The sequence below is a fragment of the Salvia miltiorrhiza genome, unplaced genomic scaffold, assembly GCF_028751815.1.
Source record: "Salvia miltiorrhiza cultivar Shanhuang (shh) unplaced genomic scaffold, IMPLAD_Smil_shh original_scaffold_180_2, whole genome shotgun sequence".
NCBI classification, from domain to species: domain Eukaryota; kingdom Viridiplantae; phylum Streptophyta; class Magnoliopsida; order Lamiales; family Lamiaceae; genus Salvia; species Salvia miltiorrhiza.
The window spans coordinates 290,033-358,450 of record NW_026651494.1 but is presented as its reverse complement, the minus strand read 5'-3'; the positions used below and the strand labels follow the sequence as shown (position 1 = coordinate 358,450).

The 68,418-nt window shown below is 32.6% G+C and overlaps 6 protein-coding genes and 1 non-coding gene across 9 annotated transcripts in view; 5 read left to right on the top strand and 2 right to left on the bottom strand.

Annotated features, from left to right (window-relative positions):
- The window catches only part of LOC131003251 (pyruvate kinase 1, cytosolic), a 6,751-nt gene extending 5,137 nt beyond the window's left edge, over window positions 1-1,614 (top strand). The window contains exons 13-16 of the mRNA XM_057929744.1: window positions 1-19; window positions 121-220; window positions 734-793; window positions 1,158-1,614. The exon at window positions 1-19 is cut by the window's left edge and continues 49 nt beyond it. Of these exons, the coding sequence (XP_057785727.1) occupies window positions 1-19; window positions 121-220; window positions 734-793; window positions 1,158-1,310 (332 nt within the window). The 3' untranslated portion in view covers window positions 1,311-1,614. The remainder of the gene's footprint in view (window positions 20-120; window positions 221-733; window positions 794-1,157) is intronic.
- Window positions 1,615-2,099: 485 nt separating this feature from the next.
- Window positions 2,100-2,172, top strand: TRNAR-UCU (transfer RNA arginine (anticodon UCU)). The gene has a single exon. It is a non-coding gene; the product is annotated as a tRNA-Arg (tRNA).
- A 14,207-nt stretch (window positions 2,173-16,379) lies between these two features.
- LOC131003250 (F-box protein PP2-A15) lies at window positions 16,380-20,496 on the top strand. Of its 2 annotated transcripts, none has more exons than XM_057929743.1 (3): window positions 16,380-16,948; window positions 17,604-17,722; window positions 19,761-20,496. In XM_057929743.1, the coding sequence occupies exons 1-3, from the start codon at window positions 16,637-16,639 to the stop codon at window positions 20,221-20,223; spliced, it is 894 nt and encodes a 297-aa protein (XP_057785726.1). In that variant the 5' UTR covers window positions 16,380-16,636; the 3' UTR covers window positions 20,224-20,496. The 2 variants fall into 2 exon arrangements, with proteins under 2 accessions (XP_057785726.1, XP_057785724.1); XM_057929741.1 differs by having other exon boundaries at window positions 16,415-16,981.
- Window positions 20,497-38,557: 18,061 nt separating this feature from the next.
- Window positions 38,558-40,466, top strand: LOC131003249 (putative homeobox-leucine zipper protein ATHB-51). The gene is made up of 3 exons (XM_057929740.1): window positions 38,558-38,843; window positions 39,045-39,352; window positions 39,873-40,466. Exons 1-3 carry the CDS (start codon window positions 38,738-38,740, stop codon window positions 40,137-40,139), a joined length of 681 nt encoding a protein of 226 aa, XP_057785723.1. The 5' UTR covers window positions 38,558-38,737; the 3' UTR covers window positions 40,140-40,466.
- A 2,288-nt stretch (window positions 40,467-42,754) lies between these two features.
- Window positions 42,755-44,631, top strand: LOC131003248 (homeobox-leucine zipper protein ATHB-22-like). 2 transcript variants are annotated; one of them, XM_057929739.1, is made up of 3 exons: window positions 42,755-42,937; window positions 43,102-43,433; window positions 44,094-44,631. In XM_057929739.1, exons 1-3 carry the CDS (start codon window positions 42,838-42,840, stop codon window positions 44,355-44,357), a joined length of 696 nt encoding a protein of 231 aa, XP_057785722.1. In that variant the 5' UTR covers window positions 42,755-42,837; the 3' UTR covers window positions 44,358-44,631. The 2 variants fall into 2 exon arrangements, with proteins under 2 accessions (XP_057785722.1, XP_057785721.1); XM_057929738.1 differs by having other exon boundaries at window positions 43,099-43,433.
- Window positions 44,632-47,228: 2,597 nt separating this feature from the next.
- Window positions 47,229-49,319, bottom strand: LOC131003246 (late embryogenesis abundant protein At3g53040). The gene is made up of 3 exons (XM_057929736.1): window positions 48,142-49,319; window positions 47,944-48,059; window positions 47,229-47,746 (listed from the first exon to the last, which is right to left on the bottom strand). The coding sequence occupies exons 1-3, from the start codon at window positions 49,234-49,236 to the stop codon at window positions 47,416-47,418; spliced, it is 1,542 nt and encodes a 513-aa protein (XP_057785719.1). The 5' UTR covers window positions 49,237-49,319; the 3' UTR covers window positions 47,229-47,415.
- A 3,234-nt stretch (window positions 49,320-52,553) lies between these two features.
- On the bottom strand, window positions 52,554-55,586 carry LOC131003247 (probable glycosyltransferase At5g03795). Its single transcript, XM_057929737.1, has 4 exons — window positions 55,268-55,586; window positions 54,273-54,460; window positions 53,777-54,122; window positions 52,554-53,386 (listed from the first exon to the last, which is right to left on the bottom strand). Exons 1-4 carry the CDS (start codon window positions 55,580-55,582, stop codon window positions 52,706-52,708), a joined length of 1,530 nt encoding a protein of 509 aa, XP_057785720.1. The 5' UTR covers window positions 55,583-55,586; the 3' UTR covers window positions 52,554-52,705.
- Between the last annotated feature and the right edge of the window lie 12,832 nt (window positions 55,587-68,418).

Below are 68,418 nucleotides of genomic sequence, written 5' to 3'. Positions count from 1 at the left end.
CATCTGGAAGAGCTGCAAGGTATTGTTCTATTCTTCAGATGTGTATCCCAACTGATATATGAAGAAGCACTCCAGTTTATTGATTTTAGCATGATCTCAATCATCTTCCTTTATATGCAGATTGATAGCAAAGTACAGGCCAACAATGCCTGTGTTATCTGTTGTCATTCCTAGGCTGAAGACAAATCAACTGAAATGGAGTTTCAGTGGTGCATTTGAGGTAGATCTTTAGCCCTACATCAAGATTATGTATAAAACCAGGATCAATTTTATACCAACCATTGCAGTGCGTTCATAACATCACACTTTTGTGGCATGTCAGGATCCAGCCTCCCTTCCCCTTAAGCTTTAAATGACTCTTATGATTTCATGAACAATGATATTGTACAGTTCTGTGAAAATGATGTTTGATGGCTTTATTTTCAATATTAATTAGCAAGGCTGCGCTGCGCTGGCTATATAATGACATGCAGGTATCTGTTATAAAATGATAGTGACGGTAGACGGATAACGTACATCATTGCTACTTTCACACAGTTTTGTTTGTGCAATATAATTTTTGGAGTTATATGATTGAGGCAGTAGGAAAGCTATGAGTATGTTGTCTAAGAAATATAGTTGGCACACATCTCATTACTTTTCGCTGAGTTTCTTGGTGATCATCTCTACTCGAGTTCTGTTCTTGTAATTGTTTTCTTAGTGAGGGGCTTATTGTTTTATTCTGCATATGCAGGCAAGGCAATCGCTTATAGTACGTGGTCTTTTCCCCTTGCTCGCTGATCCTCGGCATCCAGTAAGTTCCTTGTTTTTTACTTTTTGCATTTTGTTGTCAAAACTACTCTGGCCATGTATAGCATCTCTCATTTGGATGAAAGTTCTTTTTAACGTCAAATCCTTGCACTCCACATCAATTTCTTCTCTAATCCAAGCTTTTACTTAAATTTATATCATCAAGTTTGCCTATATGGTCTTGCTGCGCCCTTGTTTATCGCTGCTAATAACTTTGTTAACACTACGTTCATCAAGCCCTACCCAACCTCATCATGTTTGGATTAGAGTTGAAAATTTGAATATTAGTTTTGGAATGTGCCTCTATTTTATACTTTGGCTCCGTTTATCGTCCGACTGTGGACTGACTGACCCCGTTCATCTTACAGGCTGAGTCCACAAACGCGACAAACGAGTCGGTTCTGAAGGTTGCACTTGACCATGGAAAAGCCTCTGGAGTTATCAAGTCCCACGATCGGGTAGTTGTGTGCCAGAAAGTCGGAGATGCTTCTGTGGTGAAGATCATCGAACTCGAAGATTAAACTGACTTTTCGCTCTTTGTTTTTGGTGGAAAGTTTGAGGGACACGAAACTAGTAAAAGGGCATCACCATGAATTTTGATGTTGGTTTTGGATGGCTGTGTAGATGAAATTACATATTGGCACCCTTTTTGGCAAGAATAGTGGGTGTACTATTTACCGTGATGGTAATTCTTGAAAAATGCCTATTATTACTGCTACCAAACCGTGAGAGCTTGGTGTTTGTTTTCATCTCTCATAAGGAAATAATTGTCTTGAGCGCCACTCAATGGGAAATTCGTTGAATTCGAATTTCGTTTGCCTTTAATTCATTTGAGTAATATACTATAATAGTAAATTCTTCAGCCTCTATAGTGTTGAGACTGGTTTAAATTGTTTGATTCGATTGCCTTCAGTAGAGTTGGCGAGCATGTTGATGGATTTTGCTTAAACTTGTTTCGATTTGATCAATTTAAAAGAGTTGACAAATACTAATCATTTTTAAATCCCTTTCAATGGGCGATGACTTTGAAATATTTCAAAGTTTCAATTCATCTAAGTAAATAAGGGATGAGCTTATTTTTATATATACAAAAAAAATTAGTCTTAATACTTTTATCTATTAAGACTAATCTTTTAAAATAAATGCCTAAGTGCACGATAAATTTATAAAATAGACTATTTAAATGATAAGATGGTCAAACAAAGTTCAAAACTAATTCATCCATCAAAATAAATGGTATGTCAACTTTGGATTATGTTTATCTATCTATTATAGTAATAATTGTTTTATGTTTATGAGAATATCAACAAGCGCCCATGGCCTAATGGATAAGGCGTCTGACTTCTAATCAGGCGATTGTGGGTTCGAGTCCCACTGGGCGTGCTTCGTAATTTTTCACCATTCAATTTATTTTTTGTGGGTGAAAAAGGTTAGGTTTAATTCCAACTTGTTTGCTTCACGCAATATTTTGTAGCTCACTTATTTTATCTAAACGGTTGAATTCCATAAATGAACATTGGCACAGTTCGCTATCATATTTATAGCATATATATTTGTATTGTATATCATGTGTCACAGTCATGTTATTTTAGGCAGAAGATAACCGTTTTCTAATTCATCGTGGAATTAATTATTGCTAAAGTTATGTAATTTGGCTATTAAAGTTTAGAGTGGATATGAATATTTTAACTAACACAAGAGCTTATTTGAGATAGTTCCAATCAAAGATAAGTCCGACACATTCGTGAGAAGTAAGAATAATGAATAAGTTATATATAAAATTGAATAAAAAATATATAGTATTGAATAACGATATTAAAAAATTAGTAATAATTTTTTTTGTTCCCTTCAGAATTCGAACCCAAATAAAAATTATTACTTGGGTTCGAATCCTAAAAGGAAGGGAAATAAATTTCCGAGTGCTATAAATTTAATGTAACTAATTAAATATAAAGTGAAATAAATTAAAAAACAATGGTCAAATAGTTATTAAAATAATTTAGATCTTCTAGTATTTTAGAAACAAACTAATCAATAACATCATCAAGATCAAGTGTTTTTAATACCTCATTTTCAATGTATTAAATTATTTTGTTGAAGCTACAATAATTGGTATAGTTAATAAGATTTTAACAATGCATAAAATTTGCAATATCAAGTTCATGATCAAGTGTTCTCATACCTCATTTTCAATGCATAAAATTTTAACAATCTCAAGAACTTTATCAATCGACTTTATTTTGATGGTAACATATTTGCAGCACTTGCAATTCAGAAGTCAATCTTCAAGATCAATGTCAAATACTCCCTCATTCCACAAAAATTATAGTGTGATTTGGATGACACATGTTTTAATAAATGGTTGAGAGATATGATAAAGTGGGGAAAAAGACCACAAAAATTGAGTGGCAGAAATGGGGCCACAAAAATTGATGTATTAAATGATCGATTTTTTGTGTGTGTAAATATTAGTGTGAATAAAGGTTTAAAATATAAAAAGAACGTAGTTTTCAAAAAAAGAATGATAACAGTTTTTATGAACGGACGAAAATAGTACTTCATCCGTTTCATTATTGATAATGACTCATTACTGTTTGACACAGTTATTAAGAAAAATAGCGATAAGGATAAAAGTGACAGAAAGTGATGAAGCCCCAACTTTTTATGAGAAAATAATTTCTTCTTTTTCCATATAAAGAAACATAATAAGTTTTATGGGACGGCCTAATAAGGAATACGATTCAAGTTTCGTGAGACGGAGGAAATAATGCATATATTAAGTGAGGTTTATGTTAGGGTTGTATAATTTCTTTGAAGTTGGGCTAACCCAATTGGCTTCTACCTACATGCTGTTTATAGGTGTTACATATGTGCAGTAGATGGGGGCCCAATCGCAAAGCTTGATAATGCCTCACCACTTAATCATAATTGACGTACACGTATTGTCACGGATTCATGAAAGTCGGTATTTAGTAAAAGTATACTATTATAATATAACTCTTCAATTATTTACCAATGCCAACTTATACTTCGAAGCTCAAAAGATTATTAGATTAGGTGAAAGCTGACAAAAAAGGGGGAAACAAAGTAAGAAAGTGAAGAGCACGTCAAACTTTTGTTTGGTTTGGTGGAGAATGAAGATTGGGCAGTAACTAGGTAAGTAATTATCAACTCATATTTTTTTTGAGCGAAAAAATATCTGTTAATGAATCACTAATTAAATAGGTGATGCTACGTAATTAAGATTGAATCATCTAAGAAAATAGAATTAAAATTTCATGCTGGAGCGACGGCAAAAATTCGTCGCTAGAAATCGAATAGCGATGTACTTTTGTTAATTTTCAAATAGTCCCCATATTTTATTGTAATTATCAATAGTTCAGAATATTTTTGTTAGTTTTTAAATAATCCGTCGATAGCTTAAGTTTTTTTTGTTAGGTAACGAATAGTTTAGGATACAAATTAGCCCAAAATTTCATGTACGGGGAAGAATATTTAAAATTTATTAAAATACTTTTTTTATAATTTAATAATATTAAATAAAAAATTTGAAAACGACGATAAGGTAACTCAAATTTAAAATATTTAACTTTAGATATTTAATTAATTTATCGTTTAACTAACGCATGCACACTCATTAAAATACTTACATGTTAAAATATAGGAGAATACACATATGATATCGAATATCTCCACAAGTCTAGATATATAATCAGTATTGCTTTGTATTTACATCTTCCAGAGCCTTCCACTATGACAACATATAGATATATTATCATACATAACATAGAAATAAATTGCGCACTCAAATAATATAACATAACTATGACAACATATATATATTCTCATACATAACATAGAAATAAATGCTATTTATTATATTGCGCACTCAAATAATATAACATGAAATATATAATAATTATAGTGGAAAATTTTATTTGGAGAATATTTAGGCCTATGCTTTATGCCTTTCCTATATTTTCATTCACGCTGATAGACTTGAAAAAATGTGGCAGTAGGTGTGCTTTCATTTTCGCTTTGACCATAATAACACGAACAAAGTTGATATAATAACTGTAAATATAAATATTCTTTCGATACAACAGTGATTGTTAGAGACGATTTTGAAATTAAATTCGCAAGCTTCTCACGAGTCTGTCTAAAAAGCGACATAAATATTTAATTAATTTTGAAAATGTGAATGCATCTAGCTAATTGATTTGGGTAGAGATTGTAAGAAACTTAAAACAAAATTGTATCGTATTTCTTCTTTATTTATTTAAAAAGTACCTTGAGGTGATTCGAATTCTATCACTCGATGATTAGAGAGAAAATATATTTTCAATTGAATTGCGCTTCGTTGTCGTCGTACGTAGTTTGTGAGCGAGTGATTAATTTATTGATAATTAAGAAAATAATAGTCAAGTTTAGTTTTGGAGTCGTATCACTATACTATTATTCTTTCTATAGATATTAGTATAATGGTTCGCAGTGCACATAAAAATTAGGGAAATTTTCCAGTAATTATGCAAGTTTTAATTTTGTCTAATTTCAATAAATATTATAAACCATGCACACTAATTTTGTAAAAAATACTCTTTTTTTATGTCAAAATTTAAAAATCATATTTTAAACTTGAAATCAAACAAAAGTTAATTTATTATATATATGCAATTAACCTTTTTTAATTATAATAACAAATTCAAATATTATTTTCTAACTAATCTCACACTCCCCAAAAGTAAGGGATGCCAAAATTTCTTACTTAGTACTGATATTAATGAGCGTTTATTTTTTAAGATTAATTTTAATAGATAAAAAAATAAAAAAATTAATCTTTTATTTGTTAAGATGAATTATAGTTTTGAGATATTCCAAGAATTGATAATTTCTATTATTTAATTAGTTTTATTTGAATATATCTTATTTAACAAAAATAAAAATATTCAATTGTATATTTTATCAATCATATAAAATAAATATAATATAATAATTTAATTAACTTGGATAGTCGATAACTCATGGTAATAATGTACGTCGTACTACTTTTTCAATAATATATAATCTCTTTTATGAGCACCATGTGATGTACACTTTTGTCGACAAAATATGCTCACACAAACAACTTTTAGCCTTTTAATTTGTGTGTGTGTCCCCTATAATTATATGATTATTTGTAAACTAATTATTAATTAAGTACAATTTTGTCCATGGGTACCTCACCACCCAATCAAGGGAGTGGATAATAAAAAACTATTGTTTCTTGCTAACAGAATTTGTGTTGCCAAACAATATATATCAGATTACGAGATTTGTCTTTTTGAATTTTACATTAACTTAATGTTTTGTTTCATTACTGTATTTTCATTACCCAACTAGTACGGTCATTCGTGCCATACACGACGAACATCGAAATTAAACAATAATTTAAATAAATAAATTTTAAATATTAAATAAAATTATAATATAAATAAATATAAAATACATTTTAAAAATAAAATAAAATAATCCATGTCAATTACTCAATGAAATTCTGAATTTGAATATATAAATTTTTAACTTTGTATAAAGCGTAATGATAATTAAAATTATTAAAAAAAAATTAAAAAAATTCGATAATAAAAATTAGCATTACGCATTATTATCATTACAGAGTATTACACGTTATAATAAATAAATAAATATTTTCATACACAAACATAAATAAAAATTTGTAAAATTTTAATAAAGAGAGAAAATAAAATATTTTACATTTTAATCTTTTTCATATCTTATTTTTTTTATTCATTTTTCATGATTTTGATACTATATTAAATTTAAAATGCATATTGAATATTTTTTTCATGAATCAAATGTAACAATGTTTAGAAAAGAATTAAAATACATAAAAAAAAAGAGTGAAAAGATTAGTGGGAGAAGAGAGAGAAAAAAGAGAGGGAGAAATTGGAGGGAAAAAAAAAATCCTTTTTTATATATTATATAGATATATATTAAATTAATTTTTTTTCATTATCTTTAATTTGATATGTATATTGAAGATTTTATTATTAATTAAAATATATAAATTTTAGAAAAAGAAGAAGAAATGAAAATAACAAAAAAGAAATAGAAAAAAGGTATATAAAAAAAATTTAGCATGAAAAACGGGTACATTAAGATATGCTTGGGAGGCTTCTTTCTTTGTAGCATTTAGTCGGCCGAAAATAGGGATGTCAGTGGATCTTGGACCCGGTCCAGATCCGTGGATCAAGATCCGTAAAAACGGATCTGGATCTCAATTTTTTGGACCCGACGGATCTGGATCTGGATTTGGATCTCAATTTTGAAAACGGATCTGGATCTTGAAATTTTAGATCCGGATCCGGCCCAGATCCGACCCGTGGATCCGTTTTATTATATATATATATATATTTTATATTTTATATTTTATATTTTATATTTAGTTTACTAATAATATTAACTAAATTAAAAATAATAAATAAATTATATTCAAAAGAATAAAAACTAAAATTAATTAGATAAAAGTATTTTGTGTTATATTTTTCATGATGGAAATTAGATGTTGATTTTGTGAAATTTTTTTAATTTAATTTAAAAATAGTAGATCCATGGATCTGGACCCGCGGATTTGACGGATCTGGATCTGGATCCAAAATTTTCAGATCCATGGATCTGGATTTGGATCTGGATCTGGTATATGAAAATGGACCTGGATCTGGTATTAGCCAGACCCGGTCCAGATCCGGCCCGTTGCCATCCCTAGCCGAAAATGTAGGAACGTGAATTCAAAAAAAAAAATTGATTTTGTTTTTCAAATTTTGACGGCAAAAAGTAGCAGAACTGCTCTTTTATACTCCCTCCGTCCCGTTAATAATGGCACGTTTTCCTTTTTGGGCTGTCCCGTTATTGATGGCACGTTTCCTATTTTGGAAAAAATAAGGGATTGATTAATATTAATTAAAATCCTAATTAAAAGCCTAATTAAACACTTTAAAAAAAATACTCTCACTCTTAACACTCTCTCTCTCTCCCAATTACTCTCACTCACCGTCTCTCCTCCTCTCCTCGGCGACTCCGTCTCTCCTCCTCCTCCACGGCGACGGCGCGACGACTTCGCATCCACCCGCCGCCTTCTCCTGCCCTCTCTACCCTCTTCTTCATCCCTCCACCACCAACTCTTAAACCCTAGCGCGGCCTCCACCCTCCACCGCCTAGCGCCGCCACCACCCTCCACCGCCTCCACACCTCTGCACTTGCTCCATCCGCCGCCGGCTCCGAGATCTGAGCGGCTCCATCGTCGCGCCTCTACCCCTCTGAGGAAACCATATCAGCGGCCCGGCGGTGGTCTGAGTGTGCCGCCGCCTCCTTCGTCACCGAGTGAAACCCTAGCACCAGTGCAGCGCCAGATCTGAGCGGCTCCATCGTCGCGCCTCCACACCTCCGCCGCCTGCTCCAGATCTGATTCTTATTCTTATTTTTGATTTCGTCGATTTCATGATTTTTGTGGAATCTTATTCTTGATTTCATACAATTTCTGGAATCTTATTCTTGATTTTTGTTGATTTCCTGAATTTCATGAATTGTGAATATTTGTTGATTTTTAGGATCTTTATTGTTGCTTGGTGAATTTTGTTTTGGTATTTTGATTCTGTTTTGTATTGATTTTGTGAATTTCACCAAGTTCATGAATTTTTGATTTTTCACCCTAGTTCATGTTCTTCCTAATTCCCAGTTCGTGAATTTGTGAAATTAGTGTTAATGTTAAGAAATGATTAATTAATTACAGATTTTAAATTTATTTAATGAATCAAGAAATAAATGTTTTTATATATTGATAAATTAGAAATAATAAACAATCCCTAAACACAATTCTAATCATGTGGACCATACACCTTTATTCCCTAATTTTCTTCTCCTTAATATCCGTGCCGAAAAGAAACGTGCCATTAATAACGGGACGGAGGGAGTATAATATATAGATTATTGCTTATGTACTCATATGCTGCACAACATTAAATTATATTTCCTCCGTTTTATCACAACTTCCTTTTTAATTCCTTTAAATTCATTCACAAAAAAATTATCATTTTCATTTATAATAATAAAGTTACGCAACTCCACTAACATTTAAAGTGAAATTTTTACTCCACTAACAAATTCATTTACATTTTACTAAAACTCGTATCGTCCACAATATGTCAATTTTGTAGCAGATGAAGGAAATATGTGATATGTTTGATTAATTTTTTTTATCATACAAGTCATTAATTTTCCCCACGTGTCATCATTGGGGCTGTTACATATATTATTTTTCTTTACTAAGGGCAGAACGTAGGAACTATGCAAAACATGTTTATATATATTAACTAGAAGAAGAACAACAAAGAAATTACTCTCAAGAACTTACAACAGCGCTGTAAGATGCACACATGAAGCAAACTTCAAGTTAGCCGTGCAAGAAATTCTGAGAAGGAGAACCATGATTTCATGTCTAGAGACTTTTACATGTTTTGTAAGGCTAACTTTTTCAACTACTGTTTGTAGTGACATGGTACATAACAATATCAATGAGTCTTTCAATGGCTATATATTGAATGCTAGAGCTAAACATATAATTCATATGTGTGAAGAAATAAGATATGATCCTCTTTGATGATTAAACATGTTAAGAAGTTTAGGGAGATGTCTGTGATAGATGATACTATATGACTTGTTATTAGGAATTTTATTGAGAGAAGGTTAGTACTCAGTGCCAGGTGTTCCCTGCATTAGAAGAAAAGTTTGAGGTGCATGTTAATGCTGATAAGTTTATTGTTGACTTGAGTGAGATATATATCTTGCACATGTAAGGTGAAGGATCTTACTGGAATCCCATGTGTTCATGCTTTAGCTATACTTCATTTTATGAACAATGATCCAGCTGAATATGTGCATGAGTATTATACTATGGAGATGTATCTTCAAGCATATATATGAGATTGGTCTACAACCTATAAGCCCGAGGCAAAGCATGTGGCTTGAAGCAGATGGTGAACCAATCAAACTTGTAGCAATCACTAGAAAGGCTGGAAGGCATAAGAGAAAGAGAAGAAGAGACCCTGAAGAGAATGATGAAAAAAGGTTGAGCAAGCATGAAGTTAGGATGACATGTGGTAGATGCCAACATGTAGGACATAATACAAGAATATACAAGAAAGTGTACAATACTATAGTGAAAAAATCTATCCCAGAAAAGTGCGATTTACTTCCAATTATCCTTAGTGATTAAATATAATGTTACATGCCATTGATGATTGTTTCACTTGCACATAGAGAGAAATGAAGACCTAGGAAAGTGCAGAATACCCCATAACCTCAACAAGTTGGACCAAGCTCAACAAATGTTGTTGAAAATCCAACAACCCAAGCTCTTAAAAGTGGCATCTATAAATCTAGGAGATGGGCATATAGAAAGTTCATGCACCCAATGAAGGGTCGTGGTGGGTCTGAACAAACATTAAATATAACCAGTGCTGTGAATTATTGAGGAAACACACAAGAAAATAGAACTTAGGTGTAGTTTTTGGTTTCTTTTTATTGTGCTATGATGTGTACAAATGTGTTCTGAAAATCAGTAAAATGCATTAGATGTAGGATAAGTATATCATGAAATAAACAGTGTAGCTAAAAACAACAACAACAAATACTACATAAGCTAATTAATCTAATTCACCCTATGCATCATAAAAGCCAACACTGCCAACAAAATACGTACAATAAAAAACAATGTATTTTCACTGATTTTTTTTTTTTAAAAAAATTATTATCAAATGCTCCAAATTCTTCTTCAATTCATATTTCACTGATTTATAAGCTATATATAGCTAGTTGTTCCTTCAATTTAGCAACTTCACTCATCAAGGAATCAAGTTGTTTCTTTACTTTATTGAGGTTCAGAAGTTCGACAACCTTATCTCCTTTAACCTTCATCTTGTTAAAGTAGAGCTTGTAGTAGGAACTTAGCTTCGGATCAACCCATTGCCAAACACCACACGATTATCACACTGAAAGACATGCATTACAAAATAAGCACGGTAAAAAATTGAAAAGGGTAACTAGCTAACTGATTGCATTGCCAAAAGTCCATAATAAACCGTACCCGGTGAGCACGATAACAATAGAACCTATATTTTGGATTCTTCTATGTATGAAAATTCTTGTATTTCACGGGAAAATCATGGTGGCATACCATAACCTAATTAAAATTATTACACTTTCCAGATTTGTGAGGTATCAATAGGGAGGTCCACGAACCAATGAATGAGCTTTCCATCATTTCAACCTTAAGCTTCGCCCTTCATCTCGTTTCGATTTTCAATCGTCTTCTCGTTGAGAAGGAAGAAGACAACCTATATATTAATTTCAATGAAATCTAAAGCGCTAAATCAATTAAGGGTATAAGAACCCTAATTCCAACTGATCACTTTAAATTAAGATAAAACGACGTTTTATTTTAAAGAAAACGTTGTTGTTCGCTTCATCGGCCGATGTTGACACGTCAACTATTTCGACTGCAAAATCAGCAAGAATTTAAGGATAAATTTTCACTGAATGTAAAATTGGACAAGTAACATAGGTCAAGTATACTATGTCAGAAAATTTATAAATAAATACATAATGTAAAAACTAAAATAATTAAGGGATTATGGCCAAAAAATACACGAACATAGAAAAAAGTTGCAATTTTCACCTGAACTTTCAATTAAGCTAAAAAATACATGAATTTATATTTTTGTTGCAATTTTCACTTAAGTTTGACTTTCAATAAAATTAGAGCTATTGACAGTCGAAATTGAGTCAAATATATTAATTTTTGTCTTCTTAGACCTCTGAACTTCTAAATACTCCTCATCATCATAAGTAAGACCAACATTAGGTGAATTTCTGATTGCCAACTAAGCTCTAATTTTGCTGAAATTCAAACTCATATGAAAATTGCAACAAAAATATAAATTCATGTATTTTTTGGCTTAATTGAAAGTTCATGTGAAAATTGCAACTTTTTCCAAAGTTCGTATATTTTTTAGCCGTATCCCCAATAATTAAGGTATTTAGGGGCATTTAGCCCATATAATACCCACAAATTCCTTCTGAGAAGTTGTATATGTAATCATACAAATTTCACAAGAATGTATATTTTTTATTTTTGGATACTACCCCCATCAAATAATACAATAATAAAATAGATCTTTTTTTCCACTCACAACACTTTCGCATAATATTTTTTAGAATTTGTATCATAAAAAAAACGTCGTTTAGAGCATCCGCAATGGGGTTACATGATAGCTTACATGATAGTCTACTTTATGATGGGGGACCACATGGTGTAAAGATGCTGCAGTGGGGTTACATGATAGCTTACATGATAGAATTAGTTTTGATTTTTTCATTTTTCATTTAAGTTTAATTTCATAAATTTAAATTACACAATTTACTTCAAATTTAAATTGCATTAATTTTTAAATTCCTAAAAATTACATAAAATTTAATAAAATAAAAACAAATACTACAAATAACTATTCCGGCCCTAGAGGTCCGAAACGTGCCCAAACATGCTCCATCAAATCATATTGGAGCGCGGCGTGCAATTGCCTATCTCGGAGAAGGACATCTCTTTGGACATATTCCTCGAATGAAACGGGGGTTGCTCGACCACTCTCCGTCGAGTCACTGCTAGACGCCCCATGTCCCGCGTCGTCATCTCTCCAATTGGTTGCTCCTTCACCTTCGTGCTCCACAATCATGTTGTGGAGAATGATGCAACACAGCATGATGTCCCGGAGGTGCTCCAAGTACCAATTCCGCGCGGGACTGCGAATTATTCCCCACCGTGCTTGAAGGACTCCAAAGGCACGTTCAACATCCTTTCGTGCCGATTCTTGCATCTTCTTGAACCTCGCCTCCTTCTGATTTGTCGCCATCGGTGGACTCTTGACGAAGCAACGCCACTCTGGATATATGCCGTCGCACAAGTAGTAGCCCATCTGGTAGTAGCGCTGGTTCGCCTGAAAGAGCACAGGCGGGGCAGTTCCATCCAACACGTCGGCGAAGAGAGGCGACTGGTTGAGAACGTTGATGTCGTTGTTCGAACCAGCGACACCAAAAAAGGCATGCCAAATCCACAGATCGTGGGATGCAACGGCCTCCAATATCAAGGTGGGCTCTCCCTGATCCCCGCGTGTGTAGGCGCCGTGCCACGCCTTTGGGCAATTCTTCCACCCCCAATGCATACAATCAAGACTCCCGAGCATCCCGAGAAATCCGTGTCACACCTCGTGCATCTGGGTAAGGCGTGTGATGTCCTCCGGCGTTGGACGGCGTAGATAATGGGCTCCAAAAGCCCGGATGACCGCCTTGCAGAACTTCTTGAGGCATACAATTACACGCCCGGTGGAGTCGGCGACTCTGAGATACTCGTCAAAAGTATCCGCAGAGAGCCCGGTGGCTAACTGGCGGATAGCCGACGTGCATTTCTGCAACGGGGAAAGAGAGTTCCGACCTATTGCATCAGTGGTCATGTGGAAGAAAGTATCTACACCTTGAACAGCCTCCACGATGCGCAAGAAAAGCTCATTTTGCATTCGAAAACGCCGCCGGAAAAATGTAGGTCCGTACGTCGGATTGTCGTGGAAGTAGTCTTGCGTAAGACGTAGATGGGCTTCCTCTCTATCACGGTGGACGTAAGATCGGGGACGTTTCACACATCCCGCCTCCGGAGCCGGCTGGCCATAGATGTGAGCAAGCAGTTGTTTCTGCAACTCTATCTCCTCCATGATCGCATTAGCTACACCGTCGGATGAATCAGACGAAGAACCGTGGTCGAATTCCGCCATTGTCGGAAGAAATAAGATGAAAGCGCTTGAAAGAGGAACAAGAATGAAAGAAATTGAAAGAAGAAGGAGAATTGTAGAGTGAAAGTGAGGAAGAGGAAGGAGGAAGATGTAGTTATAAAGAGAAGAAAAATTGAAAAAAAAAAAAAAATTCAAACGGTCAAATTTTGGCACACAAACCGAGGAGTCAAAGCAGTCAAAGCCTACAAATTTTGATTTAAAATTCAAATTTCCATTTTTTTTTAAAGAGGCGCGTGTAAAACACGCTCCTATATATTACTGTTTAAAGGGCTACACGATAGAACGTGTAGCCCTCGTGTAAACCTCTCCCGCAACGGTTACACGATAGCTCATTTACACGATAGCCCTATCGTGTAATGGCTATCATGTAACCATTGTGGATGATCTTAGTAATGGTATTCAACCTTTTTGACCAATTTTTGTTTTTCCGACATTTTTAAGTCACAAAAACGTGTTAGAAAAAGGTTAGCACTTTTCTTGTTATCAATAATGCCAATTCCCAACAAAATTATGTTGTTTAAGATTTTTTTTCTTTAGAAGACACTCCAAACTAAAATAGGCCCCGCTTAAATTGGCAATTATTAGCCACCCCCACCCAAAAAAAAACTTAATGTTTTCTATTTGCTGATTCTTAATGTTTTCTATTTGCTGGTATTTGGGATACTATTCATACTCAAAAAAGGATCCAAATTTATAGAAGAATCCAAGTTTGACATAAAAAATTTGAGGTTTGAGGTATCCAATATCAAATAAGTAGTATATGAAATTTTAAAGATAATTGTAGTTTAAATTTCAAACTTTAGATCTTATTACAAGTTATACATAATTTTAAAATGTTTCAATAATGTCCCCATCTTTAGATTTATTGCAAAATCAATTCTTTTAATTTTTGTCCAAGTTTGGAGCATAGATTTAGATATCCATCATTTCAAACTTATATCCACCGTTTCAAATTCAAATTTGATCTAGGGTATTTGAAGCTTGTTATCTGAGTCAATTGTTCTTTATTATCAATTTCATATTTTGAAGTTTAAAATTGAATTTCAAATTATTAAAAAACTCAAACTTCGTCGCACCAACTTCTGACTTGATTACTCAACTTTTAAGCATTCGATCCGACAACGAAATTGACACTAAAGAAGAAGAACTTAAATAACCGGCTTATTTTTTTTTCAATTTATTCTGAATTCAACATTTGATGAATATCTAAATCAAAGCTCCAAACTCGTGTATGCAAAAAAAGAAAGAAAGATAATATTGACTTCAAATCAAAAGATTGAAATAATATTTAACATTTAAAAATTGATTGTGGTTTATAATAAAATCCAATGGATTCAAATTAGAATTATCACAAATTTTTTATCATAATAAAGAAGCAACTAGCAACTAAACTAGCATATGTGTACTTTCCAGCTTTTGATTTAGCTTGAACTGACATAACTGTGGTAATAGGTACATTATTCTTCTTTCAATAGAAGTATATATATATATATATATATATATATATATATATATATATATATATAAATTACAATACAATCTCCAGCTGCTAATATGGAGATCACAAGAAGACCAATTCGCTTATGGTGAAGCAGTTCGGGAATGATAATTGGTATCCTCTGAAGACTGACAATTCTTAATTTACCGTAAAGAAGGACTATGTGTATAGTACTCGGTCATAATTCTTCTTAAGTTGTTTCATTTTCTAATATTCTGTATTTTAGACAATCTGGAACTACCATAATCTAATTCTCTTTCGAGTAGTTTACTAATCTGGAAAAATGTATCAAGATTGGGTGTCAAAGAAGGATAGAGGGCATGTGAAATTCGATGCAACGAGGGAAGGGAGTAAAAGGGTGTTGTCCATCGATGCATAGATCTTTGAGGTCGCACCGGATTTTCATCTGGTCGAGATGAAGAAGGCGAAAGAAGACATTGGAGTATCAGAAGGTAGTGAAGAAGGTGATAAGGCCACCGTTTAAGGATATTATTTGGAAATGGCGAGGGGAGGAGCTGCCTCCACCACCACAACCACCCGAGAAAGTAGAGTTTCAGACATCTCAGGCAGAATTATTACCTTAGAAGCTTTAGGTTTTGTTTATGATTGTGATTTAGATTATTTATGTATCGTGTTTTTCCTTAGGCAAGAATTGCGTCCCCTTTGATTTTTTAGTCATTTGCACCCTCTTTGATTTTATTTAACATTTTCTGTTTCTAACTAATGGAAAATGGAAATTTTGATGAATTCCATTTGATGAAGTCATTTTATATAATTTTGTAATTACGATACCGTTATATAAAATGAATTATTTGAATATTTATATTATATTTTTGTGATTTATATTTTAGTTTTGAACAATCTAATTAATATAAATTATATTTTTATTATCAATTAATTGGCTCATAAATAATACTAATATTTTGATATTTTTATATAATATAAAATATAAAAAATTATGCCATGATCTGTGCGATGCACGTTCCGTGCGATGGTCCGTGCATCGCACGGGATGATGTACTAGTTATAACATAATAATCGAATTTAAATCTCATAAAACTTTGAGAATAATAAATAGAATTCCAACCTACTCTACTTTTGCTGATTATATATACACAGTTCAATTTACGTGCTAAACTAATTTGTGAATTGACTAACTTTAGAGATATCATATTAAAAGTTTTGCAATAAAAAAACAAATAAAAAGGTTTAATGAAAACGAAATTCGCCATTTTTAGTTGTCAGGATATTTGTTTGATTCTTTTTCCATTAAAAATTTAAAAAGACCCGAAAAATGCACGAGAACGAAAAAGTAATGGCGGAGCTGTAGTGTTGCAGTCGCCGATACATACAAAAATCCCTTTCCCCCACCGCCTCGCGGCGTCGCTCCACCATCACCGCCGGAATATTCGTTCAGAATCACCGGCATAGGGCAATCGCAGGCGCGAATTGCGTGTATATGGGGGCATCATTGTCGAATTTGGGGGAAAACGGGTCGGGCAGCGGCGGACCGGGTCTGGGGGATATACCGGAGAGCTGCGTGGCGTGCGTGTTTCTCTACCTCTCGCCGCCGGAGATATGCAATTTAGCTCGCCTGAACCGCGCCTTCCGCGGTGCCGCCTCGTCCGACGCCGTATGGGAGGCAAAGCTCCCCTCCAATTACCACCACCTCCTCCAGCTTCTATCGCATCCCGGCGTTTGTGAAAACCTCTCCAAGAAGGACATTTTTGCCTTCCTCGCACGCCCTAACCCCCTCGACGACGGCAACAAGGCACGTCCTCGATGTATTTGCGCTTTTTCGACTGTAATTTCTCTGTTTATGTCAGCTTAATTTTGTCTGGTTTTGCTGAAATCTGTTACTGTCAGTCTGATTATCAATCACTTCAAAATAAACATTTGTTTCTGCGGCAATTTATTGACTCGAATCGTTTCCGTTGCAGTGATTTGGTTTTTTAACTTTTGTGCTTTCTTTGTTAGTTGTGTTCTTGACTGCTGCGATTGCTGGGATTTGGAGGGTTCGTTTTGTGTGAATGAATGCTGTTTTCTGTTAGTTGAGTTATTTTCTTTTGAAATGTTGTATAACTGAAATTCCTTTTGGAATGAATTTTACGGTTTTCAGCATATCAATTCCAAATTTCTTTCTGTTAGGATGTGCTGCTGCTAGTTAAAACTTTTCAAAGGGGATTTTTGAATGCTATTTGATTATCATGTTAAACATTTACTCCTGCGAAGGTCAAAATTTGATATTGCCGAATTTTCAGGCCATTGTTTCCTTGAAATCTTAAAGCTCTAAGCTAGGATTACTCTTTTAGGGTGATGGAATCGAAGGTCTCATTATTGGAATCCCTTAAGCATGTTTGTGAAGTGAATTTTATGCATTTTCAATTCCTTGAATATGCTACTCATTTCACATTGGGAATTTGCAGTTGGTATGGGTGGACAGATATGCTGGGAGAGTTTGCATGTCAATATCAGCTAAGGGAATGTCAATCACTGGCATCGAGGACAGGAGATATTGGAATTGGATTCCTACCGAAGAATCCAGGTTAGTTCACAGCGCTCTATGCCTGATACTCTCACATCTTGACATTTGTTCTTTCAGTGAAGCTAAGAGTTTTGAACCAGTTTCAGATATGGTTGTATTCTATGAAAATCTTAGTTACATTTAAATTGCACATATCCTTGACATTTTTTGGGGCATGGGCTGTTCAATTTGGTTACTATGTTATATCGGACAAGGTAAAAACTCTTGGCTATAATGCTTCCTGGAACATGAACCCAGAAAGGCCAGTACCCCGAACTCCCAAGAATATCCCTGGATGAGCTTTTAAACTTTCCAGTTGATGAGCTTCTGAATTCAATTTTTTTCCCCCCTTATATCATTTGTTTATCGCTTTGCTTTTCTCAAGAGTACTTTTTAGACAATTTGCTAGTGATAAATTGCTGATATTTACCTGTTAGTACCCGAGGGTTCAGAAGCTTTATGATTTCATCGATGTTATATTTTGAATGTAGATGAGAAAATGGCATTTCATTGGCAGTTATTTGAAGCTATAGAAGAAAAAGAATAGTGCAGAGTTGTGTTCAGAAATAATCTAAGACGTAAAAGAATGTGTGCCGTAGTGGTTTCTTGAATTTGAAAAATGAATGTAATATTTAGCATGAGGATAAGCCCAGATGAATAATTAAAAATGTTTAATGTTCAATTGGACTACAGAGATTAGTATTTGAGATCTATAAGTTAAGCCTAAGACCATACAAGCAATCTGGAATCAGAGCAATTTCAATATGTTGGACCTTCAACTGATAAATAATGACAATTGGCATAGAGGAATCTGGGAGTACTAGGTTTAAATTTTTGATGCACATGGAGTTCCTCTATGGTGGGGTCTGTGTATGCCACAAATTTTGGATAGATGCTCTTCACCAGTTAGAGGTGAAAGTGAAACCTTGTGCTTATGCATTAATTTCCATTCTGGAAGATGAAAATTGCTGGTCATATTTTGCATTTTTAACTAAAGGTACAAAATAGCTATGCTCAGCTTTTCCTGTGTAGGCAGTGGATCAGGTTAGCAAGTGTCCTTACTAATTTACTATGTTATTCCCATGAATTTTGGCCTTTAAGGTGCAGAGTTTAATGTTTGGATTCAATGTTGTCTATTGATCAACCTGTAAGGCAAAACCCATCAGGTTCCTATAATGTGATAGTGATATGAGGTATCACTGTATAAATAATAGTTATTGACGACTAATGGATATGTTCTATCAAGTACTTGAAAATTTTATCTTCGGGTGCCAAAATCAGTTAAAGCAAAAGTTGTTTCTTCCTTTTACTGACTTTTGGGTCATGAAACTTTGATTATGTGCATCTTTCTTTGTCTGTCATGTATTAGGATTCTGGTCATGATTTACAACACATGTAAATTCATTTCTTGCTTTTCACTTCTTCTTAGTTGGCAAACATATATGAAGAAACAACTTCGCCCATAATTATCATTTTGGTTGCATTTGCGAGACCATATTATTGAAAGTTGCCCCTGTTCCACATTGTTTCATGTTTAGCTCCATGGAGTAGGATTAAGTGATCTGCACAACAATTGAATTTCAAAGCAATTGTAAACCTTGCAGTTATAGTGTTCTTGTGGAATTTATCTGCATTTCAATATTACTGGTTCTATTCTTAAAAATTTGCACTGTGTACTGTAAAACTTAGTCTTTTCCTTGCGGTACAAACCTTTTATTTGCAAAATACGACAGAGTGCTGAATTATAATACTATGAAGGCCACCTGCCAATTCTACCAGCTTTGGAGTTTTTTCCATTCGATTTTAGTAATCACAGAAATTTTTGGTACACCATTTGACAGTACCCATATTTGGATTTGAACCCATATCCGGTGTCATATTTGAATTTTGTTGGTGTTTTAGTAGTGATTGGGTCTGGGGTTTGACCTGTCTGACGGTTCTTGATCCGGCAGATGGTGTGACACGAGATGCCCCCTTTAGCAATTGGATCATCTGTGTTGGTACTGCTGCTGGTACAAAATGTTGGCACCAAATGTTTATACATAGTTTTGTTTTGCAGATTTAACGTTGTAGCATATTTGCAGCAAGTATGGTGGTTTGAAGTTGATGGCTCTGTAACGTTCCCTTTCCCACCAGATATATACACTCTGTCATTTAGGATACACCTCGGAAGATTTTCTAGGAGATTGGGGCGTCGTATCTCCCACTTCGATCACACTCATGGCTGGGATATCAAGCCCGTACGGTTCGAGTTGTCTACATCAGATGGCCAACACGCATCAAGCGAGTGCTTCTTAGATGAAACGCCAGAGGATGATGCTAATGGAAGTTACAAACGGGGTTGCTGGATCGAGTACAAGGTGGGTCAGTTCCTAGTCAACGAGTCGGATCCACCCACCGAGGTAAAGTTCTCGATGAAACAAATCGACTGCACACATTCGAAAGGCGGGCTCTGCGTGGATTCGGTGTCGATCATGCCGAGCGAGCTGAAAGAACGTAGAAGAGGAGGGACTTTGAAGTGAAGGGGGTGGTGTCTGTGTATGTTGTTTTGTTTTATATAGGGCTTTGTCATACACTATACACTTGTTGAAAAGCATTCATACTTTGGTTGTAGGTATAATCCTGTCCATGTAATCTTTATTTTGTGGGTTTTTTGTAATTCATGCAGTTTTGTCTCTCAAATGTTTAAGCAGAATATTTTTACAAAATCTGCCCCTTGTACCAATAGTGAGATAGAATACAGTTTTGTATAAACTTGTATTTCATCAAGTCAAGGTATCTGCTTTCCAATTCAATTTTCTTTTTTTGTTCCAATCTCCACAGATGCGATTCAATTTCTGACCTCATCTCCTTCACTTTCTTGAATAAATACTTCAAATTGATCATTGCGGTGTGGGCTCATATTCCATCGTTTTGTTTATATATTCCTGCTAAAGCAATATTGAAAATGAAAAATTACAATACTGATATAATAATATTATTATTATTATGACGGATCGATCAACATGCAACCATGATTGACATTTACATAATCTGACAGAATGATGGGCCGTGGTTGGCTTGGCCCAAATTGAAAGCTCAAGCTAAAATCAAAATAACCACATTAACCCCAAATATATAAGCTAACAAAAGAATTCATATACTACAAATCTACAATGTCAATATTTGAAGAGGCAATGCACTCATCCTTATGAAAATTTAATTAAGAATTAAATTTTTTTAATTAGTGATTAATAAATTCTAATGGAGTTGCATTCATCCTAATAAATATTTAATTAAAATTAATAAATTTTAATTAATGATTGAGGTGAATGCACCGTAAATCTAGATATACACAAGTAATGTCCAAAATTGAATAGTATGACACGTTCCTATAATATGTGTGCGTGAGTAAATCAAGAGTTAAATAGTTCCCACCTCTTGAACACACTCAAAGGACAAAAGAAAGTAACTAATTAGTTAAGTATAAACGAAGGTTAATACTAATATATAGAAAAGGTGTTGTTGAATCTTGAGTGGTGCACGTCTTAATTATCTTATTCCATGCACTGCAAATTTCGTTTTCGTATTATAATAACAATGTAACCCATTACTAGAAAACACGCGTATAATGACCGAAATTTTCGGTTGTTAATTTAGCGGGTCTAACGACCGATTTACGATCGTTTCACGACCGATTTTTTTTATTTTTTTATTTTTTAACGATCGAAATTTTAATCGTTAATTACTTTTTTATTATTTTTTTTAACGATCGGGTTTTCAGTAAATAATATTTTTAATTTTTTAATTTTTTAAATTAATTAATTTATTTTTATTTTTTTAATTAACAAAAATATTTTGTTAAAGACTTAATTTATGGTCGTTAATATTATTATTTTTATTTTTTTATTTTATTTTTATTGAAGATGAGTAGAACGAACTGCATGATGGCTTGTACCCTCAAGGCTCAATTGTTATTTACGGTTTTTTGGGGGTAAATTAATGTTCAAAGCTGGCAGAAATTGATAAAAATGGAGTAATTGTGTGTTTGGCCGGTGGCAGATTATTTCACCAGGGTTCTCATTTTTTCCTTCATATTCTCGATTAATATATATATCAGTGCATCTGATGAAAACAAGAACTACAGTATTAAAAAACCAAAAATATAGTTTTCCACCCTACCAATCTCCATTATTTTGTAGTTAGAGTTTATCAATCACAATTACACTTTAATTAGTGCGGATGCAGAGTGAATCTGTGAGTGTGTCTCCAACAGTTGTCATGTATTTTTCCTTTTAATTTATTTTGTTATGCTCTTTGTGATTCAATAGTTCCCTCGTGCGGGCTGTATATTTGATATTTTTTTAATTTTTGTGGTACTGTAATATTGAATAATAATAATTGCAGATGAATTTATTGGTGGGTAAAGGTGGTTAACTTCAAAGGGTTGGGTAACTTGAGTTATAAAAGACACTGATAATAGGGTGACGCTTGCTGTCCCAAAACCATCAAATTTATGGACCTAAATTAAGGTGACACTTGAGTTATAAATTGATGCTGTTCCAGAAGCCTTTGGTGAAGGTGAAGCTGACATCGACAAACAATTTTAGCCAGCAGAACGTGATCGTCTTGAGCAGGACCGGGACAACGTACAAGGCTGTTTTGCCGAGAGAGATGTATTTTCGACGTATTTCTGGTGAGCTTGGCAAAGAAGAAGGCGTGGACAAAAAAAAATTAAAATACTTAACGATTTTAACACCGTTAAAGCAGAAGGTGTAATTGAACCAAATTTAAGACTTTAGGGGTTTAGTTGAACCAAGTTGATCATAGAGATACAGTCGTGATAAGGGCCTCTATATTAAGGGTGTATTTGAAACTTAACCCTATTATTTAATTTCTATGTCACAGTTATTGTAATAAACTTTAGGGTAAGTTAAGTGCTATTTCTTGTTATTTTGATTTTTAAAATCCAAGAAGTGAGTTTGACCTAATTGCATAATTATTGACTTAAGTTTGACCTTGCTCCTTACTAAAATTTTATTTTTATAAATAAATGGAACTCTTCTCGTATCTAAAGTTTAATTAATTGCTCTTTCTTTTACTTATCAAAATTAAATTTATAATAAAGTTATTATTAATATCGGTCGGAACAAAAATTGATTTTTTTGCATTTTGAGTTAATTGTAGGAAGCGGGCGGTCGCACATTGATGTTCAGGTTTGCTCGTTTTTATGAGGCAGCATGTGTTAGTGGTTGGTAGTTTGTACACCCCATATTTACTAGTGTCTACATTATTTATGAATTATTATTTACTTCTATATACATTCCTATTCATTTATCATCTTGGATTGCCTGCCACGCATTAATTAATACACCGTCTATATGTCGCACATTATTATATCCCTCAATATTTACATTTTATTTTGAATTTTTTATAAAATCGAATCCAATATGGAATTAAATTAAAAGATTAGAAAAATTCATTTTTTTTTTTAATTGTTACAATCAAAAGAAAGAAAGAACACACTCACACTCTAGCCTTCTAAGTGACTCGAACTCCCGACCTATTGGTTAGCGGAGAAGCATCTTACTAACATACTGCGATTGGAAAAATTCATAATATACCGAAATAATATTATTTAAAATATAGTTGATTTTTTAAAATATATTTAGATTTTTATTTGAGAATACCAAATTGAATTGATCTGGATAATCCAAATAAATTAAATAAAATTAAATTAAACCGAAAATTTTAAAACATTGAACCAAATTTAATATTTTGATTTGGTTCAATTCAACTACTCGAATATAAATATTTTTCTCACCCCTAAATATAAACATGAGATAATTGCTTGTTTTGTTTTTTTTTTTTTTTTTTTTTTTTTTTTTTTTTTTTTTATGGGTAATCGGAAACTACTATTATTCGAAATACACATAGGTAGTAACCTATGCAATAGCTTTCAAGCTATAAAAAGAGATACACGTACAAACATCACAAACCATGTCATTATAATTAAGTTCACTATGTATATAAATTTTGAGTTCATTGTATAGACGCGTGCGTAGTTTTAAAATATTATAAAACATTTGGATAAGATGATTCTAATATGATCTCGAAAATCCACTTAAATATATAGTGCTTGTCGAATTAAAACTATCAATAAACGCACATGTTATGTATAAATATATATTTATTGTTTGGTGGTTATTAGAATCTTCAGGCCACCGCTGCTATTGACGTTATAGGTAGATTCTATTCATGTGTAATGAATAATATTCGACCCCCTAAAACAAATCGACGATATAGATACGATATATGCGTACATATTCATCGTGAATTTAGTATGATAACACTCAATTTATATATATGTATGTATATATATATATATATATATTAATTTTCTTACAAGGTTAATTTGATAGGGATTTAAATTAAGTGTTTAATAATTGTTGGATTACTTCATTTTGTGAAAATGTGAGTTTGAGGCGCAAAATAGTATTAAAATTATATTTTAAAATGGGTTCGAACATAATCAATCGACATGCATGTCTATGTGAACTTTTTATTTTTATTTTTAATCTTTTGTTATTTATTCTTTTAATTATAGTTAATGTTTGTATTGTTATTGCGACGAATATCTAATTATTGGAACAAATAATATTTACAAATTCCAACGGCTTTGGTAATTAGTGAGTATTTAAATATGTGTTTGAAACTATAACAAATAATAAAATAATTTTTTAAATTGTGTTTGAGTGGTTAAACCATACTAAGCGCACTATTTTGATTTATCGTAATCTTCCACCACAACCAACGATTACATATATATGGCGGAACTCTACCCAAGTATATATGAACATATTTTTTGAACTTTATAGTTATAAATTACAACATAAAGTGATTCATCATCAAAACTCCACGGGTTACAAACTATATTATACTCCATGCGTCCGTCCTGAAAAAATAGTTTTAATTTTCTTTTTCGGAGTTGCCAAAAAAATAGTCATATTATATTTATGAACACTACCACATAACATATATATTACCTTTAATTTATTAACTTAATTACCTATTTTACAGCATATATGGTTGGCCCTTTTTTCACTTACAATATACTTAATCATTTTTATTAAAACCTATGACATTCCCTCCTAAAACTATTTTTATACGACGAAAGGAGTATATATTAATATATAAACACAAAATTGATCGTATTTATAATTAGGTTAATTGTCAATAAATGTACGGACCTCTACTCATTTTCAATTTTAATACAATCTTAAAATATCGCAATAATTTTATCATCTTTCAATTTGTTACAAAATTAACACTATAAAGTTTTCTAGTTACCGAAAAATTGACATGACATACCTCATAGAACTCAGAATTAAATAACTACGGCTACACGGCCTTAATATACTCGACTCAATTAGTATTACACGTACGCAATATATATGTAAACTCTATGGTGACCAAATTTATTTGAAGGTGTAATTTTGATAATAATTTAAAAGAGGATGATGTTAGTGAGATATATATTGAAGTTACAACTTAAATGAAAATTCGTTCATTCATAGACAATTAATCCATTAAAATGTAAGTGATGTCACGCGACATCGGCATGCAACGCGATCAATAAATTTGTTTGGACAATAGCCATAAATATCTCATAATACTCTCTTTTCTCTGTCGACGGATTTACTTGCGCGTATTATTATTTATTACTCCGATTTAATAACTTAATTTCAAACGAACTTTGTTTTGTTGTCATTACTATAGCAGTTGAAATGAAATTTAATTCTCGTGTAACGTTGCGATACTATAAGCCTAATAACACAAACACAACGAGGTGATCCCATAGAACCCACACGGATACAAATGGGGACGTTTTCGTGTTAACGAAATTAATTTTAAGAAAAATAATTATTAAATTAAAAATAGTTTCATTCATACTATTGACATATACTAGTATAATTTATTTTTTAAACAAACTAGCATTTGCATCCCGTGCAATGCACGGGAAAATATTTTTTATTTTTTATATTTATATAAAAATTAATACTAATTTAATTATCATACTCATAAATATAATAAAATTTAATTTTAACTAAATATATTTGAATTGAATATTAAAAAATTTAAAAATAATAAGAATTTACAATTATAAAATTTGATATTATGAAAGCAAAAAAAGTAAAAAAATAAAAAAACTACTAATAAAAAAATTAAAAATATATTTTTTTTCAAAAAGATGAGAAATGCGAGAGAAAATTATAAAATTTTAATATTTAAACAAATTTAATTTTTACATTTCAAATCAAATATTTACATAAAACATATCAAATTAAAGCTCTTATCGTGATCTTTAATTTGATATGCATATTAAATATTTTATAATTAATCGAATTTCACAATTTTGGTAAGAAATAAAACAACAAATAATAAGTTAAAGAGATGAAAAATAAAAAGAAAAATATAGTTTAAACATAAACCTTTAATTTTATTATAACTAATTTTTATTTAATTTTATTTTATAACAACATATTAGTAGTTTATTTGTTCAGTTGACCGTGGATTGTATAAATTCATTTGAATGGTTTTTTGTCTAATTAATTAATAGATAATAGATTTGGTTTAATTAGTGAACGTGGGATTGTATAAATTCATTTTAATGGTTTTTTGTCTAATTAATTAATAGATAATAGATTTGGTTTAATTAGTGAACGTGTGAAATGAATGGGACGTGAATAATATATTTATAACCTTCATATTAAAAGTATTTTCAAAATTGCCATTGAATTCAATTTCAAATTGATTTGAAATCAATTTCTAATTGAAAACTGCTGTTTTAATATAGTATAGATGATCGTATAAGTACTTAATTAGTATCATTTGTGAGATACATAGATACGTAACATCAAGCTACTAGGTTATCGAGTCGATAAAGTTAGCATATTGTCATTTTAATGACATGCACGATATAAATACTTTTGTCATTATCATTTTGAATATACGAGCATGCATGATAATCTAATTCCTGATTACTTATCACAAAAATCTGAGCACAATTAGGTGTACCGTACAATCAATTGACCCGCATCCAAACCCTGACTCGCATTATGATCCAAACCCGCATCCTGACCCAAATCGTGTAAATAATATTATTCAGTTATACAAATGACACTGTCTATAATTGACATTATTCAGTTATATAGATGGCACTGTAACATTTTAAAATGTTATAGTGTCATTTTCGATCTTATAGTGTCAATTGCATGAAGTGTAATTTATATTTTGGAATAGTGTCAATTATACACAGTGTCATTTATACGCAATGTCGTTTGTATAACATAATAGTGTCAATTACAGACAGTGTCATTCATTTGTATAACCGAATAGTGTCATTTACACGATTTGGATCAGGATGTGAGTTTGGATCATGATGCGGATTAGAGTCCGGTCACTGCAATCTGCAATTATTTTTCTGACGTCTACAAATAGTATACAATATTTTCTTTTTAAGATATGATCTCACGCTCTCTGCTTATATTTCAATCTTATTCATTATTTACCAAAAATTACATGTGGCCCTTAGATGAACACTCTTTTTCCTTAACCAAAATTTTTGCTAATGAATTTTTTACGATAAGGTTTTGATGAGACTCGGCCCTTAATATGCGTCTTTATGTAGTCAAGGATTGTCACGATTTTCTTTTCTTTCTTTCTTCAATAAAATTTTTATTTAATAATCCATAAAGCCAAACATTTTTTTCCCGCTCAAACTTTATGTATCTATTCATCTCTATACAACTCTACTATCTCTTTACCCTAAAAGCCAAACATTTTTTATACATTAGATTTATACAATTTATATCTCTTTTCTCTCCACTCAACATATTATTCCAAAAAATCGTTGATTTCGATTTATGAAAAAATATTCATTATAGATGTTCAATTAAAGATTACGAAAAGATAATTATAAAATTCGATGTAAAAATTATAAAGAATGAATTTGAAACGAATAATTTATGATCGTTTAAAGTGTCAAAAATAATTTTTGTTCTCTTTCATTTATCTCTAATGTTGAACATCATACATTTTTTTCATTTTGTTTTCTTTAGTTGGTGAAAAAATAAGTAAATGTCATTTTTTTCTATAATTATTTAAATTTAAATATTTTTTAATTACTCCCTCCATCCCTAAAAATTGAGACCCAAAGGAGATGGCACGAGTTTTAAGAAAAAGTGCGGTAGTTGTGTTTAAGTGGAGATTGAGTTTCATACATTTTAATAAATAGTGAGAGGAAAAGTTTGTGGGGTCATTTCCAATTAAAGAAATGTCACAATTTTTAGGGACGTCTCGAGATAGTAATATCTCTAATGTTGAATATCATACACTTTTTTCATTTTGTTTTCTTTAGTTGGTGAAAAAATAAGTAGATGTCATTTTTTCTATTCTATAGTGTACATGATTGCTTAATTATATTTATTTAAATCTAAATTTTTGTTAATTATAATACTCCCTCCGTCCCTAAAAATTGAGACCCGAAAGAGATGGCACGAGTTTTAAGAAAAAGTGTGATAGTTGTATTTAAGTGGAGACTGGGTCTCACACCTTTTAGTAAATAGTGAGAGGAAAAGTTTGTGGGATTATTTCCAATTAAAAAAATGCCACAATTTTTAGGGACGTCTCGATATAGTAATAATGTCACAATTTTCAGGGACAGATGGAGTACTAGTTTTTAATGCAATTAAGGAGAAAGAAATTGTGTTAATTTTAATATGAATTTGTAAATAAATAAATAGTTATATATCAAAAAATTATATTTTAAAATATTATATAAATTTATTTAATTATGTGTACAAATATTTATTTATACAAACATATTTGGTGTTATATTTTTCTTTTTATATTATTAGTATGTTTCATGGTTTTTTAATTAGTTTAAATATGAACTTTAATAATAATAATAATAATAATAATAATAATAATAATAATAATAATAATAATAATAATAATAATAATAATAATATAGTAGTTTGGACTTTTAAGAGCCCAAAATTGTTATACTCCGTATTAAATGACGTCTACTAATTTTGTTGTATTGAGGTTTAGTGTTATTTGCTTAAAATGAGATTGACTTAATTGTTTTGCTTTAAAATTTATATAGTTAATTATTATTATTATACAATACTCATTAAATTTAACATTATACTAAATCACATGATTTATAATATTGTTATTATACACTTTAAATCAAATATTAGTATTTAAATTAACATAATTTTTTATTATCAATTAATCTAATTTATAGCTAATGACATTTTAATATTTTTATATAATTTAAGTTTTTTAAAAATTAATAAAATATAATGTAGCCTATATATATATATCTCGCATGGGATGGACTAGCTAGTTAACTTATAAAAACGAGTTAAAATAATATTGAACTCTGAACTCTGACAATATTGTTAGTTTATATTTTTATTTATCTCTGACAACATTGTTAGTTAGTTTATGTTTTTATTTATCTGACTGCCCTGCTGCTACCTAGACACCATTTAGTTAAAAACCCACCCATTGCCAACCTTTTCTTTTCCCTTTTAGTTATTTTATTATCGTGTTATTTCTCGTTTATTTTTTTTATTACGTCTATGCTTGCAAGCAACTGATATTTTAATTTAGTTATTTACTTGCTATATTATATGAACTTCCCTTTGGTTAATTATAATCCCGTGCGATTCTGAGTTGCACCATAAATATTGTAAATTAAATGAACAATGAAGACCATTTACTTGGGTATTTATTGAAGCGTGTAAAATTATTTGTGATGCTATTTATTGATATATCTGTAAAGGACTTTCCCTTAGAGCAACATTTTATATATCTATGCCTGGAGCCTGACACTTCTCATATACTAATTCATTTTTCCAATCATTGAAAACCTTTAAAATTGTAAATAACTCATTTAAGCAAATCTTAATAAACTCACACAATATATAATATTCCCAAACATCCTTCTTTTCACCCTAAAAAGTTTTCAGGTATGTATATATAGGACACGGTCTTAAAATGCGATGAAGATCATACGGAAATAATAATCATAGAATTTTCGATTTATCAAATTTAAAATATATTAATTCGAATCGATTCGAATATTCAAAATTTAAATAAAACTTATCAACTCGATTCGAAATAAATTTTAAATTTCAATTTAGTTCAAATGAGCTATTCAAATTTGAGGTATCTTATTTGTCCTTTATAATAAATAGAGCGTTACATGTATATCAACTCTCTGTATCTATTTATATCTATTCGCAAATTCTCCCATACATCTAGATGTATGGTGTGGACGGTCCGATTTGATCTGCTCGATTCCACCATTTTTTTTTGTTCAGGGCCCTACTCGGTTCATCCGAAAAGTATAATTTGTATATATTAAAAATATCATTTATAATGAATAATTTATTTTCATACAAAACATTATTTTTTTGATGAAATTTCTAAATAAATAATACAAATCACTCACACACCCCACCTATGGTGGTAATAGTGGCCGAGAGTACTCGAATCTGTGACCTCTTGGACAACAGGCAACCACCTCATCCACTAGGCCATCCCAAGGGGACTACAAAACATTATTTGATTTTAGAGAGGAGTGGACAAGTGACTACCTCATATCTATATGCCGATCCCGAGACCACGTGAGCATTTCACCCCCGCGTTATTCAGATGGGATCCTCTGTCCCACAATATTGTGTGTACCACGTGTACCACTCTTCATTTCTTTATTTTATAAATTGTATTTTATAAAAATAAAAATTATTATATTATTATAAACTCTAATTAGTATTTATCATTGAAAAATTAAAATTTAAAAAATTATATACCCTAACTTTGAATTAATGAACCCAAATAATCTATTATTAATTCAAATAAATATAAAAATAATAATTATAAACCCTAAATGGATGAGTGAACCCTTGTTAATTATCTTTATAATATATAAAAGCATAATAAATTAAAATGAAATAAAAAATCATTTATAAATATAAAGAAATGAAGAGTGGTACACATGGTACACACTATATTTTGGGACAGAGGATCCCATTTGCGCGTTATTTGCTTACCTACAAATCAATTTACATTTTAGCTTTGAAGTGAGATCTCAATTATGTAGAGGGTTTTAAATGCTATAGTATTTAAATACGGCTCGATTTGGTATTTTTCTAATGAATATCGAACCTTCGGTCTATTATTTTGCCGCGATGTGATTCGGTCCCGAGGTCTTCCACTCAGTTAGTTAAAACATTTAAATAATTTGACATAATTCTTTCTTTTTTTTATTCGTCAAAAATTGTCATTTTTATTTACAATACTAAAGTTCATATAACTTCACTTACTTTTAAAGTGAGATCATTATTTCATTAATAACTTCATTCATATTTCACTTACTCTTAAAGTAAGATCATTATTTCACTAATAACTTCATTCATATTTTATTAAAATTTATGTGATTTGCAATGTGATGATAATTTTTTTATAAATGAAAGAAATAAATTATAATGCCATAGTAAAATTCCGCCACTCCAATATTGTTCTCCACGCAAAGCAAAATGCCAATGCATGTGCTGCTGGCTGAATGACCATTCCATCAAAAATTTAATTTGTACATTTGCTGAAAATGAATCGTCTTTAACATTTACTCTCTATTAAAACCAAAACAGTCCAACTAATTTTCTCAATTACGATATTCCCTCTGTTCCACTTTTATAGTCAATTTAACTTTTTTTGTGTATGTTAAAAAACATAATTAACATTATTTGAAAAATATAAATTATATACCATAATTCAGTTTTATCCTTATTTATTGTTCCATATAATATTTTCAAATCTTTTTGTGCACTAAATGAGAAAGGATCCAATCATTCTCAATATATACTTTGTCCATGAAGATCTACGGCGGATGTATCATCAAGATGAATGCAGCCTTAAGTTCAAATTCTAGAGTGAACGAAACTTTTCATTCTTTTCGGATGTACTTTAACAGTGAATGCATTAATTATAAAGGAAAATGCATTGTTCTCACGTTCTCATGATGAATTTGTTTTAACATATAAATTAGGAGTTGTTTTCAGCCCTTAGATCACGAAGATCTGCGACGAGTTCATTATTTTATTTGAAGATCAAATTCATGTTCTTGCGTTCGTAGGTTGTATTGAAATACAAACTATGAACCAATGAATTCTATGTGGAATATGTATGAATTTTCTATGAAAAATATTATATCATGAATTCAATATTTGATAGTATAATTTTTTATCCCTTTAAAATTTATAGAAAAAATGTATTGTTCTCACATAAAAATATAGTTTTTTCGTGATAAATGAGAACAAGATTAATAAAGTGTGAGAACGTGATGTCATCATATGCTATAGACATGCAATATATATATGTCACCATATACTATCTTAATACCATATTTTAATTTTGTTTCAATCAATAGCTGTGTAGGTTGGGGGTTAAAAGGTTAAATATTTTTGTAGGTTGAACCAAATTAATTAATTAGCTTTCTTGACAAACTAAAAAAGTATTACGTACGTACTTTCAAAATAACTGAAGTAAACTTTTAATATCACTCAACTTAATATTTTATCTCATACATAGCGAGACTCATTCTTATTATAACCTGCACCATTTTGGTGAAAGAGGCACATCCGGTAACCAAATTTTTATTTTTATTTTTACTTTGAGTTATTTATTTAAATGCTATTTTTCTTTCATTTATGATTCGACGAATAGATGACGCCTACGTTGGCCAAATATGGTAAAATATGTATTAAATGTATGAACGGCTATACGAATTTAAAAATTCTGTCCGATTTTTGAGATGAGCCATAAATCTGAGTTGTACAATGACAATGAAGAACATTTACTAATATTTAGTGGTTCATGTTAAATTATTGGTGACGCCATTTATTAATTTATCTGTATTTGGTACTAAAGGACTTTCCTTTAGATCAATATTTTCTCTTTAATTTGTTCACGCAGATAATAATTCCTTTTCCCAATGATTGAGTAACTTTCTTAAAATTCAAGATGAATAATTTGAGCTAAAATCTAAACAAACTAACTCAAAATACAATCCTCCAAAGTCATTAGTTGTATAGGAATGGCAAATGATTTGGTTTTTGCGGGCACCCTGCAGCACTTTACCAAACTCTAATATGACGAATTTGAGTGATCATTAAATTGATTTAAGATGGAATTTAATAGTATGGGTATTTTCTATTTTAATCTATTTATATAATGTAATAATGTATAATTAATTAAATAATTATCTCATGGTAGATTTTGTTAGTAAATATTTTTTTGAATTATTTTAATAATATTTTCTATTGGGTATAGTATTTATATTTTAATACTCATAATCTTCCTTTCATAATAGTAACTTATATGCAAAAAAAGATCATCACTACCACATAGTGACCATAACTACCGATCGATAACGATATTTTTAACGAATAATTATCACTACATATATATACAAATTTATAATCTGAAAAAAGATTATGATCCCTCAGAATTAATATTGTTGTGATCACTGATCACTAGAAGCAGTTTAATTTTTAGCAAAAGTTTCGTATACTACCACTTTTAGATTGAACTATATTCGACTCTTAAATCGCAACTTAGACAATCTTTATACTATACCATATTGATTATCTTCCAACATCATGATAAATGACTCAAACAATTAAGAAACTGACCCATGAATTTTTTTTAAAAAAATTTACACTTAAAGAAAGAAAAAACACACTCACACTCTAGCCTTCTAGGTGACTCGAACTACTGACCTCTTTGTTGAAGAAGAGGCGTCTTACCAACAGACTGCGCTTCATCGTCCAAACTGACCCATGAATAATATTTTCTAATTCTAGTAAAATCTAGATATATATTATCTCATTTCCTACACTTTCATCACTATAGAAGAATTCATATACCAGCAGTGTAATTATGAAATAATAGTAATCAATTACTACTCCTGCTCTAGTAGTTAGGTGTACATCCATGGCATAATTAGTTGATGTACGATGAGACGAAATGACACCTGCTCTATACACCGGACATCATGATTCATGAAGCCTTCAATTAATTTGGTGATTCTAATAAAATTAATTAAATAATAATTTGGTGATGAATGAGTAGGGATAGGAAAGAGCGTCCCTATACGTCCCTTACTTTAGTGTGATTGTGATAGTTCGACGGCTGCGAAAAAGGTTATTTATTAATTATTTCTTTTCAAGTATTCGCCACAAAGAAAATGATTGGAAATGGAAATAACTTTATACCATATATGGTATATATAATACTTTTGTAAAAAATGGGGATTATTAAAGTAAATATACTGATTTATATAGTATAATATATAACCGAGATATATAGTACGGCTTCAAATATTTACATAGGGAAGAATTAGAAATAATTATTTAATTAATTACTCCATTAGTCCCCGAAATGCATTTTTATTTCAGAATGACATGAATTTTAAGAAATTGATTGAATGTGTATGAGTAGAACACATGTATGTATCATTTTGTTGCGAGTGATTTGTGTAGGGTATACTTACTAAAAATAGAATGAGAATACATTTTGGAGATGATCCAAAAAGAAAGTATGATAATGAATCTCGACGAAACGAATTTTAAGAAAATATTGGAAGATATGTATAGAGTTAAGAAATGGTCCCGCTAAAATTGAATTGTTAATTAATTAATAAATAGTGTGTGAGATGGATTTTTTGTGAAGATTGTGTGTGAATAACTGTAAAATTATAAAAGTATATTTTCTAAAATAGAAATGTTACATTACATCACACTGCAAAGGGCGTAGAATACAAATAAAATATAATTTTATAATGATTCCATACATAGGGAATGAATTTTAAGTGCATGAATAGGGATATATGTGAAAAATATCTATGATTAGGAGTTTGGAATGTGAGAAGGGGGAGGGGTATAGTTGTCTTTTGAAATTGGTTTAGTAGGAACTAAATGCTATTGAGGCGGATCGAATTGATCTGTTTAAATTTTACTCCTTTTTATTTCTAGCATTAACTAATAGTTTGCCAACAATTAATTTTACACAGATGAGGGATTTTAGCTTTGAAGTGAGATCTCAATAATGGAGTGGGTTTTCAATGCTATTTACGGCTCGATTTGGTATTTTTTTTAGTAGAAAAACCAAGAATTTGATTAGAAGACATGTGGTCCATTATTCAGTTGGATTCTAATATCATGTTAAAATGTCCTTTCTTGTATAGCAAAGGACCGAATAAGATTAAACTCGATCAATTTAAATAGAAATGATTTTAAAGAGAGCCATTTATATATTATGTAAAACAAGTAAAGAGGATATGTTTAATTTAAAGTTCAAACTAGCAATTAAAGAGGATCCCTAAAAAAAACAAGTAAAGAGGAATATCATTTAAATATTTACACATCCTGTTTCATTTTGATAATTAAAGATTAAGAAAAGTATATTAATAATATGTGTTTAATTTATACTCTGTAAAACAATAGAATACTAATTCCCAAAAGTTATTAATTAGAATAGGATATATTTTCGTACTACATCATTAATTAGTATACTCGGTATAAAACGATAGAATACCAATTCCAAAGAGTATAAAATTCAAAACTAATTAAAGTGAGATATGATTAAATATCGTGGTCAATATACAATACACGTGCGTATATATATATATATATATATATATATATATATATATATATATATATACTCTCTCATTCTAACAAAAACATGAACAATTATGAGTGACACGAGTCTTAAAAAATATTAGTTGATAGTTATTGTGAGTGGAAAATGAATTATATTTTATAAAATATTGTAAGAGTAATGAGTTAATTGAGGAGAAATAGTGATGGGCTATGATGTTTTTTTTATGAATAAATATAAAAAAAGGGATAAAAAATAAGAAGATAATTATAAAAATAGAAATGTTTACATATTTATGAGACATTCCAAAATAATAAATTATTCATATTTTTATGACAGAGGAGAGTACAATGAAAACAATGAAATATTATTTACAATAAAATGTCGAATTGGGAACATGTTAATTACCCTTGTTGCTTTGCTAGCTCATTGAAATTTTGTCAGCACGCATATTAATAATGACTATTTAGCTCCAAAATAGGACCAAAACAAGAATATCATCATCATGAACTGATTCAGTTTCCTTTATGCTTATCCACCAACACCAAAACTCTAATAATGATAGGTTTTTTTTTTTTTACCATCTCCAAAAAAGAAAATTAATAAAAGACAAAAGAGAAGAGTATATAAAATAGAAATTATTTTCATCCCCTAGATCATCAAGATCTACGGTTGATTCATCATTTTATTGGATGAATTCATAGTCCCGAGTTCAAATATCATAGATAACAAAATAATTATTTTCCGTAATTCATACAGCTACACAGCAAATTCACACATGTTCTACATAGAATTCATACATTTTAGATAGTTCGTATTTTATATATTAAGAAGTGTTTATATCGTATATAGAACCACTTTCTTTAGGTAGCTAGTATATATATAGAACTCAATCACATCTATCCATCTCCTTGATCTTAGAGCTAATATTCACTCATTCTTTTTGATTTTTTTTAACTTAAGAATCTTATAATAAAGGTAATATGGTAATTGATTTTGTTTATTCTTCACGTGATTTTCCTCTCTTTTTTTTCTTGTTCTTCTTCTTCCTCCTCCTCTGCCTGAGTTCTGCGATGCGTCGCAGCGTGACGGTAGATGATGGTGGTTGATGCACAGCGGCGACGGTGGTAGCGACAACCACCGACGAATTCTCATGTAATGATAAAAAGATAGTACATTATGGTTATGGTACGATGAATAATGAAATTTTGATAGAAGATTGATGGATCGATAGATATGGAGGCTATGATGGTTGTTTATGGCAGAGTTCGCTGAAAACACGAAGAAGAAGGTTGCAAAACTGGTGGATGAAAATTCGAAAGGACTTTGCTGTCAAAATTAAATCATGCATATTGTGTCAATAAATTCTTCATATTGTGTCAATGAACTCCGCATCTCGTGTCAATGAACCATGCATCATTTTTCTTGAATTTGCTATATTTAAACTGAACCATATATATTGTGTCAATGAACTGCATATTGTGTTAATGAACCATACATCTCGTGTCAATGACATAGATAATAAAAAATAGGAGAGTTGCTGTGTGCAATTGTAAAATAGGGGTTAAAAATAATTTAGGGAAGACTTAGGAGTATTTTTAGGAGTAAAATTTTGAGAGAACTGTTGTGGATGTTCTTGAAGGGCGAAATTTTGGTTATTCTTCATTTTCCCGTGATAAATTTACAATCAAAGAGAACGCACTATTTTTCGTGTAACATGAGTACAATGAATAAGACATATAATACTAATGAACAAAACACATATCTAATGAACAAGATGTATATACTGATGAAAAATAAAGTTTAAAAAATTCGTAATGAATAAGACATATATACTGATGAACATGGCCGTATATACTAATGAACAACACAGTATATACCGATGAATAACAAAATTTAAAATATTATGCTCCCTCCAGGATTCGAACCCTGCGAAAAAAAATCACCCTCCAGATACAATATCAGCCATAGGATTGACAAAATAAACGCACCAGATCGTGCCCTAGATCTCACTAAAATTAGGGGGTCTCATTGGAGCGGCCCCCTATATATATAGAGAGAGAGAGAGAGACACAATATGAAAAAAGTTTCCGGTTCCATTTTCACAAAAACGCGCACTCATAAGTGATCTGCACGTGTATATAAGAGTTAGGTAAAATTGAAAGACAAGAATAGCAATAAATTATTTAATAATGTAAGATGTTATGTGATTAATTACTTGGTTCTAGCTACCAATTGCTCTTTATATAAAAAAATGGAAAAGAAAAGAAAAGGCAAATAAAATTATCTTCATTCTGTCGTAAAGATTAATTAGGTCCTCCTCCTGGGACATAAAGTGTGGTACACTAAGATCCAATTAAAAATAAAATTAAATTAAAGCATATAAACTAAAGCATATAAAATGTGGTACATTGAATCTCATTCACTCCTCGTGCCTTCCCTTATAAATAAAAATATGAAATTCCATTCCCGATCTTTATGGTATACTATTTGTGCGCATCAAAATTTTAGTTTTTCTTCAATCCTATGATATATTTATAGTTTTTCAATAATTGTTAGTTAGGGAATTGATTCTATTACTATTAAGTTCTTTATTTTCTTTTTTGTCTCTAAAAAAAAAGTTCTTTATTTTCTTTTTAAAGTTGACAACTACTATTATTCTTGATTATTTTACATGATTAAATTAGTTTCCTTTTTAATAAAATAATGTTCTTGGTGAGGTTTGAACCTCACCATATATTTGGCTATAAATTTATCTAACTTCTCCGATCCCCTTCGATGATGACATCTCCAAGAGGGGGAAATGTTTGGATATATCTTTGTATAATTTTATTGTGAGATATATATTGTTTTGTCGCATAATTTTCATCTGATTAATTGCTTATCTTATATATTGATAATAATATAATAGCAAATTAAACATATCTTATTTACATAAGCATGGCATATCCATGAAAGTACGTACTGATTTGAAAAGTTCTAATTTAATTAGAGAGAGAGAGAGAGCTTGCTATTTCAATCCCTCTTCCCACCAAACCGACGACAAATCACGACATCTTTCATAACTCTCTCTCTCTCTCTCTCTCTCTCTCTCACACACACACACACACACACAGTTTTTTAAACTCAGTGTTTCTCTCTCACACAGCACATGCACTGCTGGGGTAGAGACTGTTGGTGGTGCTTGTAGCATATATATACGTTACATGTATTTCTGTGTTGCATAGTAGAGGCCACACAGAGACAAGAACAAACCAAAACTTTTCTCCACATCCATTGTGTGTGTATATTGAAAGTGTCGAGAGAATATAGCATATCATGGATTGGAACGGTAATCTTAGAATGCCTTTCGTTTCTCGACCTGCAGCAGACGCCTCTAATTTCAACTTTCTCTACAACTGCGCTACTTTCGACCACTTCCCAGGTATATATATACATTTCAGCTCCATCTTCATTTCTTAATTTCAGCAAAGTTGCATATATACATTATTGGATACAGAAAGAGAGGATCTGTATGCGTAATTACGATTAACAAACCCTAAATAAGGATTAACTGATGAGCCCTAATTGGGATGGAGTCACAACTTACTTTGCATGGTATATAAATTTTTGGTGGTGGGGGTAGAGATGAAGCAGCAGAGTGAGACGATGATGGAGAAGAGCATGAATAATTTGGGGGTGGATCCGAAGAAGAAGCGGTTGAGCAACGAGCAGCTGGAGCTGCTGGAAATCAGTTTCCAAGAGGAGATAAAGCTGGACCCGGACCGGAAGATGAAGCTGGCCAAGGAGCTAGGGCTGCAGCCACGTCAGATCGCCATCTGGTTCCAGAACCGCAGGGCTCGATGGAAGGGCAAGCAGCTCGAGCGCTTGTACGACGCGCTTAAGCAGGAGTACGATGCTGTCTCTAGGGATAAGCAAAAGCTGCAACAAGAGGTAATATTCTTACACTACATTTCACACAATGGCTTCAAATATTAGATACACCATTAATTCATTCAACTGCTTCTGCATTTTTCTTCTTAATTATTATTGCCGTTTTCACCTTCTCATTCTCTGTATTTATCACAAGACCGATGCATAAGTTATTCTCAACTTTGCTATATTTCTTGTTTAATTAAGGAGTTGGAGTCATGGAGTGTATCTCTATGTCTGAATATATATATATTTTTTTTAACTTTTTACGCGCCGTGAAACCTAGTATTTTTATAAGTACAAAAAGACTACAAAGTAGCTGCTTTCTAGATATATACGTACAAACTTTCCGTCCCGAATAAATTATTTGTCATGCATTTTTTAATAAAGACAACAATGATAATTACTGTTTTTATATATATAATCATGAATCATACAAAAATTAATGGTCTAACTGAGGTTATAATTAATAGTTTAATTGACACTTTAGAAAACAAAAGAAATAATTTCGCAGATTTCTAATTTGTTTAAAATAAATTAGGTTATGGCACTAAGGGCAATTCTCAAGGATCAAGTGGGAAAAAATCAAGTATCAACCGGCTACACAGACATCTCTGGAGAAGAAACTGTGGAGAGCACATCGATTCCAAGCTCGGATCCGACGGCGACGGCGGCGGAGGAGGCAATGACGGCGGCGGCTAGCCTCCACCAGATGGCAGAGTGCAACTACCCAATGAACATGGAGGACTACAATAATACAGTGATGATAGCTCCCTACTGGGCTACATCTATGCCTTCTTGTCCTTGAATAAACTCAATTATTGCTAAATTAGTTGTTGATTGTATATCTTCTTCCTTTTTCAAACTTAAGATGTTATGCTAATGTAGCTAGCTAGGTCGACCTAAATATTAGGGTGAGGTTAATTTAACTCACTACCAGACTTAATTTGCTATTTAGGTAGTGGTTGAGAGTCTTGAGACTGTTTCTTAGTTAGAGTGTTTCTTCCTCTGCGGTTTGGTATTACTTCCCGTATTTAATTTCACCGACACGTGTCGTTTTGACCAGTATTTTTGTAATGTGTATCGGATGAAATAAAATACAAGATGTAATATCGAATATATAGGGGACTAATTTAATGGGAGCAAGTTTGTGTTATCCGAATGTTCCCAACGGTGTTGTCACTCGACAAGATATTCAAAAATATCCCCAGCGACCCGTCAAAATTTAGTGCGTCGTTTTTCTTTTTTATCAAAAATATATGTCAGTTCGTGAATATGCTCACACTACGCAGACAACAACAAGCAAAATTGTCTTGCAAAGGACTGACGAGAATTTATCTAATTAGAGCTTGCAAGTAATTCACAAAATTTGAGAATTAAATTTTAAAAAATACTAAATCCAAAAATATAAATAAATTTTGAAAGAATTGTAATTGCTCTAAACCTAAAGAATGAATGAAGATTCCAACTATTAATTAAGAAATATAACTTCATTTTATTAATTATTTTAATTCGATTTTGTTATTTGCAACTAATAATCAATTTGGTATACAGATATCTTTATAAATCATGACAGGAGTTGAATACTCGCGGATTGGCGGGAGTGTCAGTTTCAAATAGTAACTCAAATCGTTTCCCTCATTAAAAGATATACCAAGTCGAGCCGTCAATTATAATTAAAATTACCAGTAACCCCTAACTAGTCCATTACTGAAACTCACTTTATTTAATTTGAAAGGGAAGAAATAATATTATAGATCAAATACCATTGAGAGCAGATAGCAATAGTTCTCTGTGTGTTGCTATAGTAATAGGAGGTTAATGTTTAAAATTTTGAGGTCTTGGGTTTGAGTACTCTTTCATCTCGTGGTCTTTAAAGTTTTTTATTTATTTATATAATTTATGAAAAAATATATTTTTAAATTTCTTTATTTACTTATATAATTTACCAAAAAAAAAAAATAGCAATAGTTCTCAACCATTCAAAACAATTAGACTCCCAAGCATCATTTATACAAAATGACTTTTAAAATAAAAATCTCACGGGACCGCTAATTCTGTCACACAGGCACACATTTTTTTTTCCAATAAATCTATGTAGTCACATTGTGGGTATTTTAATTTATTTTTTTAATAAAAATAGAATTTTTTCTATTTAACTAATTTGTGAGTGACTACAATTTGAAGCATCACTCTTTTTTTTTTTGAACTAACACATGTTAATATAATGAGTGATACTCAATAACCATATTGAGGCTATTGTGGCTTCCCACAAACTAGTTGATTAGAAAAAAAAATTATTTTAATTTACTTTTTAAATAGAAAAATGATTTACATAATTTATTGTATTGTTCACATTGTAGTTATATTTTTACAAGTTTTTTTTTAAATACCAAAAAATAATTACAATATGAACAATACAATAAAATAACTAAATTCATTTTTATTTAAAAAATAAATTAAACATATTAATTTTTTTTCTTATTTAAATAATATGTGAGCAGCCACATTGTGGCTTTATAGCTTTATTGCAGGGTTAATCATGTTGTCTATTTGTAACTTTTAACATTTTTTTAAAAATATTTTAAATTTTTATTTTGTATTTAAAATTCTAAATTTTTAATGATTTCCCAAAAAATATCTCGCATACAAAATTCTACGATGTAGTGATGTGTCATCTCACTGAAATTTTTAAGTGGAATATTTTTTTTCCACCTCACCCTATTATAAACAACGTCGTTCCAATTAAGAATTCAACGACTTGACTTATCATTCTGTTGCCAGATATTGTATAGTGAGACATATTTTTAAAAACGCAATTCTTTTTGGGATTTTGAATAGAAAACGAAAGTTGAGGACATATTTTGAAAGCTGCTGAAAATATGGGAATTTTAAATAGAAAATACAAATTACGAATATTTTAATATTGAAAATTAAAAACACAAAATATAATTAACTCTATATAATTATTTTATATTTTTTTATGCTTGTAAAGTTAGTTGCGGCTAGAGTATAAAGAAATATTTTCTAAATATATATATATATAGAAAAGTTCAAGGACGATGAAACACAATCTGTTAGTAAGACGTTTCTCCTTTAACTAATAGGTTGAGGTTCGAGTCACCTAAAAAGTTAGAATGTGAGTGTGTAACAATTTTTTTAAAAAGAATATAGAAAAGTTCAAGTATGTTAATATAAAAAGAGAATAAATGAAAAAAAAAAAATTGATTAAGACCACCCTTTAGTTCCTCTCTCTCTCTAGATCTCCAATTAACTCCGTCGCCTTTCTCTCACAAAGTAGCATACAGCGTACACACTCTGATAGCTAGGGTACACTGTTGGGGACGCTACTACTATATATGTAGATAGACATGTTTCTCATTTGCACTCTAATATTTTAGAACCACACACACACACAAAAAGCCTCAATTCCCACAAAAACCTATCTCTGTGCCAAAGTGTTAGATTCATTTTTACCGATCATAAAAAAAAGAATATAGCGTAGCATGGATTGGAATGGTAATATTAAAATGCCTTACGTTTCTCGACCTGTAGACACCTCCAATTTCAGCTCTCTCTACAACTGCAGTTTCGATCACTTCCCAGGTATATATATATATATATATCTATATAAATTTCATATTTATGTTTTCTTTCCCTTGCACACTATGAGTTGTTGGCTTGTTGCATATATTGCATGATGTGAGTAAAAACCAACACATTCAACAATATTTTTTTATTTTTTTTTGTTGGGGGGTGGGGTATAGTAGGTCTAGAAATGAAGCAGCAGACAATGCTGCCGATGATAATGAACAAGAACATGAACATGAACATGAACAATTTGGGGGTGGATCCGAAGAAGAAGCGTTTGAGCAACGAGCAGCTGGAGCTGCTGGAAAACAGCTTCCACGAGGAGATAAAGCTGGAACCGGACCGGAAAATGAAGCTGGCCAAGGAGCTAGGGCTGCAGCCGCGCCAGATTGCCATCTGGTTCCAGAACCGGAGGGCTCGCTGGAAGGGCAAGCGCCTCGAGCACTTGTACGACGCGCTTAAGCAGGAGTACGATGCTGTCGCTAGGGACAAACACAAGCTGCAACAGGAGGTATTATTTCTGTTCAATTAATTCTTCCCGTTACTTGCATGGATTAGATACAGCATTAACTCATTCAACTGCTTCTGCTCTTTATGTTCTATTATTGCTTTTTCCCCACCACCTCTATTTATCACAAGACCGATATTGTGTGTCAGTGTGTGTAATGATTCTAAATTATTCTCAAATCTTACAACATTCTTGTTAAAAGAGTTGCACTGCAACTCTCAACTAAATTCATGAGACTTTTTTTTTCACGTATTCTCTAAAACCTATAGTAATATTCTGTATCAGTGAACTCTTTTAATTGAAGTAGAAAACCCTAGCCTGCTTTAATTTAAGACATTCTCAATCCTTCCTATACAATCTGGGCATTTTTAATTTAATTTCCTCTCTTATTTTGATTCGTATAAGTTGTGGAATTATGATAATTAAGTAGTTGAACCCAGTCGCTTAAGCTCTTAAACAGCTTTTTTAGGAGCTTATGATAATTAATTTAAAAGATTAGTAAGAAATTCAGATATATGGCTAATGAATTTCATCCCGTTTCTGTGTTTTCTTTTTTATTGTGTATGGCTGATAAATTATAAGTTCCTAATCAGCTTATTAAGGAGCTTATAAACTCTTAAAAATTATTTTATAAAATAAGCTCAATTATCCAAATAATTACAGGTTATAGCTCTGAGAGCAATCCTCAAGGACCAAGTAGCAAAAAAGCTAGTCTTATCAACCGGCTACACCGATATTTCTGGTGAGGAAACTGTTGAAAGCACATCCATTCCAAGCTCCGACAACCACCCTCCCGCGGCGGCAGCGCCGGTGGCGGGCCTTCACCAGATTGAGGAATGCAACTACACATTGAACATGGCCGACTACAATAATACAATGGCAGCTACACCTCCCTATTGGGCTACTTCCATGCCTTCTTGCCCTTGAATTGGTTCAATTATGGAGCTGCTATTGCTTAATAGTTGTTGTCTTGAATTTTTTTTTTTTTTTTGGAGAGGACTTAATTAGTTGTTGTTTGTATATGTTTCTGCTTTCAAACTCATGTGATGGCGTTATGCTAGTGCTAAAAATTGTAGCTAGCTAGGTCTACGTTAGATGGTTTTAGGGTGATGTTCAGCTCCACTGGCATAGTTAATTAGTTGTCGAGTGGTTGAGAGTTTCGACCGATTAGGCTGTTACTTCATAAATGAAAACTAATGACTCACGAAATCTACTCTTAAACCTACGTACAACTGGAATTTGTCACTTGAAATTAATTATCACTTTGATAGTTTCTTTTTTGAGTTATATATATGGGGTAGTATATATACCCATTTAAAAAAATATTGCCACTGCAACCATCGCACCGCCCCGCCACCGTTGGCAGTGATAGTTGGCTAATGGTGGCGGTTGATTTGTAAATTGCAACAGCGGATGGTGGTTGATTCGTGAATTGCAGTGATCGTGAATTTTCAAAGCACGCAATGATCACCACCAATAATGATGGTGGCTGGGCTCTCTTTTGCTTTTCTATTTTTTCATAAATGAAAATAGGTAATTTAAAATTCAAATTTCAAATATTATTTAATTTTAAATTGATAAACTAAGGAAAAGTAATTATAATTAATAAATTTATATATATTAAAATTTGAGCATATTTTATTTTGTAGTCCTTAGTAATTAAGTACACGTTTTATCCCTTCTTTCTCCCTAACATCTTGAATTTAGAAAGAAAAAAAAAACAGTCTCACGAATCAACCTTTCTTTCCCATAAGAACTTGAACCCTCAAGTTATAAAAAAAAAGTTCCCATGAACTTAAATGTACCAGTTACGAAATTCTCATTTTAATGTTCCCCCAGTATCAATTATAATTAATAACATTATGTGATTCATTATTACATATTAAGAATTACTTTCTATATTTAATTTAAATTTAAACTACAAAAAATCTAGATAGACTAGCATATGTATTTTTGAAATTTTAAATTTTATAATAAACATAAATTTGAAATAATTATCTAATACTAGTAATAATTTTTTACTTCAAAAAAAATTCCAAATAATAAAATCAATAAGAAAAACCTTCACTAACGACTCATTTTTATCTTGACTAGTCTCACTAAAAAAGACTTATTCTTATAAAAAATATTATATTTAATTATTAACATCTCTCTCTGTTTTTTACTTATTCTCTTTTTTTATACTACTAATATTTAATTATTACTTCATTTGTGCTTCAAACATTTTTCTCTTTTTATTTTGATTCGTCCCCAAAACATCTTCTTAACCTATTTTTAAAAATAATTACGCGCACTATCACTTATAAGTTTAATTTCAAGTTTAACATTTTATAGAACTCATTCTCCACTCATCTAATACACAATTAATTTTTATTAAAACCCATACCATCCTTCTTTTAAAAATATTTTGGAGATGGAGAAAGTATGAAACTATATATAAGCCACTTGATGTACTGCACAGTACAAAAGATGCGCAGAACTCTCAAACAAGAAAACAAGTAATCAAACAAGCAATTAATCCGTTGATCAAAGATGATGCCGGAGAATTGCACGGGGAGGGAACCTCAAGGGGTTTTGTTTATAAAACTATTCAACTCCCGTTAAACACATAGGAGTAGAATACTTATAGTTCTCTCATAATTAAAGATAATTGCAAATGACATAAAACAACTAAAGAAAGGAATTTGAAACGAAACTAAGCATGACTTAGCAAAGAAAATAACAAAAAACTAAACATCATTGGTGTGATCAAGCTGCGCATTGTCATCAAGAGAAAGTTGATCCACATCATCTCCCCCGGGGTGAGAAAGATTCGACCTCGAATCCACAGGAGTAGCAGGAGAGAAAGACTCATCAGCATATGGAATCAAGTGCTTGACATTGAAGACGTCGGAAGTACGAAGATGGCTCGGAAGGGCAAGACGATAAGCATTAGGATTAATCCGTTCCACCACCTCTACTGGACCGATTTTTCTGACAGCCAACTTGTTATATTCATGAGGAGGAAAACGATCCTTCGTTAAAATAGCCCAAACCAAGTCGCCCACCTCAAACAACACCTCACGACGGCCCCGATCCGCTGCGGCCTTATAGGCGGCACTCGCTGCGACGAGATTGGCGTGAACCAATTGATGAATCCGCTGCGTGTCGGAGACAAAATCAGCAGCTACGCCATGGGAACGTACACCATCAGGAAGAGGAGTTAATGCCAATGGGCCGCGAGGAAGGAAGCCGTACACAACATGAAAGGGGCTATATCCAGTAGAACGGTTGACAGCCATGTTATGGGCAAACTCCGCTTGAGGCAACTTCAAATCCCAAGACTCGAGGTGCAATTAATCTGTTGATCAAAGATGATGCCGGAGAATTGCACGGGGAGGGAACCTCAAGGGGTTTTGTTTATAAAACTATTCAACTCCCGTTAAACACATAGGAGTAGAATACTTATAGTTCTCTCATAATTAAAGATAATTGCAAATGACATAAAACAACTAAAGAAAGGAATTTGAAACGAAACTAAGCATGACTTAGTAAAGAAAATAACAAAAAAACTAAACATCATTGGTGTGATCAAGCTGCGCATTGTCATCAAGAGAAAGTTGATCCACATCACCACTTAAAAAGACTCTTTATTATAAGTAGTATACATAATTATTAAAACACTATAATCTTTCCACTAAAAATGACTCATCATCGTCATAATAATTATTTCAAAAAATTATTAAATCCTAGTATCATTTTAATACAATTTAAACATTTTCTCTGAAAAAGCATCGATTAATTGGTAACATAACTGCAGAAGATGTTAATTTATGCCTTCGATATTACATTGTGTCACTGTAGTACATCGATTTCATACATACACCACGCACATCGCAATCCAAATTTTTTGAAACAGCCAAAATAAGGAAAAAACGTACATAGTCGAGAATCACCAAAATAAACAAAAAAGCGGTGGCGAAAGTCAAGGCATGAAAAGACTTGATCACATTTTTCCCGGGCGATCCAGGCGTACTCGAGTCGTGGTGCCCTGCTCTTCCAACGGTCCCACATCGTTGAACGTCTGACCCGCTATCTGGTCAGCCTCCCTCAGGCGGGAGGCGGTGGCGCCGCCCGGCGTGCTCTCCACATCCACCCTCACCACCACCGGCGTCCCCTCCTCATCCACACCAAGCCGCCGCCCCGCCTTCGCCTCGCCCTCGCCTCCGTACGAGGGGACGGCCGTATCCTTGTCCGTTGGATGCGGCGTTAGCTTATCCTTGATGGCGTCCTTCATGCTTCCTAAAGCTCCGAGAACTCCTCCACCGCCACCGCTCCTGCTAACAATAGTACTCCCTTTTTATTATCAACATATTTTACGTTATTTTCGTATGTGTTTTCATGTGTGTAAATTGATTACTTAAAAGAAAAAAGGAAAATATGTTAAAACATGCAGAAATAACTGTACACTCGTTCTATATATGCCTCATTTTGTTAATCGTTGACACAAATAAAAATATAATCTAGTTGATACCTCTCAGCTGATGTGGCACGCCGCGACGCTGCGTCCGTGTCACGCTCGCGCTCGTCTCCGATTTTCATATCCTCCATTTTCCTCGTTGCTTCTTCCTTGCTCTCCTCATATTTCCCCTACACATTGTAGATGAATTAATATTGAAACATTCACAAACATTCCCTATAAAGATTAAATTCAGCTTGAAACTAAGTTCACCTTAGCTGCCTCCTTAGTCTCTTCAGCCTTCTGTTTTGCAGCCTCGCCGGCTTCCGCTGCCGCCTGCGTCGTCTCGTCTTTCTTCCCCGTGAAGTAACCCACAACCGAATCCTTCAATTCGGTGATCTTCCCCACCGCAGTATCCTTCCCTTCTTTAGCCTTCTCAGCGCTATAATCCTTGTACTCCACCGTTGTATCCTTTGCATTCTTAGCCGTCTCCGCCGCTGCATCCTTCGCTTGGTAGGCCTTCTCGACCGTCGCATCCTTCGCATTCTTAGCTGTCTCCGCCGTTGCATCCTTCGCTCGGCTCGCTTTTTCTGCCGCCGCATCCTTAGCTTGACTAGCCTTATCCGCGGCCGCATCCTTAGCGTTCTTCGCGGTTTCCACCGTCGCATCCTTCGCCTGGTTCGCCTTGTCCGCCGCATAGTCTCTGTACTGCGCCGCCTTCTCGACCGTCGCGTCCTTGGCATTCTTAGCCTTCTCCGCCGTTGCATTCTTTGCCTGGTTCGCTTTCTCAGCTGTGTAGTCTCTGTACTCCGCCGCCTTCTCAACCGTCACGTCCTTGGCACCCTTGGCCTTATCCGCCGCGTAGCCTGTATACTCCCCGATCTTCCCCGCCGTGGCATCTTTCGCCTGCTTCGCCTTCTCCGCCGCGGAGTCCGCGGTCTCCTTAGTCTTATCCGCCGTATAATCCTTATACTCGCCCAGCTTCTCCGCCGTCGCATCCTTAGTCTCTACGGCCTTCCGGGCAGCGGTGTCGGCCGCCCCCTTCGTCCTCTCCGCCGTGTACTCTCCCGCCTCCCTGGCTCTGGCTCCCGTCTCCTCCGCCGTCTCCCGCGTTCTATCAGCAGCTTCGTGGGACTTCCCCATCACAGCATCCTTAGCTTGGCCCACCGTCCTGATAATGCTGCCGATCACGCCGGGAGACCTCTCTTCTTGCCGGACTTCCGTTCTCCGGTAATATTCCGGCCGCTCCACCGCCACGGCATCACTCTCCCGCTCCTTCCTCTCCCTGTTAACTTCGCTGAGCTCGTCGGCAGCGGTTCTCGCCGCCACCTCAGCTCTCTCTTCCCGCGCTGCTTGCTTCGACTCCATTGTTGCAGACGAAAACTAACAATTTCGATTGTAAATTTGACAAATATTGAGAATTTGATTTGTTGTTTGATGTGGAGATTTTTGAGAGCGCGGGAGGTTGATATATGGGGCGATTCGGCTGCATAATGTGATGACACGTGTGCTGCTTGGTTGCATGGGGTTTGACACGTAGCTATGAAGATTTATGATTTGCGCACTGGTCTGCCACGTGTTACGTAGTTTCGTATTGTAGAAGATAAGTGGTGTTGGAAATTTCGAGCTCGGTGATTATGTCGGTGGTTCTTATCAGTTCCTTTCCATGCGGAAAAGAATGAAAATGACGACGAGGATAAGATGATAGTGGATAAATAACATTATTCTTACACAATAAACAATGATATTTCTACTTTTTTTTTATTACTCCCTCCGTCCACGAAAGAACTTCCTATCTTTCCTTTTTGGGATGTCCATAAAAGAACTTCCTACCTATTTTTGGACTATACCCCACCACTTATAATTCTCTTACTTTTCACTTTTCACAACTTCCAATATTAATTATAACACATTTTCACCATTCTCAATACACTCAATTATCTTTTATCCACTCTCTATACACTCAATAATATTTTTTCTTAAAATCCGTGCCACTCCCTACTAGGAAGTTCTTTCATGGACGGAGGGAGTATTAATTTTGTAAAGGTCTCGAATAGTATCGTCATTTTCTAATCAAAACAAAGAATTTCTGAATTACTTGCAACTTTTCGCACTCACATTATTAATAGTTATATAACGAGTCCTCAAGGAAATGACACCTCAGAACTTACTAAATTTATGATAATTATTTCTAAGTTGTAAAAGTTAATCCTATATAAATTATTAAACTTTTCATGAATTTTCATTTTACATATAAATTTTAAAGGATTATAAAATTATTTCCAATTTTTAATATTCAATGATTTAATTACCGTTTTATCTAATACGATTTACTTCTGTTGCTCATTAATTTGACCGGTTTCTCTTCTTATACAAGGAAGTAATAAAAAATTGATTGAATTCTCTTATTTAGTTATTAATTTATCAAAAAAGAAAAGGTGAAAATTTTGACTTCGTGGATATACTACATCATCTATATCTAATTAGACAAGTTAGATAGTGCGAATTGGTAGCCCATATCTTTCTTTTCCCGAGGAAACTAATTAAAGTTACTCTCCGCGTACATAAAAAATTTATCTCATGTGTTGCATAGATATATCTTAATATCATAAATAATCGTAATGAATTTTTCATGAGCAAATTAAAAAAAATTGTAACAAATTTTTGTGGACAAGAGAGACTGAGAGAGTATGAAGTACCGACTAAGAATAGTAAATTAGTAATACTCTTGGGATGGTGATGCAGGTAGAAGCGTGAAATATATTTGATATTGATAAATATACGTACTCCGTTGATAACCATTGTATGTCGAAATACGTACAATAAGGGTTAATCCGTTGATTCACTCATGAATACCGGAAGAACACCGCGAGAAGGGAACAATCCCACCCTCTACATTTTAACTCTCAATTCGACTCCACTAAACCATAAATAAAACTCTCATTTATAATAAAACCCTAAACATCTAAAAGCAAACAAACTAACTTGACCAACAAGACAAATCAATAATTAAAGATATAATATATTATATGATTCTATCTTCATCATTCTCTCCATCCTTGAAACGATTCATCCTCGAATCGGAAACGTCCTTGATGATGTTCTGCATAGGGTCAATCATATTGACCGTGTAGGAAGTCAAAGATCTCTCGATTCTGTGCTCGTAATTCTTTGAATTGTTGAGACAGAAGGTCGTCGCGATGGAGATAATCTTGAACATTCTGAACGGTTGATTGACGGGGAGACATCGCGTAGGAGCGTAGCAAGGCTCTGGATACCAACTGATGCAGGTAGAAGCGTGAAATATATTTGATATTGATAAATATACGAACTCCGTTGATAACCATTGTATGCCGGAATACGTACAATAAGGGTTAATCCGTTGATTAATGCACTCATGAATACCGGAAGAACACCGCGAGAAGGGAACAATCCCACCCTCTACATTTTAACTCTCAATTCGACTCCACTAAACCATAAATAAAACTCTTATTTATAATAAAACCCTAAACATCTAAAAGGAAACAAACTAACTTGACCAACAAGACAAATCAATAATTAAAGATATAATATATTATACGATTCTATCTTCATCATTCTCTCCATCCTTGAAACGATTCGTCCTCGAATCGGAAACGTCCTTGATGATGTTCTGCATAGGGTCGATCATATTGACCGTGTAGGAAGTCAAAGATCTCTCGATTCTGTGCTCGTAATTCTTTGAATTGTTGAGACAGAAGGTCGTCGTCACGATGGAGATAATCTTGAACATTCTGAACGGTTGATTGACGGGGAGACATCGCGTAGGAGCGTAGCAAGGCTCTGGATACCAACTGATGCAGGTAGAAGCGTGAAATATATTTGATATTGATAAATATACGAACTTCGTTGATAACCATTGTATGCCAGAATACGTACAATAAGGGTTAATCCGTTGATTCACTCATGAATACCGGAAGAACACCGCGAGAAGGGAACAATCCCACCCTCTACATTTTAACTCTCAATTCGACTCCACTAAACCATAAATAAAACTCCTATTTATAATAAAACCCTAAACATCTAAAAGGAAACAAACTAACTTGACCAACAAGACAAATCAATAATTAAAGATATAATATATTATACGATTCTATCTTCATCAGATGGTTTGTAAAAATGAATATTTTTTAGTTAAGTTTAAATTTTAGCAAGATTCAAAAAGTTTAATTTTACTAATATTTGTATAGCTCTGAGGCAGTGGCATTTGATATAATTTTTTTAAATGTAGTTTATTTATATAGTATGGTTTTATGTTTCACTAATGTTTTTATATATTTGTGTTCATTGTACTTAATTTTTCAAATGTAATATACATTGTATATGTGATTTGCAGTTTAATTCTTGCATATGAATATGGATTTACACAGTGCACATCCAACATAGTGGTTGTGAATTTCCTTGAAGACATAACAAATTATATAATTGATTAAGATGCTCTTTTTTATTATATTATAAATTATGTTTTAGTTGATGCATGTGATTAGAATTAATTTAGTCTAATAATAAGTTAATATATATTATAATTATGATTAATTTGGTTGTGTATTTTATTCAAATTACCGAATAGCGCTTATTTATTGAAATTGTGTAAATATGATAGAGATTACTGGAAGTTTGAGATATTTTTGAAACAAGTCAAATAATTTAATTTGTAATCCAATAGCTAATTACTTCCCATAAAATTAATTAGTTAGAATTTAATTCAAACCCAATTATCCTACATCAACGTTAATCAACAAACACCCTCATCCTAACATCAACATATCGAGTGAACATCCCAATCCCGAGCCCGATCTCAGTCAACATCTCCGTCATGACGGAGGCGGACGTTGAGCCTCCTCAGCCATATCGAGTGGAGGATCATATTGAAGACGTCGTATCTCCGCGGCGGCGAGTTGACCTCAAAGTGGCGGCGCATCCTGATCCCTTGGCGCTGCAGCCTGATGTAGTCCCGGAGCGGGATCCCCGCCAGGATCGCCTTCAAGTTGGGGATGTCCTTCACCGGCACGATCACGGCGAACTTCTCCCAGTCGAGCACGTCGCTGAACGGAACGACGTAGTTTTCCTTGATGAGGACGGGCACGCAGCCGAGATAGAGGCCCTCCACCATCCGCGGGCTGGCCACCTCGTAGCCGCTCGGGCAGATGCAGTAGCGGCTCCGCCGCATCATGCCGTAGTACGACATGTTGCGCGGTAGGTAGCGGTGGACCTGGACGTCCGGGTCCGAGGCGTTCTCCCAGTGCTGGAGAAGGATCGGGCGGATCGGGCCGTGGACCCCGCCCGCGTAGAACACCAGGACGGGCCGCCGCGACGGGGGCGGCCCGCCCAGGAGCCCGTTCGTGCTCCCCGTGGGGAGGTGGATCTCTGGGACCGACACGTCGCGGGCCGGGTTGAATTTCTCCGAGGTGTTGGCGTTGCACAAGGCCCGGATCGCCTTCTCGTGGAGGTTTGGGATCGCAAATGAAATCTCCGGCCCCTGTGAATGTGAATGTGATTGCATCACAATAGCTAGAGTTAGAGGTTTCTTCGTACAAAGACTTAGATTGATTTAGAAATTAGGGCAACAGTTATCGAACGTACAAAAGTAAGACACTAATTACAGTGTAGAACAATTCTTGACCTATTTAAAAAGTTTCAGGCTTACTCGAAATTAAATATAAATAGAAAATTAAATTTTTGGGCCTGTAAAAGTAGGACACTAATTAAAATGGACCGATTAATTTAATGTCCTACTTTTGTAAGGTCGGAATTTTTTATCCTAATTTTTAAATTAATCTATATTACTGTCCTAAAAAATCCTCAAACTCGAAGCCGTTAAACAATGTGTAGAGATGGATTGATGAGAAAAAAAAAGGTGTTTAATTACCCAATCATGGCAAGCGAGCATGAAATGATCGGCTCCGAGGCTTCGATTCCAGTAAGGATACTTGTTAGCAATAACATTGATGTAATCTGAAGCGGTGCTCTTCATGTGGCTCCAATCATGGGATTCGGGCACATAGATAACCTGAGTGATCATAGTGATACTAATTGGGAGGAAGAACAAGTGAGCTTCGTCGGGATCCAATGTTCGAAACAGGCTCACTTCCATGTTAGCCATGAAGATTCCTTCAATGGCGTATGTGTGCTTGCACGGCCCGAAATGGAATACGGGCGGTTCGCCTTCTTCGTATATGAACACCTTCAGTCTCTTCTCCATCTCCCTATAACTTCTGCAATTTTTCAATAAATTATTAAGAATTTTAAAATACTAAAGATTTAAATTCATCTTACTAAACAATAAATAAATTCATATTATTTTTATTTATTTAAATTAATCCTTAAAAAATAAATGTCACGCATTCCATCTATTAAGTGCGTACCTATGGAAAGCCTTGGGATCCCAATACATTGGCCCGCTTGGTACGTAATCCGGGTCAACTATATCTGATTCGTTTACCGCTAATTCGGCCCGGATTGCGGCTCGGGCTTGCGCGAGATCGGCTTCCACTTTAGCCAATTTGCTGTATTTTCTCTCTGATCCTTCGATTCTTGTGATATTGTTTTTAACCTGTAGTTGATGATTTTTTTTATAAAAAAATTCTCATGAAATATATAGTTATTTTGAGATGATCGAAGCACTGAAATTTTACTATATAATTGGTCCTTTTCCTGTCACAATTTATTTATAGGCGGTAATTAATAGTGTACATTATTATTTAATCTCTCAAACTTATACATTTCGCGTCTTGACTATATATTCTAACCCAAAAAAAAGGGCAAAAAAAAGAAAACGTTTAATGGAAATTAACTAGGAGGCGTGCAAGTAATAATACTATATGTTAGTATAGAATGGACCCAGAATCTGCGTCTTAAATTCTAATTGACTTAAAAAAGGTGCTAAATCTTCATCTTATTTATTTTTTCTCTCCTCTAATTATAGGACAGAATCAAAATGGAAGCGATAGGCTGCCTCGATACAAAATATGTCTTTTGATTTGGTGAGAAGAAAATAGGGATACTTACGAAAAAGTGCCACACACATAAAAAAGTAATATTGATACTATTTGTAGTTACATTTTCCCACAAAATTAAATGCCCATGCCCATCATACTAACATTTAAACTCTCCAAATTTATCATTCGCAGTTCTCTAATTTTTTCCTATCTTATCTTTTTCAAAAAATAAATAAATAAATTCTATCTTATTAATGGTTATTACAATTATATACAATAGTACTACAAAGTTTAATTAACGATAGATGAAATAGTAAACCTATAGTGTCACTGAATTGTAGACTATTTTTTGTATACTGACGCATGCACAATGGAAAAAAATTATGGTAAAAAATGAAGGATTAATGAAGAAGAAGACATACAAATCCATGGTTGAGAAACAAATGCTCCGGCATCGAAGATGTGTTGGAATTTTTGAAGGCTGAATGCAAGTATTCCTGCAAGAAATTAGAGTTAAAGGAATGAAAATTTGACTCCTTTGGGCGCATGAAAATCACAACCCCTGCGGCCATGAAAACTGCTGCCACAAACCATAAGTTCTTCAAACTCAACATCTCTCTCTCTCTCTCTCTCTCTTGATTTTTGGGGAGTGAGTTTAAGAAGACGAGAGAGTGGGAAGAGGGTGATAATGTGGAGTGTGGGAAGAGAAAAGAATTAATGCTTTTAATTAATTGCATTGGTTGCCCCTAAAAAAATTGCATTGCTTGATCATATATATCAAGTGTTTTAATTCATGCAGAATATGGAAACTTAGTGATGACGTCTAACGCTTTTCCTTGTTTTGCTTCGATTCTTTGCCTTCCATACTTTGACCTTATTAATTATGAGTCGGCTACAAATTTAACTTTTAATTGCTAAATTAATATATTCCTTTTAAGTATTATTGTTATTGTTATGCTAGTAGGTGGTAATGGTATATTGCAAAAAATTAAACATCTCATGTGGATTTTAAAGAGGTTTTCGATTTTATTTATAATTACTTATGGCGATGTGGCGTGGAGTATTAATTACTCTATAGCAAGGATTGACATGTATAAAAATGCCAAATAATATCAATCTTGAATTTAGGTCAATTGAGACATCCAACTTGATTTTGTTTATAATTAGCCGTCAACATTAGTATTTGAAAACTAAGAAAATGACAAATGATTGATTAATTCATTAAATTTGACTAAATTTCTTCTACTCCTAGCTCGAATTTATTTGGTTTCAGTCTCCGATCCGCTGAAGAAGTGAAAAACAATTTACTAAGCTCCTACAAGTAGAGAAGCACCTACAAGTTACAAATGCTTAATTTAGTTAATTTGAGGTCGATTTTGTAGAATTCAATTATCTTTCTGTTATTTTGGTATCAGATTTGCAAATTTTTCATGCTAGACGATAAGAACCATTGTGTACCTCTGGTACCACCTTTTTCAGTTAATTTAATTCTCTTTTACTGACCAAAAAAAATATAAAGAGGGAAGTGGAGTATATAAAAAGTCATTTAGGTAGCGTGCTACACGCGGTAAATTTGGGAATTATAATTGATAACTGGACAAAATTAAAGGTTTTGTTTTGATGAATTTGCATGGGATCAATCAAAAGTAAACTCAAAATCAATGATCGTGTTATATTTAATTTTGACTTTGATTGGTTAAGTTTTGAGATTGGAGATTATGGTTCTTGGCGATCCGCACACATGCATGATTAAGTAATAGTTCTGATTGTAAATAATACATTAAGGTTGAAGAATTACAACGGTGTTGATTTTAATAGTTCTGATTGTAAATTTATATTGTATTGGCGTAAATAATGGGAATTAAAAAAAAATACATGGACCTTAGAATGATCATTTAAAGCTTAAATACATGGCCACATATATATATTGTACTAATTCAGTGACACCTCATTTTGATAGAAGTGAGGATTATAATACGAATCTTCCCCCATACACCAAATTAAAAAAAAATGCATTAATAGACAGATATTAAAAATAATTATTTCTTTTATCTATTAAGTAAAAGCGACGATTAAATTCTTATCTTTCTAATTATTTAGATTCATAGTAATACTTTACCCCATAAATAATGCGTATTGGATACAGATTCCCGTGCATGAATCTTGCGTAACAGGCATTTTACCTCTTGAAATGCTAAATATTTTTTAACAAAAATTCTATAAACTAATTATACAGCCCATGCAGTTCAAATGTGCAATACAGAAAAGTCAACGCCGATATAAATTTCAAAATGTTTGGCCTTTGATATCCGATCGAATATAGGATATTAATACCTAATAATTTCAGTATTTGAATTGGGTATTGAGGTAGGAAAATTTTCGATTATTGGATATACTCGAATTATTCAAATTAAATTTAATAATAATAATAATAATAATATATTTTTTACTTTTTTACATTCAATAACTTTTTTCTTTTGACTTTTGCTCCCTTCATAAATATATAGATGGGCCTCCCCTCAAAAAAATTTAATCAATATCGCATGGGCCATTCTAAAGTCTAAACTGTAAGAAAGATGCTACATTCGAAGTTCAAAGGCCGAGAAAGGTATAAATTTATAATTTTGTGCCCCCTTCGCAAAAGATAGGGCAAAAATCTTAAAAGTGAAAAGATATACAAAGTAATTAAACAGAGCGAAAGCCAAAAGTAGTACTACTAATTAAAGTATGGAACAAGGAAGTAAATAAAATAATGGTAAAAAAAAAAGAAAAAAAAATAGGTTATAGAAGAAACAAGGACACAGTCACAAGAAGGTAAGGTATTTGAGGCAAATAAAAAAAGTTGAAGAAGTGAAAGTATATAGATTTAAAGTGTGCAAATATATATATGAGGCAGATTATGCATTTGAATTTTTACAACAAATAATCATCGCTATGAAACCATGTGGATTGTATTAATTCTTTATCCAAACTGTGCGCATAGCATCAACTTTTTTTGTTTTCGTTTTCGTTTTTCTTTTTTATTAAATGTTAGCCACTAACTTAATTTCAATAACTTTTAGTCAATTTTGACATAGAGATATAAAGACATAAATGTTCTTACTTTAACTTCATATATGCAATTGTTTATCAAAAATAAATATATGTTACACCTATATATGATGAATTCGTATTATTTGTAGCGTGCAACATCCTAGTACACTTAGTATGAATAAAGATTATTAGTACTAGTTTTATTAAGACTCTTCGTGTCACAACTGGTTTGAATAGTCCCTATTTGTACTAGTTGAACCATTGATTAGTGTTACAGTTGAAACGATCGGTGTGAACCATCTCATTCGTACTAATATGGCTATGATTTTGTCCGCATTTCCTCTAAGAGCAATTATGTCGGAATTTTTTTAAATTATACAATTTATTGAAATTAAGTTGATGGTCACTTTTTAATTTTCAATATCTATAATGGCTAGCTCAATTTTTTCCTCTTATATATTAATCTCTAAATAGTTTAATTGGTAAGCCGTTTTTCTTCCTACCATTAAATCTGAGATTTGATTCACCATAAAAAAAATGAGAAATCATTATTAATCCTCCTAAGAAAAGATAAGCAAAGTGCTACCCCATACAACAATGTTTGGTTGGGTAGGCCCACGAGCGAAGGGATGAGATCCAGTGTCCCACAATTTTAATACTATTTTTTATAAAAATAAAATTTATTATAATACTATGAATTATAGTATTTAACTATTATTTCAAAAAGTTATAGTATATCATAACTTTTAATTTATCAACCTATTATTATCTAATAATAGTGAAATTAAATGATAAAAAAATAATTATATACTATAATTAGATGAAATAAACCTTAGTTAATAATCATAAAATTAAACTGAAGCATACGAAGTTGAAATTGAAGAAAAAATATATATGAAAATAAATAAAATTAAGAATGAGATAAAAAGTGAAACATCAAATGTGATACACTAAATCTTATTACAGGAATCCATATTGGCTATGTTGAACTTTTTTATGAATAAGTAAACACGATCGATACAATTTGGAGGAATACTTAGATTGAACGTGGTATATTCTTCCAAACTCATGCACCAGAGCTTTTGGAATACATTTTATGAACTCTCTTGAATCATTTTATCTTGTTGATTCTCATAAATTAAATCGTTGAACATGACCATTATTTATAATGTTACATCTTTGGTGATTAAGGAGACCTTTGATTAGAACTAAGTTAAAATCCACACATCTAACTGTAATTATGTATCTAGTTAATTTTCATTTAATTCATGTACTCAACAATGAGATACTTTTTCCTCAAAAAAAAAAAAAAAAAAAAAAAAAAAAAAAACAATGAGATACTTGACCATGTGTATTCACTTGAATCTTTCAAGACTTTATAGTTGGAACATTACTTTTGGATACTAATACACATCGATACAATTTATTTTTATTTTCTAGCATTGCAAGAGAATTTTATATTCCAATGATACAAATATATGCTATATTTTGTATTTGTCACAAGCATTGCAATATATTCTTCACCTTTATAAGGTTTGAGAGGTCAGTTGGTCCCTAATTCTCCCAACCTCAACAAAAAGTAGTACTCTAGCTATCTATCCACGAAAAAGAGTTTTATTTACCTTTTTATTTTTCGTGAAAAAAGTCTCATTTAAGTTTATGAACTATTAAATTATACATTTTCTCCTATATTTAACTATAAATTGTGCTTTTATTCTACTTTTTTGTACTAACACTATCCCTACTAATTGTACATTTTATTCTACTTATAATAATTTTAATGACTTTATTAAAACTCGTGTCCATCCTCAAACAGAATTCTATTTCGTAGACGGAGGGAGTATACGACTATATATTTGCCTTTTCAAATGAATAGTATTTATTTCTGGAAAAGAGATATATATATATGAAATGCAAAAGTAAAAGTTGTGCTGAGGCCCCAATAGAATATTGAGTTGTTTCTGATTGTGATGAAGAAATGAAGGCATGTAACCCATGTGTATATTTAATTAAAACCTAATTAATTTTGCAGCACCCTGCACTCCTAGTTTCTATAACAAGCCAAATTGCTGAAATGCACATTCCAATTTTTATATATATATATGTCACGTATGACAACTGACACCTTATTTTTCAAGATTCGTTAAACGATACTGGAATTAATATTATAAACAAAAGCAATCAAATTAAGACGATCGCAAGTTAGAATCTGTAACAAGGTATTCATGATATATACTGATATACATGGATCCAAACAAAAAACACAATTGCAATTACAAAAATACACGATCCGGATATACATCAATCTGAATACAGGAGATGGTCTTAAACCAAATAAAAACATACTGCTGTCACAAAAATACAAATATGTAGCATCTCGAGGCTGAGATGGCACCATGATTGTATTTATAACTAAAGTTTAAGGTCCAAATCCAAGTTGCGCGGCGGCGAGTCGTGGAGGGCGGCGGCGGCGCCACCTGATTTGGAGACCGTTGCGGCGGCCATGAAGTGTGCCAACATAGTTTTCTCCCGTTTGTGAGCGTTTTGGTGGCCCCCCAATGCTTGTGAGCTGTGGAATTCGCGATGGCAGAACTTGCAGGTGAAGTATTTTCTGCCGAGCCTCAGATTCAGCCACTCCCCTCGTAGATATTTTTGTTGCTTCCCTTCTTCCATTCTCAACCAATTAACCTTCTTCTCTTGATCAATGGGAGTTGTGATGGGTTTTTCTCCAGATCCATTCGCTTTTAAATGAGCGAAATTTTTGACGTCAATTCAAGCTGACAACTGACTCTTCCGTTGCCTGCCATCACCCTTTCCGATTTAATTAAAATGTCAATTTTATAGGAAATTGAGTGTTGATAATTGTTTTTTTGCTTGAATTGCTTTATTTTGTAAACTGTGATACTTGCTCGTAGTTTGGTGAAATTTACAAAAATATTTAAGTTGAATTACAAAGAGTGGTCTGTAGATCATGTTGATAGGAATTTTTCGGCGCAAATAGATCGTGAATCAAAGTTCAAACGAGAGAGATATGACTAATTAAAACGAGAAAGTCACGTACAATAATGAATAATTATCGCGCCGAGCTGAAGAAGGATTTTACACTGGACATCGACGACCTGCGGGGGACCAGCCGCCGAGGTGTCCGCTTTTGGTCTATTTTCGAATTTTTATCTATATTTTCGAGTTTTATATTGTGTTTATCCTCTGTGCCAATATATAGAACATTTTGTTGGCATATTAGACACCTTTTTCATTTTTTAGACACCATTTTCATAACTTAGCTTTAAAATTTATTATTTTCTCAGTTTTTAGAGTTTGGATTCGATTTCTGCAAGATTGAGGATTAATGTTCATCCCGAACTCTTTTCGGGCTTTGTCAATTTACTTAATTTATTTGTGTTTCATTAATTTTTGTCTTTGAATTATTTCACTATGTTTGGCTAGTTCTTTTTCTAATTCTAGAATTTGTATGTAGCTGATTAAATTTGTGTGTTTGATTTATTGATACCAATTTACCCTTCAGTTTATAATTCATGATTCATGGTGCTTGTTATCTGACCAATAGTTTGTATGTTTAGCAGTTCAGTTTGAGACTTGAATGTGATATTTGTTCAACCGATTAAAGAATGCATGATATAATTTTACCTTGAGACTTAAATGTGATAGGTGGATTATGGGAAACTATTCTTTGTGTACTCGTTGGAGATAATTTATTCTCTTGAGACATGAATGTGATAGAGAATTTAATTAATCAACTTTCATAGTTGTTTATTAAAGAAGATTATGAATAATATTGTGACCATTCGTCGGGGCTGGATTAAATTGATAATTAGATCAATTGGTTGAATACATAAGTTTAATTAACGTTAATACATTCCATGGATTAAGTACTTTTACCATCCGATTTTATTTATTTTCATTGCTTTAGTTGTAGATCATCATCATATTTGAGTTTGCATGGATATTGAGTTGGTACTTGTCTGTAATTACTTATTGTTTTGATTTTTCAGTCCCTATGGGTACACTATTATGCTTATTGTTTGTGCTACAATTACACTATTATAGTTACAGTTTTTGTCGCTAGTAACATAGTAATCAATATATACTATGTAAGACATGAGTAGTATCTAAACTCAATTTTATTAATATATATATATATACATATATATATATAGGCTAAGGTTCAATGAAGAAGGCCTAAATGTAAGAAAGAAGAGAGAAGTAATCTCATCCGTTGATCTTATCTAATCTAACGGACATGATTTATTCACGTCATGTTCAACGGATTTTTTCGTTGAACATATGGGGGGTCGAAACCCAGAACCCCCAAAAATATTGTATATGTTCACGAATGTTCAACGAAAAAATCCGTTGAACATGGCGTGAATAAATCATGTCCGTTAGATTAGATAAGATCAATGGATGAGATTACTTCTCTCTTCTTTCTTACATTTACGTCTTTTTCATTAAACCTAACCCTATATATATAGACGATCAAATAAAACCTTTATACTTTATAATAACTTGGAATAGATGTAGATCGCGTGTTGTGTTATTTCAATGATTTATAGTTATTATAAATGGGTGTATTATCATAATAAGATTGAGGAGATCTTCTTGTGAGCATCCGCACGATACAGACTACTCATATATTGTAATAGGATTTTTTTTATGTATCTTACTAAAGTGTCTAATAAGAGAAGTTTTGTATATAAAATATATTAACATAATATTGATGCATGCAGGGACGGAGCCAGGAATTAATTTCGGGGGGGGCTGAAATTGTACGGGGGTTCGGGGGCGGTAGCCCCCGAGAAATTTTTTTTGGGCATTCTGTATATTTAAGGTATTTTTTTTTATTAAAATACGAGCATAATACTAATAATAACGAACAATATTTTCATAGATTATATAGTTTCAATATATCACAAAACTTTTTTTGGACATTCCGTATATTTAAGACATTTTTTATTAAAAGGCAAGCATAATAATAATAATAATAACAAACAACATGTTCATAGATTATATATTTTCTATATATTACAAATTAGTTTCAATACATTATAATTTTTTTAGCATTTCATACATATTAGACATTTTTTTATTAAAAGACAAGTATAATAGTAATAATAACAAACAATATTTCATAGATTATATAGTTTTAAATAACGGAATTATCCTTAAATTAAGTATATATATGAGAGAATATAATAACCAAATACTCTTTTATAAAACAAAAATATTAATAGGTATAAACATATATCTATATATATTTTAAAATTTAAAAAAAAAAAAAAAAAAAAAAAAAAAAAAAAAAAACTCAAAATTTGGGAGGGGGCTCTAGCCCCCCTGGCTCCGTCCCTGGATGCATGTATTTGTCAAATATGCTCCGTGTAGCGTTATCTTGGGGAGGGAGGGGGGGGGGGGTGGTAATGTTAAAACTTCATGTGGGTAGAAATATTTTCTGTCATGTTAATGATCATACCCCACTTTTTTTAGTGCTGAATTTCAATTATCTATTCTTCAAATCCACTTTAGCATTGGAGTAATTAAGTAAAAGCTTTATCCTGTAGTTAGTGACGATACTATAGCAATGTTTCTGGATAAAATTTCTTTAAACTATAAATGGTAGTTAGAGCTAAAATAGAAGATGTATAAGATAGAGTAAATTGTTGACCTGGTTCTCATTGGAGCTCTGAAGAATATATTATGAAGAGATATACAAAAAAGTAAAGGTTGATGATCAATTAGACTATTCCATATCTAGTCATATCAAAGTCACATGCGAATTTTGTTGTTATTACCTGCCATCAATTCCATCAATAAAATCACCTTTATCTATTTGGGGCAAAAACTATTTCATTTTTCAAGTTACCTGTTTTGTTGTGCTATAATTATTGGAGGATCCAAACCAAAGCCATCTCTGCAAATGATGCTCATAAGGAAAGCAAAAAAATAGTGGGCATCTCTTAACCAGTTCTTTTTCTTATGATAAATACCACTTTCAGAACTAAAAATTTACCATTTTATAAAAGCAAACTTATAATTTTTTCCATATTACCAAAATTGGATCCATTGTCAAATCCAGACTGGTGATCTTATGCATAACATTATTTTTATTTTATGAGACATTTTTTATTTCATTTTTTTACAATGAAAACATAACTTAGAACTAGCTAATGAATTATCGTTTTCTCTAGTTAATGACTTTTGATTTTGGGCTGTTAGCCCCTCAATATATCATAAAGAGTGCAAAATGCCCCTTGCTCTTAACAGACATTTAATACCATTAAGTATTTTTCATTTTTTTTAATTTCTTACTAATATTTCTTACTATAAGCATATAATTTTTTTTTTGAATTTAAATTTAAATGTTTGTAATATTTTTTTTAAATAAAATCATTTTTGAATACACACACTTTCACTACGTTCTTAATTAATACAAGGTTATTTTTGTCTATCGAATTATTTCTACTTCCATAAATCGTGTATGCTTTTGGGTTTTTAATTAATACAAGGTTATCTTTGTTATGTTTTATTTTTAATACTACTATATATTAATTGGTATGATTTATTTTTTTGTTTATAATATATATGTATATTAAATCTCATCTAACTTTAATTGTTACAAGAACGCAGTGAAAATGTGTGTATTCAAAAATAATTTTATTTAAAAAAATATTACAAACATTTAAATTTAAATTCAAAAAAAATTACTCCCTCCGTCCCGCTATTCAAGTCTCATTTTCCTTTTTGGGTTGTCCCACCGATAATGTCCCGTTTCCTAAAAAGGAAATAATAAGGGGATGCTTAACATTAAATGAGATCACTAATTGTTCAACTAATAAACCCTTAATAATTCATTTCCCCTCTATTCTCTATCTCTCTCTCTATCTCTCTTTCTCTCGTCTCTCTCTCTGAGTCTCCACTGAAGGTCCCCAATCCATAGAGATCGAACCTCATCGGCTACGCCAGCAACGGTGGCGTTGGTTGGCGGCGCACCGTAGTGCTGTTGTTGCTGCTGCTGAGGCCAGAAGTGAGGCGGCTGCGGTGGCATCGTCATCCACTGCTGCTGAGGGGGTTGCTGCTGATCCATCCCCATAGGTGGTGGCGCCATCCCTCCTGGCTGCTGCATCATTCTCGACTGGAGCTAAACCCTAATTGAAACCTCGGGAAAATTGGGGATTTGAAAAGGAGGTCTGCTCGTCGCCGGAGGAAGCCTTCTCCTCCACCTTCTCCGCCCTAGCCGTCTTCTCTTCCACTTGCCTTTCCCCTGCTGGTCGTCGGATGAAGCCTTCTCCTCCCTCTGGCCTTCCCTCGCGTCGTCACGGCAGCCCTCGTCGCCGCTGCTTCTTCCTCTAATTCTCCTGCCAACAGCAGTATTAAGTCGCCGCCACCGCCTCTTTTCCCCAAACCTCAGGTCTCTAAACCCCTTCAAGGCAATGATGTTGCAGGTGAGGGCAATTGGGACAGATCTGGTGAGGTGAGGGCGGCCATGTAGGTGGGGGACGTCGGCGGCGAGATTCGAGATCAATTCGTCGATCTTGCTCCTTGCCGACTGCAAATTTCATTAATTTCTTGCAAATTTCTTCTCTCATTTCTTGTTGTTGTTCGCCCAGTTAATGTTTTAATTGCTTGAAAATTTGTTGCTTTTCTGTTGTTGTTCATCGCCTATTTCTTGATTTGGGTGAAATGCTACTAAGGGAAGAGATTTCATTTTCATTGGAAGAGATCGCTCCTCTGTTGTTAGACGATTCCCTCAGATTTCATAATAATGGAAGAGATTTCATTTTCATTTTCATTTTTTTTTTGCTATGTGTCTTCAATTTCAGATTTCAATTTCAGAAGTGTATTAGGCAGTTTTAGGTGTATTACAGATTATTTCGAATTATTAATTTATTACAGATTTCGAATTTTAGTGATCATTTAATTTAATTACAGATTATTAAAAAAATTAGGACTTTTTGATATTAATAAAATAGAAATAATTAGTTCTTCCTTAATCACAAATTAAATCATGTGGACCACACTCATTATTCATCTAATTTGTTTCTTCTTAATCTCCGTGCCGAAAAGTAATGAGACTTTAATAGCGGGACGGAGGGAGTATATGCTTATAGTAAGAAATATTAGTAAGAAATAAAAAAAATGAAGAATATTTAACGGTGTTAAATGTCCGTTTTGCACTCTTTATGACATGTTGAGGGGCTAACAACCCAAAATCAAAAGATAGGGAGATAAATGTGTTAGGAAGTTGTATGATAGAGGGTTATTTGCTACTTTTTCCTAATAAAAATAAGGGTTGTTAGCGTTAAAATATACTATCAATTTTGATAAATTTTTGATTTTGCACGTTAACTTTAGAATTGGTATAAAAATACACAAATTTTACAATTGTTATAATTTTATCACGATTGAGAGGTTTGCAAAAATTAAAATTGAAGTTACAACTCAGTGGCATAAATTTTAATAATCAAATTTTTTATTGAAGAGTGCCACGTGGAAGCCAATTACTCACACATATTATGTTACTACGTTCTTGCGTCGGCTTAATTTTAAATGAAAATATCAATCATGATAAAATTGCAATAATTGTTATTTATTCTATATATATATTTTTTTTGGAAGGATCCTATTTTCTTTTTAAAGCACTAAGAATTGTCTGATCTGATCTATGCCATTTGAAAAACATTATTGGAATTCCACTAGAAGAAGTGTGGTGCCCTCGCAGCCCTCCAAAACTTGTACTCTGTTTTCCTCATAAGTAATTCCGTGCTTTCTAATTTTCAAATATGTATTATTAGAGCAGTACGGAAATTTTATTTAGTCATTTTTTTAATTGTATCATGTGTATGTATTAGTTGAAAATTTTCTTGGTGGAAGCTGTATTTTCTATATATATTCGAATTCGAGATTGTGAGAAGATAACTTTTTTATGATTTAATTTAACGATGGAGGCTTTTGCACAACAAACATACTAAATATTGATAATTTTATAAAAATAAAGACATAAATATTTTTTGCTTGGTTGCGCTTTTTGCTGGGTGCGCCACTGAGTACTAGAGACTCTACACACATGACATGAGGTGCACAAATAAAATGAAATTTTACTTATTATATATAAAAAAACTAATAATATTCTTATAAAACTGATAATTGTAATATATTCACAGTATTGTGTTGGGACAAGATAAAAAGAAGACGCAAATTAAACATCTTGGTAACACTTCTGTCATTTTCAAAAAGTGGAATTATAAAGATTTTTAGGAAATATGGAAAATTCAACTGTTACATATAAACTAAGCTAATTAAAGAAGTAGATATATGGAGTACATGACTTGATTGATCACATGTAACTGCAGCATCAACTGTTCATTGTATTCTTCTCTTACAAAAAGGCGAGAGATTCTTTTTCTGGTGGCATTTAACTGTTGAAACAAAACTTTTTCATAGTACTCCCTCCATGTTTCATTTATTTTGGGCACGAAAATTAAAAAATGTCTAAAAAGTAGATAAATTGGGTTGATGAAAATCATTTAAATATTAGGGATAGAGAAAGAATATTATCATAAAGAAAATGAGACACTACTAATGGTACAACCCAAAAAAAAAATGAGACACTACTAATGGGACGGAGGAGTATAATTTTTTAATCACTGAGAATATTGCAACTCCAGGAAAACGTACAGTATAAAATTATATATGGACATATGTATATATATATTCTAAAACTTCGGATGAAATAATTCTTTATCGTCATTTCAATAATGATTTGAATATTAATTCTATCACAAAAGAAATAATTACTATTTGAATATTCTTATATAGTAGTATTAAAATTAATTTGCATTCTGCAGGCGTTCGTCCCAATCAGAAACTCTTAATAATGGAGTATATTTTTAGATTTTGATATGCTTCTTGTTTTCAAGAATAACTGACTGAGTAATCACTAGAAACCAATCATTACTGGAGCCAAAGGAAAACACAGTGCATAAAAAAGATGGAAATTAAATAAAAATATAAATTAACTAAAGCTTGAGATCCAGATCAAGCGTGTTGGAATCTGGTGGGTGAAGCAACCAGAAACTCCCCGGCCACACCAAGTCCGCCGCCGGCCGCCATACTAACCCGTCGCCTTCGCGGGATCTCGCCGTCGTAATATTCCTCTTTTTCTTCTTCTCTCGATTTTGTGAGCATTCCTTGGAGTGTTCGGATGGGTTTGTGGTGAGCCTCAATTCCAACCAATCACCCCAATTTCGCTTTCGTGTGGTTCCTCGTTCACTGGTGCTTTCTTCACTCCCCACGTTATGTGGTACGATCTGGTTCGTTTATTTTGTCAATCCTATGGCTGATATTGTATCTAGAGGGAGATTTTTTTTCGCAGGGTTCGAATGTTGGAGGGAGCAAAATATTTTACATTTTGTTATTCACCAGTATATACCGTATTGTTCATCAATATATACTGCCTTGTTCATTACTATATATGTCTTATTCATTACCAATTTTTTAAATTTTATTTTTCATCAGTATATACATC

Excerpts from the sequence above, each read along its gene's own strand:
- LOC131003247 (XM_057929737.1), bottom strand. The coding sequence starts at position 55,582 with ATGCAATTAATTAAAAGCATTAATTCTTTTCTCTTCCCACACTCCACA. Across the intron at positions 54,461-55,267 it reads TGTTTCTCAACCATGGATTT|GTTAAAAACAATATCACAAG; the intron begins GTATGTCTTCTT and ends CATCAACTACAG. Across the intron at positions 54,123-54,272 it reads GATCCCAAGGCTTTCCATAG|AAGTTATAGGGAGATGGAGA; the intron begins GTACGCACTTAA and ends GAAAAATTGCAG.
- LOC131003246 (XM_057929736.1), bottom strand. The coding sequence starts at position 49,236 with ATGGAGTCGAAGCAAGCAGCGCGGGAAGAGAGAGCTGAGGTGGCGGCG. Across the intron at positions 48,060-48,141 it reads AGACTAAGGAGGCAGCTAAG|GGGAAATATGAGGAGAGCAA; the intron begins GTGAACTTAGTT and ends TACAATGTGTAG. Across the intron at positions 47,747-47,943 it reads CGTGCCACATCAGCTGAGAG|GAGCGGTGGCGGTGGAGGAG; the intron begins GTATCAACTAGA and ends TATTGTTAGCAG.
- LOC131003249 (XM_057929740.1), top strand. The coding sequence starts at position 38,738 with ATGGATTGGAACGGTAATCTTAGAATGCCTTTCGTTTCTCGACCTGCA. Across the intron at positions 38,844-39,044 it reads TACTTTCGACCACTTCCCAG|AGATGAAGCAGCAGAGTGAG; the intron begins GTATATATATAC and ends TGGTGGGGGTAG. Across the intron at positions 39,353-39,872 it reads AGCAAAAGCTGCAACAAGAG|GTTATGGCACTAAGGGCAAT; the intron begins GTAATATTCTTA and ends AAAATAAATTAG.
- LOC131003248 (XM_057929738.1), top strand. The coding sequence starts at position 42,838 with ATGGATTGGAATGGTAATATTAAAATGCCTTACGTTTCTCGACCTGTA. Across the intron at positions 42,938-43,098 it reads CAGTTTCGATCACTTCCCAG|TAGGTCTAGAAATGAAGCAG; the intron begins GTATATATATAT and ends GGTGGGGTATAG. Across the intron at positions 43,434-44,093 it reads AACACAAGCTGCAACAGGAG|GTTATAGCTCTGAGAGCAAT; the intron begins GTATTATTTCTG and ends AAATAATTACAG.
- LOC131003250 (XM_057929741.1), top strand. The coding sequence starts at position 16,637 with ATGGGGGCATCATTGTCGAATTTGGGGGAAAACGGGTCGGGCAGCGGC. Across the intron at positions 16,982-17,603 it reads GTATTTGCGCTTTTTCGACT|TTGGTATGGGTGGACAGATA; the intron begins GTAATTTCTCTG and ends GGGAATTTGCAG. Across the intron at positions 17,723-19,760 it reads ATTCCTACCGAAGAATCCAG|ATTTAACGTTGTAGCATATT; the intron begins GTTAGTTCACAG and ends TTTGTTTTGCAG.